General features: G+C 35.6%; 1 protein-coding gene across 3 annotated transcripts; it reads right to left on the bottom strand.

Annotated features, from left to right (window-relative positions):
• Positions 1–32,681: 32,681 nt before the first annotated feature.
• On the bottom strand, positions 32,682–36,948 carry LOC131045167 (probable potassium transporter 17). 3 transcript variants are annotated; one of them, XM_057978701.2, is made up of 7 exons: positions 36,303–36,948; positions 35,895–36,128; positions 34,499–34,549; positions 34,119–34,379; positions 33,926–33,978; positions 33,470–33,839; positions 32,682–33,109 (listed from the first exon to the last, which is right to left on the bottom strand). In XM_057978701.2, exons 1-7 carry the CDS (start codon positions 36,565–36,567, stop codon positions 32,697–32,699), a joined length of 1,647 nt encoding a protein of 548 aa, XP_057834684.2. In that variant the 5' UTR covers positions 36,568–36,948; the 3' UTR covers positions 32,682–32,696. The 3 variants fall into 3 exon arrangements, with proteins under 3 accessions (XP_057834684.2, XP_057834686.2, XP_057834688.2); XM_057978703.2 differs by having other exon boundaries at positions 35,895–36,228; positions 36,303–36,434; XM_057978705.2 differs by having other exon boundaries at positions 32,788–33,109; positions 33,463–33,839.
• Positions 36,949–72,089: the final 35,141 nt, after the last annotated feature.

The following is a 72,089-nucleotide window of genomic DNA, read 5'->3' as shown; positions in this document are numbered from 1 at the left end:
TACATTTGAAATAGAATGCTAGTGCACTTATCACAACTTGGATATGTTGAAAATTTAATTATTTTTATATGATTATCCTTAGTATTGTGTGTGTAGGCAATACTGATATCATGTCATTACAAATTGACTAACCCCTTGTATCACATGTTTAGGTCATACTTAATAATTGAATGGTATAATCCTATGTAGAGTAAGATTATGAAACCTCAAAAGGAATCCTAACCATCATAAGAAATGAGATGATAGATATGGTAACTTTATCTTCCCTAGCTAAGAGGGAGTGTTGATTCAAGTAGCATCAATCAGATAAAACCATATACCTATCTGTTTACATCAAATGAAGAAAGACGGTAATGCAGATATATATTTCATATGAATGATTTATATATCAAACCTCTTCACTATCGAATTGCAATTGATACATGTTCATCCTCCATACCTGCAGCGAAAGAAAGACAACAATATTATTGTCATAGTCATAATACCTAAATCTGAAATACACCATCTTGCATATAACTTGTTCATTAAATTGGAAATTGCAATAACATTTACAAATCCGAGAGATTGAATCAATGGATTCTGGTTCAAGTAGAGACAACTTTGTGTGGCACTTTAGGATCTTGATGGAGCAAGAAATGAGATAAGTTCTTTGAAAAGGAAATTGAGAGTGCAGTTGAAGATTTCATTGCAGATATAAAAGAACAATTTAATACTTCAAGACACAAGATAAAGGAGTTGGTCGACAAGTTGAAGGAGAAACAAGAACAAAGTGCTAAAGGTCAAAGAAAATCTGAGGAATGTGAAAAGTTTTCCAAAGAAAATGTTGTATTGAAGAATGAGATGCAATCCATGGTAATGAAGCTAACTAAAGAGATTGAAGATTGGAAGAAGAAAGAATAAATTTTGACTCAATCATTGAAGGAAAGATCAGATGAATGCTACAAGATGACCTATGAAAATGATTAGTTAAAGTTGGAATTGACACAGTCAAGGAGTGATGGCCAAGAACTTGAAAGATAGATTATTGCCCTAATAGATGAACTTTCTATTGCAAATGAATACAAAGACAAATTCAATGCTAGCTTAGCAAGGCTTGATGAGATGCTGGAAAGTGGGAGACATGGAAAAGAGACTAGAGGACTTGGATATGAGAAAGGATAATCCTCTGGATCTGATCAAAGCAATGCAAAGCCTAATCATCTGAAGAGCAAGAATCCTCTAGTAAGACATCCTAATGCCCATAAGTTTAATGGTAGATTCTTACTTGCAATAAATTTGGTCATATGGCAAACAAGTGCAGAAGTAGGATGAATAATGGAATGATGAATAACATGAACAATGGTCCTACCTTTACCAGTCAGTGTTTTGTATGCAATAATTTTGGTCACAAGTCAAATATGTGCATAGAAATAATGAATAATTTTCAAAATAAAAGATGATATGCTTGTGGGATGTTTGGACATATTTCTAACCAAAGCAGGATAAGACCAAATCAAAGGAATTTCAGGCCTATGCAAAGAAATGTAGTTTGTCATGCATGCAATAAACTAGGTCATATTGCAAGAAATTATAGAAGCATGAATAATGGTCTGGTAAACATAAACAAATCAGGTGAGAAGGGAAAAGCTAAACTAGAAGAGATCCAAGATTAGCATAAGAAAATGTGGGTGAATAAGGAAGATTATGTTACAACAAATGGCTCCACACCTATATCCGGTGATGGAACCTCATCCGGTAACTAGGGTGTTTTGCCTTAGGGGGGACTTTTCATGCAAATTCTAAGAACCCCCTGTGATCTATAACTAATTCTGGAAGGTTACAGAAGGTTTAAGTTGTATGAGCAATAATATCCAGAAGATCTCGTGAAGATTTAATGCCTCGATAAACAATTTCATGATGATCAAGGTAACCAGTTGCAACATTTATTAAAATGTAGAATTAGGTTTTTGAAGGATAAAAGGGCATTTCAAAGTATTATTTATCACAATGCAAATAAGAGAAGAGTGCAATGTAGCAGTATAGAGCGATTTGGCGATCTAAGCAATGATTAAAGTCATCCTAAAGTGAATTTTTGTGCTTGGTTGCAAGTTGAGGTATTTATCTATTTTGAGCTATTAACTTTTGAAAACCCTAGGTTGATCATGGCATCGACATCCGAAATTGCTACTTTGTTGGTGGTGGAAATCAAGGATAGGGCTCATCCATTTTTTAAGAAACATCCTTTCAAATCCATTGAGGATGACCCAAAAGGAGCATTTTCATCTATGCCCTACAGTATTCTGCATAATGAAGACGTCGAGGTATATATCCATTGTGAACTTGAAGAACTCGGAAGTGTAGATATGTTGACCTTATACAACAAGCACTTGGCAGACAGCTTGGGGAATCTCAAGCCAGAATATCATATTTTGTTGACCAAGGGTTTTGCCTAGTTTGTGCACTTTTTGACATTTGATGAGAAGGAGTGGATCCAATACATACTCAGTCGGCTTCATGATGAATTCATGTGACTGGATAAGCCTTACAAGATTACCAAGCAAGCAATCCAAGTTGCGACTTGTCTGAGTGCCTCCGTTGAAGTTCCAAGCTTAAGGAAGATATCAAATGACACTATAACTGCTACCACTGGTTCCCAATCTGACAAAAGAGCGATGACAATCAGCGACATTCTGGAGCATGATATCTAGTTCGCATATATGGTGGTTGGATATTAAATTTATTAGTCAAGCAGACAAACCTCTGTCTCCGGTATATAAATCTATTCTACCTATCAGATATTGAAGCAAGATAAGAGGTATGATTTGTGTACGGTTCTATTGAATGAGTTATTGAGCAATTTGAAGAAGATCAAACTAGACAAGAAGCACACCTTTAAGTTTGGCACACCCATTATCTATTTGGCTTTATATTTTATGAATGAAATTCTCAGTGTTCAAGGAAAGGTCCAATGGGCCTATGATAAGCCAGTTGCTATGCAAATCAAGGAAGGAATTATGGGAATTGGTGATGTCACAATGAGGATGTTGACCAATGCCTCATGGAAGCTGTTGAATCGAGGATTGAATGGATTCTTCCTATGGGTTATGAAGTTGATGCCAATACCCTTTATGCCTATGCTCAACATATGTTGAGCCAGCTAGAAGATGGAAAGGAACCAAGATTTGGTAAATTTAGGGAAAAGGATTTAATCTTACATCAGTAGTTCTCTGAATCGGCCAGGAAAAGGAAGATCCGAAAGGAGGTTGAGCTAGTGGCTAAGTAGATGGGCCTGACCAAAGAGGCAGTGGAAAGAGCTAGAGCATACAATATCTTGAGAGAAGAGGATGTGATTAAAACTAAACCTAAACTGACAACTTCATCCTCCAAGAAACCTAAGCCTAGTATGTCAACACCTGTACCTGGTGTGAAGAAATTGGTACCTCCACCAATGCCCAAACTAGTAGTATCCATTGGTGGAGTGGAGAAGAGGAGAAAATAAAAGTCTACAAGGAAATATTCTATTGCTAAGGAAGAAACCAAATTAGATGAGGAGGTCAAAGAAGTCAAGAAGATTTCTACCTATGCTCAGGTAGTAAGGAAGCCATTCGGTGATGCCCCTCCATCCAAGAAAGTCAAAATCCAAAGTTAGCCCTCTGAAAGGACGAGAGGGAGTAAGAAGAAAAAATATAAGATTGATGCAACCTTGGAATCCAGTAATGGAATTCCTCCTAGGTCCTTAGAAGAATTAAAGAATGAAATCATGAAAGATGGTAACTTGAAAGATCTTGCTTTATTCTATGAGCATGCAGATGATGATGAATGGAGAGAATTAGAAGAGGCAGTCGTTCATTACATGAATAACTTCAGTAAAACCCTACTTGAGCTATCATCTAAGTTACGAAAGGACTTGTATAAAATTTTGGATGCTAGGAGATATACTACCTTCTGAATGGATAAGGAAATGTAGGAATATTCCTTAAATAATTCATGTTCACTTATCTCTAGATTAGAGATCAGTAGGTTGTTGAAGCTTGATAAATAAATATTCTGAAGCAAGAAAAAGATAAGAAGAATCATGCTCAGCAAGATAGATGAGGTTGCTCAAGAGACTGAGTAGATAATAAAGGATTGTTTTACTGAGCTTAGGTATGAGGTAAATCAACCAAGCTCCACCCATCTGGAAGAGAACTTACCCAAAGATACTTCCATTTTAGAAGTACATGTTGAGGTCTCCAATGGTATGGGAGATCAGTCTGAGTAGGGTGAGCAAAATATTGATGCACCTAAAAATGATATAGCAGGATCGGTCTCCTATGAAGCTACTTTGGACCCTCATAAAATTGAATTGATTGCAAAGATTCTACCTAAGGAGATGACTGAAGAAGAAAAAGGTGTGAGGATAAAGGTAGAGAATGAAAAGAGTGAAGAACCTTGAAAGGATCCTCCGGTAACCATGACTACAACCAATGTCATTAACAAAGGTAAGGAAATTGTTATTGAAGATGATTATTCACATGGCCCGGTAGATTTGAGCACTCTTTCGCCTCTCCAAGTGCTCAATCTTTCCATCCAAGACCAAATCAAGGCAAGCGAAGACCTCTTGAAGTCTCAGGCTAAAGAAAAGGAAGTAATAGTTCTTTTCACTGAGGTCTTGGAAAAGATTCTTTCCAATTTTGCTCATGATTATGATGCTTCTCCCTCTAGTAAACTTAAAGTTTTGTTGAATGTTAGTAAAACCAATTATGTTTCCCTATAAAAAGCTATACATGAGAGTGTGCATAAGAGATTTAATGAAAGAAGACTACAAAAGATTTTGAAGGATGTAGAGTGACATAGAGCGACCCTTAAGATGGATATGAAGAGTGTAGAGGAAACATTATATGTAGGCATAAAAGTTTTCAAGTCATGTCTATTTTTACCAAAAGTCATAGCGGACATTGACCGGAAGATTAGAGATGTTGAGGGTAAGCTTGCTAATATAGGACATTCTTTTGCACCTCAATCGGTCTAGCCTAGCACACTTGAGGCATATTTTTTGGGGTTGACTGATGAAATAAAGGGTTTATATCATGACAAGGACATAATGTTGTGCAGGGTTATAGAATTAAGGAGTTTGATTACTCCTCAGATGGACACCCTACTTGGTGCACAGAATGATGCAATCAGTGCTTTAAGAAAACCCATTCCATCTAGCCTTGTCGATCTTGAAATTGATGCATTTATGTACATTTCTCTTATAGATGTTTTGATTTCTTTTTGAAGGGTTGGACTCGGTATTTTGATTCCTTGAAGGTAACTTACTCGAACATCTTCAAGTTTATGTAGATATGTACATTAATTCCTTCATTCTTTTGTACATATGCATTGGCAGTTTCCCACCTTTGCAATTGATGTCAAAGAGGGAGAGAGAGAGAGAGAGAGAGAGAGAGAGAGAGAGAGAGAGAGAGAGAGAGAGAGAGAGAGAGAGCAGTGAAAAATGGTGTGAGCAGCTTAGGGGGAGTTATGCAGATTGAGTGTATAGATTCAATTGATTCAATTTTTAGATTTTTGGATTCTTATCATTTTTCACTAGTGTTGCCATCAATGCCAAAGGGGGAAATTGTTGGCATTTGATGCTCTGGTGAAGATTGGTGATGCTCAATGTTTACAAATTCTTAGGAGTTGTCATTGATGGAAACTCAAACATTGATCTTGATCCGGTATGAAGATTTGGCCAACTGGTGATCTGGAGTTTGTTTTCTATAATCAGTTTACCCGGTAACACTTTGTTTTCAGTTCTTGTGGTTGATCTTATTTCTGGTGAAGTATATTTTGTGTTCAGTAATCAGAATTGATTGGAAAAGCCTCTAGATATGATAATCATGCAAATTATCCCTTTGATGTTGATTCTGGCATGTGTTTGCATATCCGATATCTAGTAGAACAGTAAAGCAAAATGTTCTACATTTTTGTTGATGAAGCTTGTGATCGGATTCTCTTGGTTGATTCCACTGATTCAAAATATGTTTAGAAGTTATGTGGGACCTATAGGAAGCATGTGATCATATTTTTTGGGTCCAGTGCTAAGTGTTGACATGGATTGAAGTTGACTTACAGCTACATATTTCATATTTTCATATATAAAGAAACCGACTTGAAGAAGATTTATTTTGGTGTGTGCGGATATATAAGACTAGTTTGGATATTGGTTTTCATGATATAAATGGTGTGGTAATGTATTTTGTAGAGATTGAGCACAGTTTCACTTGCTCATTTTAATTTCAGTTGATCCAATAAGCAGAACAAAGCATAGTAGAGCAGAAAAGCAGATTAGTGATAGTGGATCATTTGCACTTAACCGGAATTGATTCCCGACATATCTAAATGTTATTTCTAGTTCTTTCTGTATTGAAATCTTTTTTAAGCAACTTTTTGTTACAAGCTAGGGTTGCCATTGCACCAAAAGATTCACCTGTCAATGCCCAATACAACCACTAGACTTATAGAATCCACGGGAGGCTGTTAAACCATGTCATGAATTCCCACGAGGGACGCTGGCCCACTGCCAACAATCCCCCTCCTAGCATCATTCGTTGTGGCCTGTGTGATTCGAACTTGTGACCAAGCTTTGATACCACTTGTTACAAGCTAGGTTTGTCATTGTACCAAAAGATCGACATGTCAATGCTCGATACAACCACTAGACTTATAGAATCCACAGGAGGCTGTTAAACCATGTCACGAATCCTTGGGAGGGACACTGGCCCACTACCAATAGTTTTAAGGTAGTTAGCCTTCCTCTGAGGTTGTAGCCCTATTTATGTATTGAGCACTAAGCTCTAGACAGTGTGCCTGAATGCAAGTGCATTCCCCTCTTTGTAATATTGTTTTGTTACTGGCCATCGTAGAATAATATTGTGGGTTCAAATCCCACCATGGTTTTTCCCAATTGGGTTTCCACGTAAAAAATCTTGGTGTTATGATTTTGTGGTTGGTTGTCTTTTGTTTATGCATTTTAGTTTCATGTCTATGCTTCTAGTGGTTTAAAGTTAAATCAGGAAATTCGCTAACCATTAGAACATTGACTCACCCCCCTCTCAGTGTTCCTTGATTCCAACAAGGTAACAGGAGGAAGAACATAAATTAGACATGCAAAAAGGGGAAGATAGGATTTAAACTAGTAGGATGAACAATATGTTGGCCCATAGCAAGATATTGGCTTGATAAATTAGCAGGTTGCTAGGGAATCAAAAGAAAATATTAGGGAGGGACAAATAGGTGCTACTTATCATACCCCCCCTAATTTTTCCTAGCTATTCATTATCCTATAAGTGTGGAATAATGCATAGCAACTATAATTGCAAGAACAAAAATAGAAAGAATAAAAACAACAATTCAAGAAGATTTTTTATGAAGAGTTTAGAAAAGGATAGGGAGATTAACAAGTTGAAGAGTAAAGTAGACCAAATGGCTCTCATGGTGCCACAACTAATGCATTGGAAATCACCCACAAGAGTGTACTCTCTTTTTTTTAGAGAAAAAATACTTAGCTTCCAATTTATGTAGTTGTACTATGGTTTTCTCTTTTACTTAGGGACCCCCAAATAATTCTTTGACATTTTTAAGGCATATACCCTAGAACTCTAGGATTTTCTTTGTAATTCCTACCTACATAATTATGTAGTACCATATGATATTGAGTGGAATCCACTTCTTTATGTAGGTATTTTATAGCCGAGAGCATTATTCTCATTCATTCAGAATAAAACTAACAAGGATCAATAAGTGTGGGATTATAGAGAGCTAGAGAAGTTAGTAACCTACCTTTGAGGCCAAAGTCAAATAACCCATATCATATCTTAAATATTTAGATTACAATTATGAGAAAAATAGATACTCGAAAGAAAGTAATGGCAACAAGGTGGGATAGTCATATCATATTTGAGTGGCTAACACAGACAATAAGAATATAAATTTTGGGATTCCTCATATCTAGAATGCATGAGTTAGTTGATGAACTAAAAATAAAGGAGCCACACTCCTTAACTAACTACCATGCAACCATCCAAGGAGAAAGAAGTTATACGAGACTTGCCCAAAATTATGATGCACGGTGGTTTCCACTCTTATTCCAACCACCATCTTTATGGTGGCATGTTCCATATAGGAAAATTAGATGCCTCCTTCTACTTGAGGATAACCAAAAATCTAAGCTAGGCAAATAATGGGAATGTTTAATTATCTCTTTTATTATTTTGTCAATTCCTTGTTTTCTTAGAATTGCAGAACTTTTACATAGAAACTTCAATACTTTCCTAGTTTTAAGACTATTTGATAGAAATTATGCATATTTTCTCATGGAATGTTAAATATAATATGTATGCATTATTATCAATGAGATTGTGGTGAAATAATGTGATTGTCATTATAAGAAATATTTCTAGAAACTAACATTTTGTTCCAAGTAAAGAGATCAAGAGCATCATGTGGATTTCCTACAACTAAATGAATGCAAAAGTACCATGTGTTCCTACAACTAAGTGTCATAGATTACAGCTATAGGCATTGCAATCACTATAAGGTTTCCACCAAAGCATCAACATGAGGCTCCTATCACCCATAGAGATCTTTAGCATTTATAATTCTTCTATCTTGGTCAACACCAATATTTTTTATACATTGTCATCTTATACATTATGTGCTTATTTATGATGATTATGAAATTCTATCGGGACTCTATTTTGAGTTGGCTTTTAGTAAAATAATCATCTTCCTAGATAATAGGAATGAATGACAAATTAGACCCATTTTTTTAGAATGAGTGAAGCTTATAGATATAATATAGAAAATGATTTGAGGATAGACAATTCTATAATTTTCATTTTAGTAATGAAAAAAATTGTGTATCCAATCATCTATATGAATTAGCATATGGGGTTTTTCTTGGAATAGTAAGTGCATTCAACTACTAATTTAGTGAATACACCTATCTATGTCAAGGCCCACTTAAGGTAATTTTCCACTCGGTAATTCATTTCTTAGAATTCTTATAGCTCAATTTATTAATCAGTTCATATAGTTACATGGATCATTATTCTTATAGCAATTGGTTAAGACTGTATTGTGTGAATGTTTCTAGCATAAATATATTGGTTACTCTTTAAAACATTTGTCAATTATACTCAGCTATAATTCCTATTTTCATATGTCTAGAAAATTATAATTTAATAGGATTATATATTCTTTCAACGAGTTGTAATTTACTTAAACCTTAGATTGTAGTAAAACTTAAGAATTTGATAGTGTATACATAGTATTGATTCCATCTCAAGTTTATGATCATGGTTGACAATTTAATGTACTATTGGAATCAAGGACACTGAGAGGGGGGGTTGAATCAGTGTTCTACAATTTTTAACCTTGTTAACCTGATCTTTTAACCACTTAATGCATATGAAGAAAAGTAAAGTGCAAAAACACAAAGCAAAGATCGGCAACACCATAACACCAATATTTTTACGTCAAAACCCAATTAAGGGGAAAACCACAATGGGATTCAAAGATGCAATATTATTATGCTCTACTAGAAGTATGAAAATTTTACATAAGGGGAATGCGCATTCATTCAGGCACACTGCTTAGATCTCATTGCTCAATTACAATGGCTACAACCTCGGAAGGCTCACTGCCTTACAAATGTTTATTAGAGATTCCAATGAGATTTTAACTATGAAATAACATCTACAAATGCCTGATTATAGTTCTGGTTAAGCACAAAACACATATTCTTGTACTCTGCTCTGCAACATTGCTCTATTCTGATATTCTATATTGTACTGGAGCATAAATCTTCACCTTGTGCATGTGAAACTGTACATAATCGCTCATACATACTTCACACATAACCATCAATATCTAAAATAATAAAATATACCTCTTATATATTTGCATCACCAATTTAGGTCACCACCATGTTGGTTTCAAGAACACGTCACAAAAGATGAAATGTGTATACAAGTCAGCTCAATCCGACCAAAACCAATCATGTGGACTAAAACAAATTATCCACACACTTCCCACATATCGGCTCATCATCCTCGAACTTACAAACAAACACCAAAATCGATCTGGAAGATCTGCATAATCAATTTCCACACGTTACTATTGATAACCATTGTTCTTACCAAAAATTAGTCTACCAGATCTTCCATCTAACACAAAATTCATCACCGAAGGCTACAAACCTGGAGTAAGGAAAATTACATGTCCACAATGCATCTCCAAGATTTGCAAAGAAAAATACTAAACCAAAATAATCTGCCAATCAAAACACTGTACACTCTATCAGATACACTATTCTTCTTACCGAACCTCGCCAATACATAATCAATCTCCTGGAATGATCAAAATTTAAGCTGCAGATGGCATATTTGACATTACTTTTCATCAATGAAAACATATAAACATGCATACAGTGTCTCTTTCCAACATGTACCCCATACTAGTTGATGGTTTCTTAGTATAGGATGATCTCATCCCTAAGTTACAAATGCAAATCATATAAGCCTAAATCATTAACTATTATATGGGGCCATATAGAAGGGGAGTATAGAGAGAGAGAGAGAGAGGAGGAGGAGGAGGAGGAGGAGGTAGAGAGAATATATATAGAATGGTGAGATAGAGAGAGGGACAGAGGTAGCGATGGAGAGAGAGAGGTGAGATCAAGAGTAGATAGGGAGAGGGGGTAGGAAGTTGTAGTTAGAGATGGAAGGTGGGAGGGAGAAGTAGTTATAGAGGGAGGGAGGGAGGGAGGGAGGGAAGGGGTAGGAGGGTGATGCAGAGGATACTGGTCTACAAGCACCCCAATAGGCTATACTTGTTGTTTTCTCAAATTGACCTTCGAAACCCTCAAGGTTCTCAAGTCTTCTCCTCCACCAAAGGGCTCAAATTGGGTTACCAACTGAATCAACCAAACTAATACCACCTAGGGTATTTTCATGCCCCAACCAACTTGTCTTAACAATAAAAACATACCCATTTTCTTGGTTTACACAAAACCCTCTTATCTGGGTGCAACCTAGGCCTAATTCTAGTAGTCCTGCTAGACCAGTTTTTCCCACTTAGTTCAACTTCTTCCCAAAAAACTTGAAAAAAAAAATTGGACTTCCAGATACCCTTTTGGAAGTTGTATAATATATGTGAAACTCAAATATAGTTCCTTTGGACCAAATATCCTAACCAGTACCCTGCTATGCACCAAATAGGCCCAATTAGCCCCCTTTTCCAAATCAAGTACCAAAAAATGGTATGACCTCAACACCAAACCAAAAAAAAGTCTTAAAAATGTTCCAAAATAGTATATTTTCCAATTTTCAAGGCGAGATACACTCATTTGATAGGTTAGATATCAAACCCTCCTTTTTAGGCCTCCTAACCTAGGGCTCACTCAAAACCACTCCTCCATTCACTTCCAAACTAAACCAAGGGTAACCTTTTACTCAACCCCCAAAAACATATTCCAACATAAAAACACCACCTTGTTAAGCTACTTCTTCTACTGCTATACTCATGCCTCCATTCTCATGCCTTTTTCCACACAATCAATCACTTCTCTTGGTGATCACTAACTCAATCTCTTTTCCCTACATTCTTGTCAATGGGTTAGTTAAAAATAAATTTATAGGGACTCATTCCTCAAGTAACAGTAATGACATAAAGAGGAATGAGTCCTAACTTCTCATTTTGACTCCAAACTAACACAAAATGAGCACCTACAGCAGGGTTCTTTTGGAACAGTCAAAATAAATGGTTCAAAAATAGATATTAAACCTTCAAAATGGTTTCAAATGCTCATCAACACCCAAAGTAATCACTTGCAGCCCACTTCGAATCCAAAAGTGAAAGAAAACAATCCAAATCAAGCAAGTAGTTTTCAGATTTTTGTATTCAAAAGAGCAATCCATACAATGCACTTGTGATCCTTTTCCCAAAAATTCAACCTACCTCTCTAGGTCATGTAACATGAGTTATAAATCAATAAAAACCTTCCCAAAACTAATCATAACTACCTTTCACCTTAACAAACACCTAAATCTCTTGTTTGGCTAACTAACCGTTGGGTTTCAAATTTGCATTTGACAACACTAGACATAATACCCTTAAACCCAATTTACCATCACCAAAGGTTGTATTTGAGTGCTATTACATCAAAATGACTCAACATAACCTTATTAAACTCATTAGGCATCATTTGTGATATTTTTTACATATTTAGACTTAATGACCCCTATTAGGTCCATTTGGACTCATAACTCATTTCATTCTTCCTACTAGATTCAAAAGCCTTAATAGGCTTTATTACATCATTTTTAGGTCCTTTAGACCCTTGACTCCATGTGCTGCACCAAAATGGATTCATGTGCCTCCATGTCACAAGGAGAGGTAGAAGGGGAGAGAGGAGGGAGAGCTTTTCTACACAAGCACAAATGCATTATAATTTGCTCACATTTTGTAAAGTGAAAGAGATGGACTAAATGGGAGACATTTTCTTCACAAAATGTGACCACATTATAATTCACTCACATTATTTCTTGCACTAGAAATGTCCAACCCCTAGGATTAATTATTCTTTGAGAATCAAACCAAGAGGGTTGGACTTACATGTCAATACCTAAAGATGCATTTTTAGCAAATTTCAAAAAAATGTTAATATGCACCTTGCTATCGATTAGGTATACATGTATTTTATCGTCAAGTTACAAAATACCATAGTAGTATCAAGCTCTCTCTTAGCTCTCTACCAATTTGTAATTACTTTCATGTTTTGAATATGTTATGGTTTTTTTCTTTAATTTATTTTGCTAATGTGTCAATTTTATATCAAAAAATTACATATGGTATTTTTTGCTTCATTTTTTATGAATTTTTCAAAATTTGAATTGAATCATATTTTTAGAAACTACAATCCATTCTATCTATGATAAAAAAAAATGACTTTCAATTAGTTTACAAAAAGATTAGGGGAGCACGCTAAAAAAAGTCAGGTCCCAGAGACAACTGAGAAGGGGGAGGGGGGGGGGGAGGGGGGGGTGAATCAGTTGTCAATGAATTTCAAACCGAATATAACTTAACCAAACTTAATGCTTAATACTGGTGAACCAAACTTTATGTCGGTAGACAGTTTTAATAGTTAATTGCAATAGCGATAAAGCTTAATGCATGAAACAGAAAGAAAATAACATCCACAACACATAACACAAATATTTGTATATGAAAACCCTGTCAGGGGCAAAACCATGGTGGGAAATCTTACCCACAATCAGATGATACTACTGCAAATAGTATGTCTGTACAATATGGAGTTTGCACATGCAAAAAGGCCAACTACCTAGAGCTCACTGCTCAATCAAAAAATGGGAGACACACTGACTACAATTGGATGACTAAATCCAATGATAATGTACTGCTCAAAATAGCATCTTCATATGTTGGATTCAGTACCGGTTAAGCTCTGTTTTGCCTTCTTCAAACCTTCCTTCAATCTTGAATGATGTCTATGTGTATAGCTCTACTTATATTTGTATATACCTTATTATGTTCTTCTTTCCTATCCCTATTACAATCTCACAAATGAGATCTTACATATATACCAAAACCTTAGACCAAATGAGTAGGTCGGCTCACTAATGATATTACAATGAAATTATTTACAAATGAATCAATATGTGATGCATCATGTTGGATCAATGCATTTACAATAATAACAAATCATCTTCATAATGTGTCGTGTTGATCTGGAATAGATATGCTTGTCGGTCCATAACCTAGACCTATTTGTCGGTAACAGTAAATATGCAAACCCGATTAGACCAATGAACAAATCACCAAAACAAGGTGTCCAAACAATGTCTTCTACATAGCCAAGTAATCTCCAAGTCATTCCAAGTGTCAATGAATAATATAACCTGTCGGTGAACCAAATACCGGTGACTGTGCATAAGTCACTGAACCATGTCGGTAAACATAATCAAGAATCTCCAAGTGTTGATAAGTGTTGACAAGTTTTGACATTAATGACAAAACCATACCAACATATCCAAAATACCAACAATCTCCACCTATGGCATTTATGGCAACACAAGATGGAAAAACCATCAAAGTGCCAAAATACCAAAAACCAACAATCTCCCAAAGAGATCATTAACCAAAAATCAAAATATAGATACATAGAGTATATATCTCTCCAACAATCTCTCCTCGAAAGATAATGTGTTTTTCCATAGATATCTCTCCCCCTTTGACATCAAATGCCAAAGCAATACAAAAACCAGATTTAAACATTTACAAAATACCAACTTATCAATTTATCCAACTACGCCCACTGAGAAGTAGCTCTCCTCATCAAAGCCAAAAAAAGATTTCTCTGTCAATTATGTCGGTTTGATGTCAAGCATCAACTATCTAAGTCTCTACCAGTGGGGGTATAACCCCAAGCTACTCTCTGAGATATTCAAAATTTTCCTTAGGCAAAGGCTTAGTAAAAATATCTGCAATCTGCTCTTTAGTATTCACATAAACCAATTTTACTTCTTTTTCTTCAAGATCACCATCCAGAAATGCACATTTAACATCCATTTGATATACTTTATAGTTCTTGAGTGCTGCAAAAGATAAGAATAATCTGACTGCCTCAATTCTAGCTACCGGTGCAAAGGTTTCATTATAATCAATTCCTTCTTTCTGTGAATGTCCCTTACACACTAATCTTGCTTTGTTTCTGATTAACTTACCATCTTCATTAAGTTTATTTCTGAATACCCATTTAGTTCCAATTACATTTTTGTTTATAGGTCAGGGAACTAATGTCCATGTGTTATTCTTTTCAATTTGTTCCAATTCATATTCCATAACTTTAACCCAATGTTTATCTTCACATGCCTCATTAACTGATTCAGGTTCAATTTGAGAAATAAGACTTACCTCTTCATTTTCCAGTCTTCCTCTAGTCATAACATCTTGATACTTATTTCCAATTATCTGACTTTCAGAGTGATTCAATCTTACATACCAGGGTGTTTTTACTTGTTGTTGTTCTTCAATCACTGTGGAATTTCCAGATGATGCCGGTGTGACTAGATCAATATTTTGTACCGGTGTACTCATTGTAGGTTCATTTGATATTATCTCTATTGTCGGTTCATAGTCCATGTACCTTGAATTACCTCTAGATTGTTCATCAATCTTCACATTTGCACTCTCAACAATTCCCTGCAATCTCTTATTAAAACATCTATATGCCTTGCTCTTAGATGAATAGCCAAGAAATATTCCTTTGTCACTTCTAGGATCAAATTTTCCAATATACTCATCTCTTCTAATATAACATTTACTTCCAAATATTCTAAAATATTTAAGTGTAGGAGTATTACCAAATCATAGTTCATGAGGGGTCTTACCGGTTTCACCTTTGATGTGAACTTTGTTGAATGTGTAAACCATTGTACTCACTGCTTCTCTCCAATGTGCATGAGGTATATTTGCTTCTGATAACATACTTCTAGTTGCATCCAGAATAGTTCTTTTTTTTCTTTCCACAACTCCATTTTGTTGGGGTGTCTGAGGTACAGATAGCTGTCTTTTGATTCCATTCACTTCACAAAATGTATTAAATTCCTTAGATTTGAATTCACCTCCTTGATCTGATCTCAAACATTTGATTTTCTTACCGGTTTCATTTTCTACCATCACCTTGAATAGTTTGAATTTCCCAAAGGCTTTTGATTTCTCCCTAAGAAAAGTAACCCAACACATTCTAGAATAGTCATTAATGATTAGCATAAAATACCTATCTCCTTGTAAACTTCTAGATCTTGCTGGACCACATAAATCAGTATGAATTAATTCAAGAACAGTATTGGATTCTTCTAGAATACTTTTGAAAGATGCTCTAACTTTCTTTCCAGATTGACATTCCTTACATATCGGATTGTGAGGTTTAACAATCTTAGTTAAATCCCTTACTGCCTTAGTTGTACTGATTTTCACAATGCAATCAAAATTTACATGAGAAAGTCTCTTATGCCATAACCAACTTTCATCAATATGTGCAATCAAGCATGCCTTCTCATGGTTATTCAAATGAAAGGTATTACCTTTAGTCTGATTACTGGTTGCAATTTCTAAACCAGTTATGTTAATGATTTTGCATTTACCATTGTTGAATTGTAACTGAAATCATTTTTCAACTAATTGACCAACACTCAAAAGATTATATTTTAAACCTTCAACATAGTAAACATTATCAATATTGTGCTTACCATCAAAAGATATAGTGCCTTTTCTTTTGATCAAACAAGCTTTATCATCTCCAAATCTCACTAGACCTCCATTGTATTCCTAAAAGGTTAAGAATTTACTTTTATCACCAGTCATATGATGTGAACATCCAGAATCAATGATCCATTCATCCTTATCTTCAATTTTAGCTGTCAGGGCCTGCTCTACCAGTTGAACAGTAGATGTCGGTTGATCTTCTGTTATAGCAATAAAAACCCTTCCATTATCTTCTAGTTCCTCATCAGAATCATCAGTAACTCCTTCATCAGCATAGTAACAAGATTTATCTCTATTTTTCTTAAATATGTATCTCTGATATTCAGGGTTAGGCTTATATGTTATTTTAGCTTCTTCTTTCAATCTTGCATGTCTATCAGGACACCTAGATGCCATATGACGAATTTTATTGTAGTTAAAACATTTAAATTGTGCTTTACCTTCATACTTACTTCCAACTGGACCTTTAGGCATTTTCCTTGCAAATAGTGCTTCAAGGTCTTCAAGTTCTTCATTCTCTTTTTTAATTTCTTCAAGTTCTCTTGCATAAAAGGCTTTCCAATCAAATTTATCAGATGACGATGATTCTTTGAAAGCTAAATTTGTTTTAATTGTAGCAACAAGACCAAATTCCTCAAGTTCAAAGGCTGAAAGTTTTCCAACCAAAGTGTCTCTAGATACTAATGCATTAGGCATTATTCTCAATTCATTTATAGTAGTTAATTTCATTTTATATGCCAGTGGAAATGCTCTTAAAACTTTAGAAACAATTTCATCTTCAGTTAAGGATCCTCCACAACATTGTATACCCAAAACAATTTCATTTACTCTTTCCATAAAAGCAGAAATCATTTCATCTTCTTCCATTTTCATACCTGACCCGGAAGCATTCCAGTTTTCTAATTTTGAATGTGGTATCACCTTCATTCAATGTTTCCAACTTGTCCCAAATGGCTTTAGCAATAGATCTATCTGATAATCCCATGATTTTTTGATCTAACAATGCGCTCAAAAGTGCTTCTCTTGCTTTGCAATCATTTTCTTCATCTTTAACCAAGGTTGGTGGAATAGGTTGACCTTGAGTAGGAGCAACATAGCCATTCTTTGTAACATCCCATATGTCCTTACCAATGCAATTTAGATGTGTCTCCATCCTGATCTTCCATATACCATAGTTGGTTCCATCAAGTTTAGGATTGTCCTTCCTAAAGTAGTTAGAAGACATTGGATCTCCTCAAGATGTGAAACTTCTACAAAAGAGGACTAGGCTCTAATACCAATTGTTAGGTCCCGAAGACAACTGAGAGGGGGGTTGAATCAGTTGTCAATGAATTTCAAACCAAATATAACTTAACCAAACTTAATGCTTAATACCGGTGAACCAAACTTTATGTCGGTAGACAGTTTTAATAGTTAATTGCAGTATTGGTAAAGTTTAATGCATGAAACAGAAAGACAATAACATCCACAACACATAACACAGATATTTGTACATGGAAAAAACCCACGGTGGGAAACCTTACCCACAATCAAATGATACTATTGCAGATAGTATGTGTGTACAATATGGAGTCTGCACATGCAGAAAGGCCAACTGCCTAGAGCTCACTGTTCAATCACAAAATGGAAGTCACACTGACTACAATTGGATGATTAAATCCAATGATAATGTACTGCTCAAAATAGCATCTTCATATGTTGGATTCAATACTGGGTAAGCTTTGTTTTTGCCTTCTTCAAACCTTCCTTCAATCTTGAATGATGTCTGTGTGTATAGCTTTGCTTATATTCATATATACCTTATTATATTCTTCTTTCCTATCCCTATTACAATCTCACAAATGAGATCTTACATATATACCAAAACCTAAGACCAAATGAGTAGGTTGGCTCACTAATGATATTACAATGAAATCAATTACAAATAAATCAATATGTGATGCATCATGTTGGCTCAATGTATTTACAATAATAACAAATCATCTTCATAATGTGTCGTGCTGATCTGGAATAGATATGCTTGTCGGTCCCTAACCTAGACCTATTTGTCGGTAACAGCAAATATGCAAACCCGATTAGGCCAATGAAAAAATCACCAAAACAAAGTGTCCAAACAATGTCTTCGACATAACCAAGTAATCTCCAAGTCATTATAAGTGTCAGTGAACAATATAACTTGTCGGTGAACCAGATACCGGTGACTGTGTATAAGTCACTGAACCATATCGGTGAACATAATCAAGAATCTCCAAGTGCTGATAAGTGTTGTCAGGTGTTGACAAGTGTTGACATCAATGACAAAACCATACCAGCATATCCAAAATACCAACAACAAAAAAAATTCAAGATATTTCCACTTCAAAAATTATTAAAAAATCAAGCATAAAATACATGGTGTTATAGTTTTTCACTAAAGCAATTTTTGAAATACTAAAACAAAGTTTAAATTTTAGGGGCCACACATTAGCTGCCATGTTATACTATTGAACCCCTTAATCTCCATCATTTTCAACAAAAATAATAGTTTAAAAAATAGATCCAAAGCACTACTACTCTTGTTCTTGTTATATCTCCAAATTTTGAGTGTAACTATCTTGGATTTATCATCCTAAATTAGTACTTTATGATTTTAGAGAAAAGAAAAATAAGTGACGACTTAAGACTCCTTTTTGGTCTCCCACTTCCATGCACTTACTTTGAAAACAAAATCAAATATTTATAAACTTCCACACAAAAGTACATCAATTTTGAGACTAATTGTTGCATTAAAAACAACCCTATCAAAATAGACCCAAAGTAAATAAAAACTTAGGATATATGTTTCTTAAGCTATTACAAATTTATATAAATTAATATACCATTATATAAAAATATAATATGAACCGTGATAACGATATCTCTCAACTTTTTTATATTTATTCTAGTAATTAGTTTTACACCTATTTTCCCATGGACCCTCTAAGGAAGGGGTCCCATGAAGTTGTTATAATAACTATTTTTGTATAGTGGAAGCGTACTAGTAGTCATTATAGCTAGCTTCACGCACCCACAAATCCTGAATGATACATCAGATTTTGACCAAAAAAAAATTGTCGTCTTTGTATGCAACTTAATTGGTTATAGCTATTGTTCTAGCTTCTATGTAGTAATGATGCACTATGAGATCTGTTATGCACACAAGGGTCAAAAGTACACATTTCAAAGTATCACCCAACACTTACTTAAAGATGCCCCAATAATCGTGCACATAAAATTGCCAATACTTATGCACAAATGCCCTAGTAGTCATGCAATAGGGATACCAATGAAGGTGCACAATGGGTCAATTATGGTCCAAAAATGCTAACTACTAGGCCTAAAGTGGGTGGCTATTGGTACACGTAAAATTTGTTAATAGGCTTTTAGTTATCATTTTGGGGGTTTCTTTAAAATTAGTAATTGTGAAGTTGGGTGTGCAAGGAGTGAATGGTTATTGGAACTATAACAACTATGTGTGCTCTTCCCCTAGAAGAACAAAATAGAATCTTGTCCATGAAAATAGGAGCCCCTACTTTCTAAATTTTAAATTTAAGTAGGTACTGTTAGGGTGCGGCTGAAAACTTCCCTCACTTTTTAAAATTTTGGTGCCACATGTCATTTATATATGATTTTTTTAAAAATTGTCAATAATTTTACACATTTAGCTATATAATTATAAATTTAACATTCTTTGTTTCTACAGAATAACATAAGAGCATCAGCTTCCCAAAATTTTGAAACTTAAAATTTTAAGCTTGCCCATTATTAAAATCCATGAGATGCCAAACATATAAAAGACCAAAAAAATAATTCTAAGAAGCCATCCCTAAAACTGCAACCTAAAATACGGTCATGTTTAATGTAATGCTATTACTTTTCATTATCTTTCAGGGGTATTCATGCTCAATCATGAATCCCTTCCGAGCTACAGAGTAGATGCAAATTGTTTTCTTCTGATTACTTAAACAAGGAATACATTGGCTTGCTACATTTAAAACAAAAATTAAACTTCATAAAACATTCCAACTTGAAGAAAACTAGACGGTGAGATGTTCAAGGTATCTAAAGACGATCTACTGTTGTTCTCCAGAAATCTATACATAATATCGATCACCATTCTATCAATCCATCTGCTCTTCTCGCTTACTCTCAATGTGGGTTTTCCAATGACAAACACTGCCTTGCAATTTGCAGCTCTGTCAATCACCTCTAAATCATGAGTACAAATTTCTTTTGAACTTGAATTCTTAAAATTATCCATAGTTTCTTGGGATTTCAAACTTCTAGTAACACCATTAAAAAATTCTTCTCCTCCCATGTACAATTCATCACCATAACCATGCTGCACCAGGCATCTATATATCCCTGTTGGACTTAGCATTCTTCCAACAAAACGGTCTTCAAGAGGAACGGTGCTCACAGGGAGAAGCTTTATTGTTACCATTACTACAACTCGATGGAGAGAATTTACAATTTTAATATAATGGAAGAGGACTGGAGGCAGGTCATGTGTATGACTTGTATAAAAGAAGCATATTCCTTGTGGACTGTAATAACCCACCCTAGATTCATCCAACAAAAATCGAGTATAATTTTTTTTTCTTTATTATGTTTTATTCAATTGCATACTCTGGGCATCCATCCAATAGGATTGGGCATTCATCCATTCGGGAGGAGCTTCTAACCATACGGGTTAGGCAATTGTCCATACGGGACGTAAATTCCATCTATCCAATACGGGATAGGCATCTACCCATACGGGGTAGGCATCCATCCAAACGGGATAGGAGATGCTCTGGCCAGAGACTTAGACTCATCGGGACCATTCAGGTCCTGAGCCACTCACTAAGTACTACATTCCTCTAACAAGAATGCACCGAGGTCGCCGTCCTTAGGAGTAATAAGAAAATAATACAAGCTTGAATTCCGCCTCGGAATTTGGCTTAAAGCCTCGGGAAGTCAAGCGAATCCATACGGGATTCCTTCCGAGTATGCATTGGATTAAATTTGATTAACTTATCTTTCAATTAGGATTCTTACTCAACCAAGCCTAGACCCCACCCACGAACGCCTGAGTACGAGGGACAACTCCATCCCAAGACTGCCTACATACCCGCTTCGGCACGGGATCAAGGCGTAAAGTATGTAGTTCTATTTTCTAATCTATGGTTTGATGTAAACTGATTTTTGTGGGTACGCAACCCTTTCTAGGGTCAGTGTCCCAGACAGTTTCTCTGCGGTTGCTACCCACGAAGGTAGCATTTAAGCGAAGGCTCAAGATGGCCCATTGCTTGTGGCCTAACAAAATAACTAGAACCTAATTCTTATCATGAGCGTCACCCAATTGCAAATCACCAATATCCCTTCGAGGTGAATAATTAAATAAAATAATAAAAAAAATAAGTAAATTTCACGAGAGCTCTTAACTTGACCATCCCTAAGAGGGGTTTACTATGGTTTATCTCAACGGATGTGGAATTCAATTAAAAGTTATCTTATTAAATTATCGATCCAAGAGGGATTACCCGCCCCTTGGATTTTTAACTTCCAAATGTCCCTTATTACTCCCCGACGATTTATAGGGACGATGCCACAGACGTCGTTAATGCAGCTTTATTAGGCGTTAAGTGCAGTAGTTCAACACGACGGCATTACCCGTAAGCGTGACCCAGAGGCACCGTATATACCGAACGCTGCTAGTTTTAGTTTTCCAACTCCATTTGTTTAGTTTTCTAAACTAACATCATACTTGAATATAATTATGAAATGGATGTACATAATTTTAAACCTTAAATACTATTTGAACAAAGAATATCATTATTCTACAGTTAATTAGATTAATACATGTATTGGCATGGTAAAGATAATTGTGAACTTACAAGTAATCGCATGAAAATTAAGGAATACGAAATAATCATAATGCAATGCAAAAGTAACGTCATTTATATTCAAAATGCAGAAATGTTTTTCTCTATCGCAAGACTTAATTAGTTACAAGGTTACAAATTTCTCATGAGTGACCAAATTGAATAATAATGAGACTTTACTTATCTCAAAAGTTATGGGTCAAATAATCCATTCATTTCTCTAAGGGTTTGAAATAATACATTGAATTCAACTCTTGTTAATTTTAAGGAAATTAAATTTAGCTAAACAAATGTACACAAAAAAAAAGAAATTAATTTAATTTTAATTTAAAACGATACACAAAAAAAATACTTAAATGTTAAATCGAATGTTAAACTTCCATTGAAATTTCCCATGGCAATCTCGTTTTAATTATTGTATATAGAACCGGGGGTGGGGACCACGGGTCCCGCCACTCCCTACGGTCCTGCATGTGCAGGCCCGTAGGGGTTGACGGGGCCACGTGGTCCCCTCCACTCCCCTGCGGCCACTTGCAGTGACCGCAGGGTAGTGGGGGTACCACTAACCCTGCCGGCTTACGGTAACGCCCTTCTGCGCTCGAATGGTTATTTTCGGGGTCTGTGCGTACGTGCGGTTATTTTGGGGTCTGTGCGTACGCAGTGATTGATAATGTATCATTTAAATTGCAAATTGACAATGGGGTTATATAATCTATATATATATATATATATATATATATATATATATATATATATATATATATATATATATATTTGTATATATATATATATATATATATATATATATATATATATATATATATATTTGTATATATATATATATATATATATAAATATATATATGGTTTCAAATTTTTTACAGGATAATTTTTATTCAAGAAGGTAAGAACAGGTAAAATAACTGAGTAATTCTTGGTTTGTCTCCTTACAGAAACCAGACCTTTAATGTATGTATATATATTTTTTTTTTATAAATCAGAATCACAGAAAGAGAGAGAGAAAGATTTATCCAGCCATTACAGGAAGGGAGTTGTTCTCAGACTTCTCAGGAAATTGGTTTGTTTCCAGGGTTATTCTCAGAGTCCAGGAGGATTTATTCAACTGGTAATTTCAGTGAGCTCTTTATTCAATCCACAAAGAGTTTTCAAAAGAAAATAATAATAAGAATACTCCTTAAATGAGATTTGGATAACAATAACCAGAGAGATGAAAGATGGTTCTTCTTAGCCAGAATCAAAAAGAATAAGAGGAACAATTTAAATCTGGATCTAGATTTAATATTACATTATATTTTTATTTTTTTTTAAAAAACAGTGAATCTAATTCTTTGTCAAGCAAATTTAATCTACTTCCTTATCAAGAATCTGAAACTATTAATCAACAATTGTTCTATTCTACTCCAAAATTTAAAACTAAATTTTATCAAAGTTTGAAACAATGAATCAACAAATTTATTTTTCTTTCTATCAAACATTTTAATCTACTCCAAATCTGAACTAAATTTTATCAAAATCTGAATAATGAATCAACAATTTATTTTCCAAAATCAAGAATCCAAACAATGAATAAACAATTTAAAACATTTTAATCTAATTCTTATCAAAGTCTGAAATGAATTTCATTTTCATAAAATAATCTGATCTAATCTACAACAAGAACAAGATGCACAAACTAAGCTTGAAGGAACCTGGATGCTTGCAAAAAAAATGATGTAGAGTCTTCCTTGATCCTCCAAATTGAAGTGAAATACTCCCAGCAAAACCTTGGCTGCAAATGAAAAATGGACTACAAAGGAGAAATTGCAGAATTTTCTTATGGAATAGCTAGCTTTTCTTTTGAAACTTGTACCTATTTTATAAAGCAAATTTCAAATTCCCACTACCTAATTTTAAATTGAAAAAAATGAGATTCTCTCCCAATTTGGCCTCCATGCAAATTAATTGGGCTTAGTGGGAGGAGTTACATGCAAGGAGGTGGAGAAGCCTCTAGAAGCTTCTTATTCCTCCTACAACATGTGCCTTAATGTGAGGGAAATTAAATAACTAAATTAAAAATGCATTTTCCATGTGTGTGTGGTTTATTAATTTATTCCCTTACAATATTCAATAATTCATCCAAAGAGTATAAATAAAGTTTTGTATTTAAATCAAAAAAAAGAAATGATAAAGGAGGGTTGTGACATCCTCCCCCCCTTAATCTGTGCATCGTCCCGATGCACTTATTAAATGCATTCAAAGAGTTATAGTTCATGTTCAAAATAAAAAGGGAAATAGCTGCTGCATCTCCTTAGTATCCTCCCACGTGGCATTCTTTTCGTCGTACTGGTCCCATTGCACCTTGCACTGATCAACCTCTCTGTTGCGCAACTGGCACTGGCGCCTCTCCAAGATTCTGAATGGCTCTATCATTATTCCCCCCATTTCTTGGACCTGCAAGGCATCCCAATTCAAAATGTGTTTCTCGTCAGGTACATACTTCTTAAGAAGAGATACATGGAAGACATCATGGATTCGGCTCAATTGGGGAGGCAAGGCCAACCGATAAGCAACTGGATTAATTCTTCCCAGTATTTCAAAGGGTCCAACATAACGAGGTGCAAGCTTAGTCTTTTTCCCAAATCTTATAGAACTCTTGTGTGGCCTAACCCTTAGGAAGACTTTCTCTCCTACTCCAAACTCCCTTGGTGTTCTGTTTTTATCTGCATAACTTTTCTGCCTATCCGAGGCTTCCTTCAACCTTTGCCTAATTTCCTTAGTTTTCCTTTCCATTTCTTTCAACATATCTGGCCCAATAATCACTCTATCCTCAAGACTATCCCAACTCAAGGGTGTTCGACATGGTCTACCATACAAAGTTCAAAAGGTGCCATTCCCAAAGATGTTTGATATGTATTATTGTAGGCAAACTCTACCAAAGGTAGGTACTCTTCCCATTTTCTCTGTTGGTCCATGCAGTACATACGAAGCAGGTCTTCCATAATCTGATTTGTCCTTTCTGTCTGACCGTCCGTTTCCGGGTGGTATGCGGTGCTAAAATTTAGTTGAGTCCCTAGAGCTGATTGAAGAGTGGTCCAAAACCTGGAAGTGAATCTTGCATCTCTGTCTGATATGATTTTCTCTGGTACTCCATGCAACCTAACTATCTCCTTAATGAAACGTCTAGCCAAGGTGGGTGCATCATCTGTCAGATTTCCTGGTATAAAGTGTGCCACCTTAGTGAGCTTGTCAATTACTACCATTATTGCATCATGCCTAGAAGGTGACATGGGTAGCCCTTGTACAAAATCCATACTAATAATTTGCCACTTATGCTGGGGTACATCGTGCAATTGTAACAATCCAGCTGGGTGCCTATGTTCTGCCTTTACTCTTTGACATTCCAAACATTTAGCTACATACTTGACGATATCGCTCTTCAACCCTTGCCAAAAGTATAACTTCTTTAGATCTGCATAAAGTTTGTTAACTCCTGGGTGGCCTGAATAAGGGGCATTGTGAGCCTCCGATAAAACTACTTCCCTTAAATTCCCTGAATTAGGAACATAGATTCTGTTATTGTATCTGAGTAGTCCATCTTCATCAAATGTATACCCTTCGACCTTAGGGTCGGTCGGGTTGTGTCTTATAGTTAATTTGACTTGCTCATACCATGGGTCATGTCCTTGCTCATCCATTACTTGCCCTTTGAAGGAGGTTTTGAAGGTTGCTATAGTCATCAAGTGCCTTCTCCTACTTAAGGCATCTGCCACCCTATTTTCTTTCCCTTTAATATATTCAATCTCAAAGTCATATTCACTTAGAAACTCTAACCACCTTCTTTGTCTGGCATTTAAGTGAGGTTGGGTAAAGATGTATTTTAGTCCTTGGTTGTCCGACTTAAGCTCAAAGGGCTTCCCTAGTAAGAAGTGTCTCCACTTTTGCAGGGCATGCACAATTGCTGCCAACTCTAAGTCGTGGGGTGCATAATTGACTTCATGAGTTTTTAGCTTCCTAGATTCATAAGCCACTACCCCTTCATCTTGGACAAGTACTCCTCCTAACCCTTCAATAGAAGCATCTGTTACAACTGTGAAGTGTCCATTTGGGTCTGGTACCTTTAGAATGGGTGCTGAAGTTAGTTTTCCCTTCAAGATTTGAAATGCCTTATCACTTTGCTCGGTCCATACAAACCTTTTGCCCTTCCTTTGCAACGAGGTGATGGGATTTGCTATCTTAGAGAATCCTTCCACAAACCTCCTATAGTAACCTGCTAGCCCCATAAAGCTTCTTACCTCTGAAACATTCTTAGGGATTGGCCATTCTACTATTGCCTTTATTTTATCTGGGTCGACTGCTATTCCATCCTTTGATATTATATGCCCAAGGTAGTGAATCTTTTCCTCAAAGAAGGCACATTTGGACAATTTCCCATATAACTTATGTTCTCTTAACCTTTGCAAAACAATTTGTAGATGCGCTAAATGTTCCTCTTCATTTCTAGAATAAATCAATATGTCATCCAAAAATACCAAAACAAACTTATCCAAGTAGTCATGGAATACACTATTCATTAGGTTCATGAATGCAGCTGGGGCATTAGTTACTCCAAAAGGAACTACTGTGAATTCATAATGTCCATATCTCGTCCTGAAAGCTGTCTTCGGAATGTCTTCTTCCTTAATTCTGAGCTGATGATACCCTGACCGAAGATCTATCTTGGAGAAAACTGTCGCTCCTTTCATTTGGTCAAAAAGGTCCTCTATGCGAGGTAAGGGATACCTATTCTTTATGGTAACTTTGTTCAACATCCTATAGTCGATGCATAGCCTTAAGGTTCCATCCTTCTTCTTAACAAATAAAACTGGCGCTCCCCATGGTGATACACTTGGCCTTATTAATCCCTTAGCTAAGAGTTCCTCTAATTGCATTTTGAGCTCTTGTAATTCGGTTGTGTTCATCCGGTAAGGTGCCTTTGATACTGGTTCAGCTCCTGGGAGTACTTCGATAGAAAAGTCAAACTTTCTCTTAGGGGGTAAACCGGGTAGTTCTTCTGGAAAAACATCCCTAAACTCCTTTAAGAAAGGGGTATTTTCAAATGTTGGGGTATTTTCCTCCTTTCCTTCATCAATTTCAACCATAAAGATTTGTCCTCCTCTTCTCCTTTCCTTCTTTAATTGCATTGCTGAGATAGTTTCTATATTAATGGGTTTAAACTTTCCTTGGATTTTGACCCTTTTCCCCCCATCATCCAAACATTCCACAATTTTGCTATAACAATCTACATTAGCTTGGTGGTCTGCTAACCAACTCATTCCCATAATTACATCATATAGTCCTAAGGGTGCCACATAGAGATCTACCCTTGTTTCGAACTCAGGGAATTGTACCTTTGCCCTTGGTAAACACTTAGTTACTTCTCTAGTTGCCTTATCCCCATATTGAACCGTCCATGATGACTCCATTTGATTAACTTTTAATGCATATTTGTTCACTAATTCAGGTGAGATGAAACATTCAAATGATCCAGTGTCAATTAGAATTGATATTGGTTGTTCAAATAGTGTACCTGTAGTTTCCACGGGAACATTCTGGTATCTCCTTCTTTGGTTCCTAACTGCTGCATGAATCCTCTGTTGGGGCCCTTGTTGGGGTTGATTGGCTCTAATTTGCCCTTGCATCCTGGGGCAGTCTCTAGCAAAATGATTTTCCCCGCACATAAAACATCCGCCTGGAGGACCCCTCCTACCTTGATTTCTAGGGGGATCATTCCTTGTTTCATTTCCCCTGGGTGGATAAGTTATCCTGTTCTGCTGGTCATTCCTGTTATAGTTGCCTCTGTTATCATTACCCCTGTTATTATTGCCCCTGTTATCATTGCCCCTATTATTGTTGCCCCTGTTATTATCATTTCCATTCCTCTGATATTGATTAGGTGGTGGTCTCCTTTCAGAAGAGTTATTCCTTTGACCCTTGTTGAAGTTAGTGTTTCCATTGAATTCTTGCTTCCTTTTGAATGAGTGATTCCCATTATAGTTCCGTCCTGCTAGTGTCTGAATCTTCCTTTCTTGCCTTAGGGACTTTTCAAGTACTTCATTCATATTTCTGGGTCCATGCATATCAACCTCTGCCCCTATGTTGGTATTCAGCCCCAAAATGAACTTCCTTGCTTGGCCTTCTTCATCCCTTTGGTACATAGGCACGTACTTAAGCAACTTGGCGAATTTATCCCAATATTGTTGAACGGATAGGGACCCTTGACGTAGGTTATGGAATTCTGTCACTTTCTCATCAAAGAATAATTGAGGGAGCCACCTATCTCGAAAATGGTGAACAAATTGATCCCATGTGATTGTATCCCTGTTATACCCATTTTGTTCCTTGGTGTTGGTCCACCAACTAGCCGCCTCCCCTGTGAGTTGATAGGAGCCCCATAAAGCCTTAGTTGTTTCGCTAAAATCTCTTAACTCAAAATATTTTTCCATTTCATTTAGCCAATTCTCAGCCCCTTCACCAATTTGCCTCCCATCGAACTTAGGAGGGGTGATTTTCTTTAAATCCTTGGAGAGTTCTAATATGTTATTTTCCTTTCCTTTACCCATCACATTTCCTTGATTGCTACCAGGGTTTCCATTCTCGGTACCGCTTCTATTCTCATAGTCATTCTGCCTTTCCCTAAGATCCTGTAGTGATTGTTCCAGGAAGTTGATTTTATCTCTCTGTTCGGTTAGAAGGTCGATTATAGCTTGAACCCCATCTCCGTTATTCCCTAGGTTGTGTCGATCCTCTTCATGATCTTCCTCATGGTTTTCCACATGGTTTTCCTCATGGTTTTCCTCATGGTTTTCCCCCCTTTGACTCCTGGTACGTCTCCCATTACCCCTTCCCCTTCCTCTTCCTCTTCCTCTTCCTCTTCCTCTTCCTCTTCCTCTTCCTCTTGCCATTCTAGGTTTTACCTGAAAGTTAAATTGTGTAGTTAGTTTCTTTTTTTTTTTTTTGTAGAATGAAATTTAATTTCCTATTATTGTAAAACATTCCCTTAGTTGAATAAATTGAAGTGAGCACAAGGCCTAGATTTGAACCTTTGCTCTGATACCACATGTAATAACCCACCCTAGATTCATCCAACAAAAATCGAGTATAATTTTTTTTTCTTTATTATGTTTTATTCAATTGCATACTCTGGGCATCCATCCAATAGGATTGGGCATTCATCCATTCGGGAGGAGCTTCTAACCATACGGGTTAGGCAATTGTCCATACGGGACGTAAATTCCATCTATCCAATACGGGATAGGCATCTACCCATACGGGGTAGGCATCCATCCAAACGGGATAGGAGATGCTCTGGCCAGAGACTTAGACTCATCGGGACCATTCGGGTCCTGAGCCACTCACTAAGTACTACATTCCTCTAACAAGAATGCACCGAGGTCGCCGTCCTTAGGAGTAATAAGAAAATAATACAAGCTTGAATTCCGCCTCGGAATTTGGCTTAAAGCCTCGGGAAGTCAAGCGAATCCATACGGGATTCCTTCTGAGTATGCATTGGATTAAATTTGATTAACTTATCTTTCAATTAGGATTCTTACTCAACCAAGCCTAGACCCCACCCACGAACGCCTGAGTACGAGGGACAACTCCATCCCAAGACTGCCTACATACCCGCTTCGGCACGGGATCAAGGCGTAAAGTATGTAGTTCTATTTTCTAATCTATGGTTTGATGTAAACTGATTTTTGTGGGTACGCAACCCTTTCTAGGGTCAGTGTCCCAGACAGTTTCTCTGCGGTTGCTACCCACGAAGGTAGCATTTAAGCGAAGGCTCAAGATGGCCCATTGCTTGTGGCCTAACAAAATAACTAGAACCTAATTCTTATCATGAGCGTCACCCAATTGCAAATCACCAATATCCCTTCGAGGTGAATAATTAAATAAAATAATAAAAAAAATAAGTAAATTTCACGAGAGCTCTTAACTTGACCATCCCTAAGAGGGGTTTACTATGGTTTATCTCAACGGATGTGGAATTCAATTAAAAGTTATCTTATTAAATTATCGATCCAAGAGGGATTACCCGCCCCTTGGATTTTTAACTTCCAAATGTCCCTTATTACTCCCCGACGATTTATAGGGACGATGCCACAGACGTCGTTAATGCAGCTTTATTAGGCGTTAAGTGCAGTAGTTCAACACGACGGCATTACCCGTAAGCGTGACCCAGAGGCACCGTATATACCGAACGCTGCTAGTTTTAGTTTTCCAACTCCATTTGTTTAGTTTTCTAAACTAACATCATACTTGAATATAATTATGAAATGGATGTACATAATTTTAAACCTTAAATACTATTTGAACAAAGAATATCATTATTCTACAGTTAATTAGATTAATACATGTATTGGCATGGTAAAGATAATTGTGAACTTACAAGTAATCGCATGAAAATTAAGGAATACGAAATAATCATAATGCAATGCAAAAGTAACGTCATTTATATTCAAAATGCAGAAATGTTTTTCTCTATCGCAAGACTTAATTAGTTACAAGGTTACAAATTTCTCATGAGTGACCAAATTGAATAATAATGAGACTTTACTTATCTCAAAAGTTATGGGTCAAATAATCCATTCATTTCTCTAAGGGTTTGAAATAATACATTGAATTCAACTCTTGTTAATTTTAAGGAAATTAAATTTAGCTAAACAAATGTACACAAAAAAAAAGAAATTAATTTAATTTTAATTTAAAACGATACACAAAAAAAATACTTAAATGTTAAATCGAATGTTAAACTTCCATTGAAATTTCCCATGGCAATCTCGTTTTAATTATTGTATATAGAACCGGGGGTGGGGACCACGGGTCCCGCCACTCCCTACGGTCCTGCATGTGCAGGCCCGTAGGGGTTGACGGGGCCACGTGGTCCCCTCCACTCCCCTGCGGCCACTTGCAGTGACCGCAGGGTAGTGGGGGTACCACTAACCCTGCCGGCTTACGGTAACGCCCTTCTGCGCTCGAATGGTTATTTTCGGGGTCTGTGCGTACGTGCGGTTATTTTGGGGTCTGTGCGTACGCAGTGATTGATAATGTATCATTTAAATTGCAAATTGACAATGGGGTTATATAATCTATATATATATATATATATATATATATATATATATATATATATATATATATATATATATTTGTATATATATATATATATATATATATATATATATATATATATATATATATATTTGTATATATATATATATATATATATAAATATATATATGGTTTCAAATTTTTTACAGGATAATTTTTATTCAAGAAGGTAAGAACAGGTAAAATAACTGAGTAATTCTTGGTTTGTCTCCTTACAGAAACCAGACCTTTAATGTATGTATATATATTTTTTTTTTATAAATCAGAATCACAGAAAGAGAGAGAGAAAGATTTATCCAGCCATTACAGGAAGGGAGTTGTTCTCAGACTTCTCAGGAAATTGGTTTGTTTCCAGGGTTATTCTCAGAGTCCAGGAGGATTTATTCAACTGGTAATTTCAGTGAGCTCTTTATTCAATCCACAAAGAGTTTTCAAAAGAAAATAATAATAAGAATACTCCTTAAATGAGATTTGGATAACAATAACCAGAGAGATGAAAGATGGTTCTTCTTAGCCAGAATCAAAAAGAATAAGAGGAACAATTTAAATCTGGATCTAGATTTAATATTACATTATATTTTTATTTTTTTTTAAAAAACAGTGAATCTAATTCTTTGTCAAGCAAATTTAATCTACTTCCTTATCAAGAATCTGAAACTATTAATCAACAATTGTTCTATTCTACTCCAAAATTTAAAACTAAATTTTATCAAAGTTTGAAACAATGAATCAACAAATTTATTTTTCTTTCTATCAAACATTTTAATCTACTCCAAATCTGAACTAAATTTTATCAAAATCTGAATAATGAATCAACAATTTATTTTCCAAAATCAAGAATCCAAACAATGAATAAACAATTTAAAACATTTTAATCTAATTCTTATCAAAGTCTGAAATGAATTTCATTTTCATAAAATAATCTGATCTAATCTACAACAAGAACAAGATGCACAAACTAAGCTTGAAGGAACCTGGATGCTTGCAAAAAAAATGATGTAGAGTCTTCCTTGATCCTCCAAATTGAAGTGAAATACTCCCAGCAAAACCTTGGCTGCAAATGAAAAATGGACTACAAAGGAGAAATTGCAGAATTTTCTTATGGAATAGCTAGCTTTTCTTTTGAAACTTGTACCTATTTTATAAAGCAAATTTCAAATTCCCACTACCTAATTTTAAATTGAAAAAAATGAGATTCTCTCCCAATTTGGCCTCCATGCAAATTAATTGGGCTTAGTGGGAGGAGTTACATGCAAGGAGGTGGAGAAGCCTCTAGAAGCTTCTTATTCCTCCTACAACATGTGCCTTAATGTGAGGGAAATTAAATAACTAAATTAAAAATGCATTTTCCATGTGTGTGTGGTTTATTAATTTATTCCCTTACAATATTCAATAATTCATCCAAAGAGTATAAATAAAGTTTTGTATTTAAATCAAAAAAAAGAAATGATAAAGGAGGGTTGTGACATGGACGGTAGATTCTTGCTGTAGATAGGAATGCATTCAGAGTATCTACACTTACCTTGTTTTCCAATTCATACTTATGCTTCTTCTGCCTTCCATGGTACCATGAAAGCATAATGACTAGCAAAAGTGCTGAAATTCCAAAAGGAACCCAACCTCCTTTTGATAGCTTGTCCATGGCTGCTATCATGAAAACTCCTTCCATAAATCCAAATACCATTAAAAAAGAAAGAACCAGTAAGAAATGTGTGTTCCAGATAACAATCATGACCAGGGCCACTAGGAAAGTGGTCATAAGCATTACCCATATCACAACTACTCCTGCAAGCAAAAATAAAAACTATTTAGATAATTGTCATTACGATCCAATTTTTTAGTCTTAATTGGATCATTATTGCAGTTGTTCTAGATTAGATTGTGTTAGAGTTGGAATGGATCATTATTGCAGTTGTTCTAGATTAGATTGTGTTAGAGTTGGATCATTCTGATAATGGATCATGGAGTGTAATCTGAAACATTGATGTAAAAATATCTCTAACACAATCTAATCTAGAAACAACTCCAATAATTCACTCTGGATTGTGGAAACTTGTATCATTATTGGAGCATGAAGCATAGTTTGTAGTTGTTAAATACATATTCTACTGCATGAGTAAGAAGAGTTGAAAATATACATATTACCATAGGCATTCCCAATGTTCTCTTGGCTTCTGAAGCCTAAGAGAATAGCTAGACACACGACCATGAGAGAGTAATTGACTTCTGGACTGTAAATTTGCCCCTCTTGAACTTTAGATGTATGGACTATTTTAACTGGTGGGAAGCAATCCAATGCAACTGACTGCCTTATGATTGAAAATGTTGCTGTTATCATTCCTTGACTGGTAACTATGGATGCCAAAGTTGATACAATAAACATTGGCCAAAACAGAGCTTTTGGAGTTGATTTATAAAATGCATCACTTATGTCTTCTGGATGCTTTATCAGGTAGGCTGCTTGTCCAGCATAAGTTATAACTAAAGCTGGGTATACAACTGCAGTGAAACCAAGCTGCAAAATAAAGTGAACCTGCTTTTAATTGTAGCTATAAAAGTCATTACTATCTTGAATCATATATGTCACAAGAGACAATAAACCTGAATGGATCCCTTATTGAAATGGCCCAAGTCAGCAAACATAGCTTCGAGTCCTGTTTAAAACATGGAAACAGTCAGTTTGACTCAATAATATCTTAAATTGGCTTAATAAATTTTCATCTCATCATTTTGTTTTCAGATATGTATGTATATGAATAAGAGTATTGAATATCATAAATCTGCAGTGTTGTACCTGTTAAGGATAAGAAAACAGCTCCAAACATTGTCCATCCTAATCTTTGGCTCTTGCCAAAGAAATGAAATAGGTAAAGAGGTGATAATCCCTTGAGTACCTTCGGATAATATACAAATATGTTATATGCACCAACTATGCCAGTTAGAAGAAACCATGCAACCATTATAGGTGAGAACATAAAGCCCACTTTACTTGTACCATACTTTTGCATCAGGAATAACATGATCAGAATCATAGTTGATATGAATACAACAAAATCTGTCAAAGAGAGAAAATCAGCCACGTATCAGAAATTCAAGCTCTTAAAAGGCATTTTTTTCACTAGCTTGGTCTCTTGGGTACTTTAATCAACTTGCCAAACTTTAGTTATTGCTAACCTGTACTCATTTGAGGGTTCTTTGACTGAATTCCTTGAATGGCTGAAAGAACTGTACAGCAATAAATAGCTTTGAAGTCAGTCTTGTGTCAAGAGAATGTGAACAAACCAGGTCTGAAGTCTTATATGCTGACACACTATCTGAAACTGTCTAGGCCAAAACAAAATGCTAATGAATCCTACTCAAGTAATATTAAAATTCTCTTTAATTGTAAGTTAGTAATTGTTTGTAAATATCTGAAATTGTCCAGGCTAAAACAATATATAAATGAATGATATGCTTATAAATGTCAGCAATTGTTATAGGAATCCAATCTGAACCTTGAACTAGATGCCAAAACCATTTTCTCAAATCTGCAGTGGATAATCAGAATGTGAATATAGGCCAGATGGCATATTCCATTCAATTCTGTATAGAACCAAATATCAAGAAATATGTATTTAGGATATATCTTCAAAAATTTCAATCTGTGGGGCACATGGTGATTTTTTTAATTTTTTGATCTGGTTGATTTTCAAGTTCTAAATACTTTCTCTAGAGTACAGTCCACACAAATGAAAAATACTTAATGGATGAATGGAACTCATGAACCTCCCAAGATTATTATCTGTTGCTGAATATTTCAAACAGGATAGCTAAAGAAATCCTCTTGTCATGCATGCCAAAAGGAAGGCTGTCATTCTTACCAGTGCACAGACAATAACAAAAAGAAAGAACATTCCTGTTCAGTAAGAAAAGTAGCGCGGTGGGAATGGTTTTTACTGGATGAAGGATATGTAATGAAAATTATACAAGATATACATGTGGAAATTATAGAAGAGGATGCAGTTTTATGGAGGGTTTTAGGATCTATTTTTATGGGAGATTTTAAGAGATGGAAGAAATTATTACAGACTAACTTGAAATCTTGTTTTTCAAATTAGAGCAGAGTTTTTAAAATTAGGTTGAAAGCTACTTCTATTATTTTAGGAGATTTTTTTTTCACATTTTATATATCTATAATTTTTAATATTAATTAGCGTTCAGAAATAATTCAACTAAAATTTTTAGTAGACTGTTACCAAAAAAACTCATCTTAAGATTTTTTTAACTTAAATTTTTAAGCTTCTTTATTTCTATAATTTTATGGGACTATTTGCTTGAAAAATAATCCTAAAAATTCCTAGCAGCATTTTATGAAGCCCCTTCCATAAAACCATAGCCTTAAAATTCCTTAAGATGATTCAAAATTAAACTCAAATATTGAAATATGTAACCTATTTACTTATATGTGGTAAGAAAGTACAGGATTAAGGTCTTGGTCTCATAGAGGAAGGCTTCTTAAAATATTTCTGTGGGTGTTGCTGAGAACTTTTAAGGTTATCAGAAGTAACAATTAAAGTAAATTTTAGGTTACCTGAAATGGCAGGATTCAGGACACCATCACCAATAACCATGGATGTACCAACCATTACAAAGATTATTAGAAATTTCTGTACAGATCTATTTCTCTCTAGGAGATTCCTTGCAAACTGTTGAACAGTTCCCTTGGGCGGATGAGCCAATGGATACTCATCAAACTGATGATTGCTACTTGCCTGGCTGAGATTTAGGTGCCTACATAAAAGACTATAGACTGCAAATGTGCCACCTGATTAATCAGTAAAACATATTTCATGTAAATTGCATCTCTCCCAATAGATCAATAATTGTGATTTAACTCCACAGTCTTGCTCTTCTCTACAAACTCCCTTAAAGAAAAAAAGGAAAGGTCACATGTACAGATTCTAGCTTCTGCTAATTAATGGAAGATTTCAGTTTATACCTTCACCATGATCATCCGCTTGCAGTACTATAAATGTATATTTGATGAGTCCAATCAATGTAAGCCCCCAGAATATGAGACTAAAGATCCCCAGAATGTCATCTTCATCTGGGTGTGTGATATTTGTAGGGGAGAACACATAGAGAGATGAAGTTCCTAAGTCCCCATAGACCACCCCCAGTGTTTGGTAAGCCATTACTATAGTCTGCCATCTACTAAAGCTCTGGGTCTTCTTCACCAGTTTCTCCTCAAGAGTGCTCTCCATCTTCACAAATTTTGCAACATCCCTTAACAAATTGTACTACATATAAGGCATCATACCTTGTGGTCGCAATAATCTTAGCCCAAACTATTCTATACTGTTGAGTTCCTTTTTGGTAAGTGTTTATTATTGTGGTATTTACTTATTAGTGCAATTAATTGTATTGAACAAGCTCTGACTATTTAGATGTGGTTTGTGCACTCTGTGTTAACACTGAATTTGGGCTATAATAAATGATATGTTGGGCATCCCAATGGATTGAAGGAAAAATCTTGTGTTTGTGACAACTTCATTAAACTTATGATTCTCGACGTTCATAAGATTTTGTCAGTCACTGTTTCTTTTTAAGGAATAATCTCAGTTTTAGGCTACTTTGAAGAGTTACCCTTAGGTTGAATGGTTCAAAAATTTTAAAATTACATACCCAGTCGAGGAAATAGACTACGTGTCCCTTAAATTTGCCACTAGATCTTTTATATTTATGGATTGTTTTGAGTGGAGGAGAAAGACTGAACATCCTATGCATGAGCCCCACCATGTGACACAAAGAAACTTCTGCCAAATTCGCAACCGTTTGGCGAGGAACATTATGTAAGACAAGCTCCATGAATGAAAGTATCGACCCCACCTTCAAATTTGATCCCTCACAAACGTAGGATACATGACAGAAAAATTGCTTTTAGTGGTTTAAGATTGAGGAAAGCAAGTGGAAGAGGCTTGTCGTGTTTTGAACCTCCTTATTGATTTCTTTTTTTATATTTATTGTCCCTGTTTTTAGGGTTTTCTTGTTTTTAAGGTATATCGTTTTTTAGGTAAATTTAATGTTCAAGATATTAGTGTTTTTTATTAAAGTAAGTTTGAAAGGATCTATAATTTTGAACAATCAAATAGATAAGAATTGAATACAATAAGATAGCATAAGACAATCAAGATGAACAACAAAGAATTCACAAAAATAAACACTAATTCTTACAAATAAACAACCTATTCAGGGTGGTTTGAAATCAAATTGTTCCAATGATTTCCACTTACCTTTTTTGCAAGAATATATGGGAACACAAGTGAATCCACTATTCAATATCAAACCCTTGAGAGAGGTATCCATCACCAAACGAATAAGGCCTTCCTATCGAATTTCTTCTTTATGTGCCTCATCAATGATTGTAATGTACTCTAGCATCAATAAACATTTGTTCTTTTTTTGCCCAAATGAAATGGTTTCTATTGTTGCTAGGGCAACTAGTAATAAAGTGACTCACTTTATAACAACAATGGCAAAAACCTGAAGAGTCTTTGATTTCAATCAACTACATCCAAATGCTATATTTGGAAGAAAGGGTAATCTAGTGTGGGAGCAATTTGTTTTTATCAACCAGCACACAAAATCAACCAAACATGAAATGCTTCTCAAATTTTGTGATTGAAATAACATTAAAGTAATCCCCACACATTTTTGCTATAAGCATAAACACTTCCTTGTCCCACTATTCCAATGGCAACCTCGACTATCTAACCCACACAAGAAACTTGTTGGTATCATCATTCATAGGGTTAGAACCTAGATTCCAACTTTAAGGAAAAGTTCATTCTACCCCAAAAACCAATGACTAGCTAAAAGTGTCCTTGAGCAATCATTTAGAATGGAAAAGGAGAATAATAATTCAGCATTGTAGCAACTTCAGTGAGGTAAGATTAGAAAAGATGTTTACATGTGTCATAATCCTATACAATGAGACAATTAAAGTGTTGACCTACGTAACTAAAAGTAGTTGTCGTGGGATAAGATAAGGTCATGAAACAACTAATCAATCTCATAGAAGGACACTTGGGACCTAAGTAAACTTAAGTAATGTGAATAAGTCCCTCACTAGGAACTAGTGAAAATGCTATGTGTACAATACCTTTACTAGGTCCAAAACCTTATGAACATCAACAAAAAAAACATTTTAGTATAATCAAATTATAGAGCAGCCGACTATCAACATTCTATATTCAAGTATAGGTTCATATTTATCATGTATTATCATTATGTTGTTACACCAATACGTGCAACACTTCCAAAAGAGCATTTCACCATCACCTTTATAGGGAGCTCCTTAAGAGGATTTCATACCTAAGGTAATCCTATCAATTCAAAATTTATCATTTACTTAGCCTAGATATCTCTATGGAGATAAGCTCTCTTTTCGTCATCATTGTTGTCATGGAGGTGACAACACCAACACAAGTTTTGACTTAGGCAAGCCCCTATACAACATGAATCCATTTCCCCCCTTTCTGTGTACATGCATGTTCAGATTCATTTGTGAGGAAGTTACTTTGAGCTAGATTTTTGGGACACAATTGTGTAGAGCCTCATAGTTCTATTTTTTATTGTCTTTTGAAGTTTCAGATGCCTCCAAACTAGGGTACACATTTCCCCTATCTTGTAAAGTCAACTCTAAATTTCAATTCTAGTTTCTTCTCTGTATTTCCTTTTTGAATCTGCACCTTTCTTTCACATTTCTAATATGCACTTTCAGTATTATGTCAATCTTGTTCAATTTAGCCTTCTTTGGCCTCAATCAATTCCAATCACATTACAAGAAATAGAAGTGTGAGTTTATGACATTGTGGGTCTTCTTTGTTGATAGAAAGACAATTCCACTCGCACCTCTAATGTTGTATAGAAAAAGAATAAATTGATCCAAGGTTAATGCACATGTTAGTCTAGGATCACTTTTCCTATATTACACCTTCATCTAGTTTGAGAGCACACTCATGTTCTTCTAGCCCTCCAATCCTCTCAAGGGGGCATCCTACCTCCCTCCTTATCTGATTTCCATCCTTCAAATGATTAGGGCATCCTACGACTCACACCATCTCTCCCAAATCTGTTGCATTTTAGTCTTCTTTGAAACAATAATGCTTTACCTAATCATAACATACGTCATCTCAAAATGAGATAAAATGTAGACACCTAAAAATACACATTATTCTAATATGACCTATCACATACCAATTTCTATTAATTAAAAATATATATTTACTTAATTAATTATTTGTCCATTTTATAAATTATATAAACTGAAAAAATTTATTTAATTATTTGCCCATTTTCTTAAATGCTAAATGAATAAGTTTAAATTTATTTATTTCCAAATTTGTTTATCCCCGTATTCCCACTTCATATGATTTAATAAATCTTATTTATTAAATCTCGTTACCTTTCACTCAAAAATCAATACAATAATTATGTCATAATCAACACTTCAAAATAAAAAAATTAATAAAAATTCATTTTTTTCCTCCACCTCCATCTCACTGCTATCAAAACAAATTGATCTCGATTGTTGATCTCTTCATTGATCCTAATTATTGATGAATCTAATTTCAAACCTATAAATCTACTCATTCCTAAGCCATCTTCAGAGGGTCCTCAATATAAAATTTACTCATAATATTGGTATAAGCAACCACATCTCATTATTCATTGAAATTAACACATCTTGGAGCACAATCACTTTTGTGGTGAAATAAGAACTATTTTGATGAGATATTTTATTTTATTTCATTCATATTAATGATTTCTTAATCTATTTGAGGTGTTTAGTAAGACATAAAGTGGGATTTATTATTTAAGATTTTAATCTAATTTTAGTTGATTTCTTTACACTATCAGGTTTTAAATAAGGGCATAGTACATCCACATCCACCTAAAAATAATTGGTTGTCATAAAGTCTTTACATAGAAAACCTTGATGAGTTATTAAAAATATGTAATTTTATTACAAAAAATGATTTATAAGTACTTATGCTCAATTCCCAAATCCTTGCCAAATCAATTCTAATAAAAAATATCTCAATCATAGTATAAATATTAATATGAAATAGAATGGAATAGTTTTAAATATATTTGATTATTTCTCCATCTCCATGTAGATTTATTGCATTACCAAAAGGTGTTGAACAAATCCTTTCAAGAAACTTAGGAAGGATTGTACTAAACCCACACAATCTTAGTGTGACCATTATTTTTATTATTACTAGTGTTAGAGTTGGTATTAAGAAAGCACACTTGGTAGTACCATGTATAAACACCCTACTCCTTCTACACATGCTACCTAATCACCAATAACTACCTATATGCATCACATTATGCATCACATTTGGTTATTTAAAAACCCCTAGTAAGCATGCAACTCATAAGGAATTAATTAGAGGTGAATCCTTTAGGCTTTTAATATCATCTAATGTTTTAATATTTACATTACACGTATGTTTATAAGTGTTACATATTTTGAGATGCATGATCATTTCACAATTCACATGGATGACAAAATAGGAGAAAAATTTAATGGTGAAATTTGCATTTTGTGTCAATTGTCATTTAGATTTGTGTCCAGTTTGAGAAAATGTCTTGATACATGTACATATGAATAAATAGTGTAATCTTGTGAGATGTTAAGTTGGTTTGGATCTATCCTTTACCTATCCTTACATACACTCCCACATATTTAGTCCTCGAGCCTTATCCTTGTACACACACATATTCTAACACATTTGTCTAATACTTGCATTTATTACACTTATCCATACACCTAACCTAATATATCATCATACCTCAATCTAACTAGTTATCCACAAAGGATCATCTTCATATTTGTAGAATTAATCCCTCCCTTTTCAAAATTCAAATTTAAAATTATGAATATTTTTTATCTATTATTTTCCTATCTTGAGCTGACTTAGTACACATTTGTGTGAATTGGAGCTAGAATTTAAAGCTATTTAATCACATTCATTTTGCATCTCCTCATCCTCTAATATTGATTTACACATCATTCACATTTAGGGAATTAAACCCTTTATTTGGTGTAATAAACATAATCTAGATTCAAGCGTGATGATCATAGGAGCATATTCATGTGTGAAGAGTGTTGCATTTGATTGTTTACACGCATTTCTATGGGTTGACCTAGGATAATATGTCCCCTACTGACACGATCACAATCCTTCCACAAATATCATTAAATACAAACAAAGTATAGATGAATTAATAGGTCGAGGAGAATAACTAAACATCTTGCAAGGTCAAATCTACTTATAAAATGGATATACTCACAATTGTAAAATAGACCTAGGTTAATGAAGTTGACCCTAAACTTAAAATTTGAGGTAATAAAATGATAGATAGATCACATTTAAGGGAAGATATAGATCATATTCTAGAATCTGCATATCGTTCAGTTTTGCAGCCCTGCTAAAGTTAGTAAGATGAAATTTCATTCACTATGCTCATCTTATTAGGGTTGTGAAGCTATTTTATTTCTACATTGTGGTATTACATTGGTGCTAAAGCCATATACTACCAAGTGTGCTTTCTTAATACCAACTCTAACACTAGCAATAATAAAAATAATGGTCACACTAGTATTAATACCAAGTGTGCTTTCTTATTACATTGGTGCTAAAGCCATATACTACCAAGTGTGCTTTCTTAATACCAACTCTAACACTAGTAATAATAAAAATAATGGTCACACTAAGATTTAAGATGAGCATAGTGAATGAAATTTCATCTTACTAACTTAAAAAATTTAATAACAAACAAACCCTGACCAAAAGATGAGGTCGTTAGAAAGGAACTAAATCATGCTTAATAAAAATGCCCAATTTGTTTGCCAAGATTTCAACCATATACATATCACGATACTCCAAAGGAAGACCAGGAAAGTTACCCAAAAGGGCATAAACTATGGCTTCACCAATTGAATATCAAAATGAGGAGACCAAGCATAGGTAAAAATTCCTATCCCAAAACAAAACCACCCTTTAAATCTATGCAGATTCTAGAATATGATCTATATCTTTCCTTAAATGTATTCATCTCTGGTCTAACTTTAGCAGGGCTGCAAAATTTGAACAGACACGAAGAACACTCGAACGGTTACTGATTGCTTGCAGTTCCATTTGAAAAAAGAGATCGAAAGCCTCCTTAAGCCAATTTACTCCTCTTAATATCTGAAATCATAACATTCCATGAAATCACATTTCTTTTACGCATTTTGCCAAATGGTTGGCATGCAGCAGTAAAATAACAAAGTCTCCACAAGACTTTGAGGATATTGCGAGCGGCGTATTGCAATCGACATTGCGAACTCCATAGAGGCCTTTCACATTTTAAGAATCCATTGAAGCAGCTCCAAATGCCCTTCCTTTGCAGCAAGGTGCAGAACAATATCGCCTTCAAAAGTAACTTCTTTCAGCTGCTTAGGGTTTTGACCATACAATTTCTTAATAGCATCAAGATCGCCATTCCTAGCGGCAAGAAAAACCTCGACCTTCATCTTTCTCAAATGGCGTTCAAACTGAAAGGCAAAGTGTCATTTATGGAAAGAAATTGAAGTCTAGTGAGTAACCGATTGGAGCCATTTTTTATTGCATGAATTTTCTAGTAAGACTCCCAGAATCTGTTATTGCGCAGATCGTGGATTCTACCATGTTTGTAGAGGGAAATCAAAGTATTCAACACAATATTATTATGAGGAGCAGACAGACAAAGCAGGGCATTTGAACACAAATCATAAGGACACGTAGAGGATGGCGGATGGTGATGGCATCCAGGGATATTCAAAGAAACCTCTAGGAATGGCGAATAGGCAGATGCGATGGGCAGATGTGCCATTTGACGATCATGATTTGGCTCAACTACAAAATTCTGATCATTCTCCTCAATGGGTTGTCAAGGATGGTCGCTGGCGTGACTTGGCTTATGAAAAATTCCTGCCAGCTTCGTCATATTTTTGCAAATTTATAGGTAATTCTGTTCCAAAACCTTCGCGTTCTTATTATAAATCTTTTGTTCCCAAGGCATTAATATTTTAGGGCATTCTAGGTCCTCATCCTGTTGATCACCCAAAGACTCCTTTTAAGCATTTTCATTCCTTTTTTGGTTCTAAAAAAACTAGGAAGCATAGATATGTTTCACCTCAACCGCCATTTGACATCTGTGATGGCTCCCCACATCCTAATGGTTTTTCCCCATTAGTTTCTTCTGGATCTCCCTCCCAGGATTGTAATCCTTCTCTCCCATCTTATGTCACCTGGCCAAATAACACTTTGGTTTTGAACCCTCACTTCCTTTCTTCCCCAAATGACATTCATGTTGCTAAACGAGCTCCCTTCCATCCAAATCCACTTCCCCATAACTCTCCCTCTGCATTTTCCGATTCGATAAGGGGTAATCTGCATTCTTCTATGCAGTATAAGGTTGTATTCCCCGATTACATGATTCAGGACTCTGTGAAGTTATTGCATTCTACTGCCCTCATTGGTAAGCTTCTTTCTCCAGTTTCTTTTGGTAAACTGCTAACATGGGCAAAGGCTAATTGGGATGGTATGAAGGATTTATTTATGTTTTGATAAAGAGTCTCTATATTTCACTGGGTGGTTTTGTTTTGGGATAGGAATTTTTACCTATGCTTGGTCTCCTCATTTTGATATTCAATCAGCGAAGCCATAGTTTATGCCCTTCTGGGTAACTTTCTCGGGTCTTCCTTTGGAGTATCGTGATATGTATATGGTTGAAATCTTGGCAAACAAATTGGGTATTTTTATTAAGCATGATTTAGTTCCTTTTGAATGACCTCATCTTCTAGTTAGGGTTTGTTTGTTATTAAATCTGTCTAAACCCATTCCCTCTGAGATTACTATTGGCTCCAAATATGGTGCATGGATTTAGCCTGTGGTGATTCAAGATTCGATCGATATTCATTCTTGTGCTCCATTCCTTGGCCACTTCACATCTCAATGTTGTGGTGATTCTGATGCACCTTTACAAGTTTGTTCAGATTTTTCATCTGATTTTCGCCAATGTTCCCTTTTTAAAAGTAAGGATTGTCAGTCTTTAAAGGATCATAATGTTAAGGATTCTGCTCCTTTACCTCTTTCTGTTACATCTCTTGTTCCTTTTTCGGGATATACAGTATGTGATGTGCCTCTGATGGATTTTACTTTCTCTACTCTTTGGTCATGTTCTTCTCTATTCTGTCTGCCATTCATCGGTTTTGTTCTGTTAAGTTTCTTCCCAGTTCTTTCAAGGATTATTGGTTTTCTGAATTTTATTTTGAACCTTTTCTATTCTCCTCTACGAGTTTTTTTCAAATTTCTTGTCCTTCGGTTTCATTTCCAAAATTGTTGTTACCTTCGAATGATTGCACAAATCATTACTCTGTTAATTCTTCTCCTCGTTCTTCTTTTGTGGGTCTGGTGGATGATACCAAAATTGTTCATAGTTTGATTTTTGATAGTGATTCTTTTTTGCCCATTCCAAGGTCTCCTTCTTCTCTTTCCATTTCTAAAGAGAAGATTCATCTTATTGCTTCAGATATTTTATTTTTAGGTTCTTTTGATCTATTTGATGAGATTGTTGCAAAGGAATTTCCTGAATTTTCTTTTTCTTCTGCTTCTGCCTCTTCGGGGTCTGTCCACGATGGTTGTCATGTTTCCTCTTCTCAGCCAAATTTAGTTGAAGGTGTGGATGCAAATCTAATTGATAGTCCTTCTTCAACTGTTTCTAATGTGTATGGATTTGATTTCTCTCAGAAGCTAGCCTTGGAGAAATCTCCTTCTGTTTCCCCCCCTATTGTGAAAACTCCTAAGAAGAGGGGTCGAAAACCAAAATTGGCTAAAATCAAGGAGGAGATTGTGGCTGGTATTCAATCCACTATTGTAGAGAAATTTTCTTCCCATGTAAAAACAAGGAGGGCATGTTTCTCTCCTTGTGATAAATGAGGATTTTATCTTAGAATGTCAGGGGCTTAAATGCCCATGACAAAAGGGGAAGGATCAAGAAATTTCTTGATTCTTCAAAAGTGGACATCATCTTATTGCAAGAGTCTAAACTTTCTCAAGATTCTTTTGATAACATATTTTTCAAATGGTCCCTTTGGAAAGTTGTTCATGTTCCTTCTTTGGGTGCTTCTGGTGGTCTTATAACTTTGTGGAATCCTAAATCAGTCAAAGTTGAGAAGTTATCTTTTTCTTCTCATTGGTAGTTGTTAAAGGTTGACTGGTTTGAAGTCTCCTTTGTTTTGTTTAATATTTATGGTCCGACTTCTCCTTCAGATAAAACCAACTTATGGATTCCTTATTTGAATTGTCTTTATGATATGATGATTTTTTTATTGTTCTTGGGGGTGATTTTAATGCTCTCCTTTCCTCAAATGAAAAAAGAGGGGGTAATTCTACAACTCAGAAGGTTATTAATGACTTTTCTTCCTTTGTACAAAATAGTGTGTTATTCGATATTTTCCCTTCTAATGGTTCTTTCACTTGGACTAATAGGAGATCTAAATGCCAGATTGCCTCTCGCCTTGACAGATTTCTTATTTCCCTAAACCTACGTTTGAGCAACTTTTCCTTTTCTTGTGAGATTCTTACCTCCTCAGATTCTGACCATTTCCCAATTTTGCTCAATTTTGATAAATTGGATCATGTTCCCTCTGTTAGACCTTCTTTTAAGTTTGAGAAAATGTGGTTCACTCATCCTCATTTTATTTCTTTATTAAAGCAATGGTGGATAAGTGCTCTATTTTGTAAAGGTACTAAGATGTTCTAGTTTGATTCCAAATTGAAATTCATGAAATCTCAAATTATGGCTTGGAATAAATTGGTCTTTAAGAATATTTTTCATGAAAAAGAGGCAGTTGCCAATGATTTGAAGGTTGTTAATGAGGAGATTATTAGATATGGCACTAATTCCTCCACTAATGATGCTCAAAAGAAATTGCAAGCTTACTGGGAGATCCTTTGCTCCCGAGTTGAAATCTATTGGCAGCAAAAGTCTCGTGAGGTTTGGCTTAAAGAAGGTGACAGGAATATTGCCTTCTTTCAAGCAGAAGCCAAGCTTAAAAGAGTTGCTTCTACAATTTTTAGTATTAAGGTTTCTAAGTCTGGTTATGTCCTTAATTCAGATCAACAGATTAGAGAGGAGGGGGTGTCTTTTTTTAAGGAATTGTTATCTCCTTCTTTTTCTTCTTCCTTCATGGATCATCATGTGGATTTGCTTTTAGATTCTATCCCCTCCCTTGTTTCCCATGAGGATAATGACTTTCTTATGAGGCCTTTTTCTTTAGATGAGCTTCATTCTGTTATTTTTTCCATGGCCCCTGACAAAGCTCCAGGTCCTGATGGGTTTACTATCTTGTTCTTTCAAAAATGTTGGGATTTTATTGGTTTTGACTTATTAATGGCTTTGGAAGAGTCTAGGAGGGGTGGGTATATCCTTAAAAAATTTAACATCAATTATATTGCCCTTATCCCAAAATCTAAGAATCCCCAAACTTTTGTTGAATTTAGACCCATTTCTTTGTGCAACTCTATTTACAAAATCTCCACCAAAGCTATTTATTTAAGACTTAAGATTCTCCTTCCTCATATCATCTCTCCTCAACAAGGAGGTTTTATTCCAGGTCGAGAAACTCATGAGGGAGCAATTGTTGCTCATGAAACTTTACATTCCATAAATTCAACCAATATCCCAGCTTTTGTGGTCAAACTTGATATGATGAAGGCTTATGATAAAGTTTACTGGGCTTTTTTGCTCAAAGTTTTGAGAAAATTTGGTTTCTCTGAAAGCTGGTGTAAATGGATCAAGAGTTGTATTTCTACTACTTCATTTTCTATCATCATTAATGGAGCTCCCTCTGGATACTTTTCTTCAACCCAGGGTGTTAGACAAGGAGATCCTTTATCTCCTTTCTTATTTATCATTATGGCAGAAGCTTTTAGTCAATTCGTTATTAAGCAAAGGGATTTGGGCTTTTGGCAAGGGGTATTAATTCCTAACTCTGATATGTCAATCACTCATAACTTTTTTGCCGATGATACACTTTTATTTGGGTCTTCTTCTATTCAAGAGGCTACTCATATTAAATTTATTCTGGATACTTATACTGTTGGATCTGGCCAACAGATTAGCCCCCATAAATCCAAGATCTTTATTTTTAATACTCCTTAGTTGGTGGTTGATAGACTTGTGAATATCTTAGGTTTCCCAGTAGACTCTCTTCCTTCTACCTATTTGGGGATTCCTTTCTTTATGGGATCTGCTAAGTCTTCTATTTGGAATTCGGTTATGGAGAGACTTAAATCTCGTATTTCTACTTGGAAGGCTAGGCGGTTGTCTCTTTTAGGTAGGATACTTCTCATTGAAACGGTCCTATCTACCATTCCCAATTACTATATCTCAGTTCTTCAAGCTCCCAAATCAGTCATCTCCCAAATTGAAAAGATTATTCGATCTTTTCTTTGGAAAAACAACATGACAGAAGATAAAAAGATTCCACTAATTTCTTTGACCAAGATGTCTCTTTCCAAGCAAGTTGGTGGTGCTAGGATTCAGGACTTATCTAAAAGAAATAGGGCTTTTGGGGGCAAACTAGTTTGGTCTATGTATACTAAGCCCCAATCTTTGTGGTGCCAAATTATGCAGGTTAAGTATTTGGATTCCCAGAATCCTGCTAGGATCTTCACAATTTCTAATCCTCCATAGGGGTCTGCTATTTGGAACTTTATGATCTCATGTAGGGAAGTGGTCTCTAATTTTCTCTCCTGGCAGGTCCATTCGGGGGAGGATATTCTTCTTTGGAAAGACTCCCGGAATGGCTTTCCCCATGTTTCGCAACACAATTCTCTTGCTTTTGTTTCAGTTATTCTTTGTCAATCATGGGGAGTTAGATTGGTTGATTATGTAGAGAGTGTTGATCTATTTTCTCACAAGGTCTCATGGAAGGATCCCTCTACTCTGTCATTGTCCTTGCAGGAAATTCAAAATTTAAAATCTGGTTTGCAAGACCGAGTGGCTTTCCTTTCTAATATCAAAGATCAACTTATTTGGTGCCCTTCTAAATCGAGAAACTACTCTGTTAAAGAAGGATATTTTGTTGTTCAACAAATGGCCAATCAAAATGCTCCTCATCATGCCTTTTTGTTCTGTTGGAAAAATTCGGTATTACCTAAAGCTGGTGTTTTTTCCTGGCTCACGCTGCAAAATAGAATTTTGACTAGTGATCGTTTAGTCAACTTTAATATTGCAGCCTCCTTTTCTTCTGTCTTATGTGGTAAAGCTCTTGAAGATGTCAATCGTCTTTTTCTTCATTGTGAGTTTGCGAGTATTTGTTGGCATTTTGTCCTCCAAAAGTTATCTCTTTCATTCCCTTTACCTCTATCTTTATGGGACATGTTTCAGTCTTGGCCAGTTTTGTATTCATCTTCTCTATTTGCTTGTTTGTGGTTTATAATTCCCTCTTCAGTCATATGGGCCATTTGGTGGGAAAGAAACAAGCACATTTTTAGATGTGACTCATCGGATTTATCAGTTGTTCTTGGGATTTTGGAAAGAAGTATTATTGAGCAAGTTAATGCTCATGTCCAAAAAATTTTTAACATGAATTTAGAGTTCTCTTCTTGGGACAATTTTATGATCTCTTCTTGGAAAAGTATCATTATTCCTGTATCACCCGCCTTTCCAAGGATTCAGAAAACACCTGTAGACAGAAATTCTAGAAAATGGCATCCTCCTAATGCCCCTTTTTGTAAATTGAATTTTGATGGTGTTAGGTCCTAGGGACAACTAAGAGGGGGGGTGAATCATTTGTCTTAAAACTTAATACCAAAAACAATTTAAACAATTTACTGTTTAATACCGGTGAGACAGTCTGATATACCGGTGAACAGAATTAATAGATAAATGCAATACCGGTAAGGATTAATGCATGAAATCAAAAGACAAAATCATCCACAACACATGACACCAATATTTGTACGTGGAAACCCTATAAAGGGAAAACCATGGTGGGAAACCTTACCCACAATCAGATGATACTACTGCAGATAGTAAGTGTACATAAATGGGGTCTGCACATGCAGAAAGGCCAAGCGCCTAGAGCTCACTTCTCAAACACAAATGGGAGCCACACTAACTACAGTTGGATGGTTAAATCCAATAAAATGTACTACTCAAAATAGCATCTTCATATGCTAGATTTAGCATCGGTGTAATGCTAATATGCTTTTACAAAAACCTAGCTTCTCCTTCAAATGATGTCTTTTTGTATAGCTTTGCTTAATCTTGCATATACCTTCACAATATACCTTCTTCGCATTCCACATTCGATCTTACAATTAAGACCTTTTATTTATACCATAACCTAAGACCAATTTTAGTAGGTCGGCTCTACAAGATATTACAATAAAGACATTTTACAAATAACATAACATCTGATGCAATAACCGATTGAACATGTCGGCTTATTTACAACATTAATTAATCATCTCCATAGCATGTCATGCTGATCTGGAAAAGATAAACCTGCTGGTGTAACCCTGGATAACCCTAGACCTATTTGCCAGTAAAAGCAAATATGCAAATATGAATATACTGATAAACATCTTTCCAAGATACGATGTCCAAACAATGTCCTTTGACATTACCAAGTGTCTTCCATGCCATTCCAAGTGTCGGTGATCGTTATATCCTATCGGTGTACCATATACCAGTAACTGTGCAATAATCACTTGTCTGTCGGTGAATGTTTGCTAGATCTCCAAAGTGCTAGTGCTTTAGTAGGTGTTGACATCAATGACAAACCATACCAAAATACCAACAAATGGATCCTCCAGTGGAAATCCTGGTGATTCGGGAATAGGGATAGTTTTTCGTGATCATTTGGATTCTTTATTAGCATTAAAAGCTATGCCAATTTATCCTGGCACAAATAATATGGCTGAGGCTTGTGCTCTTTTAGAAGGTCTTGTTATGGCTAAGGATTTGAATTTCAAATACCTTCATATTGAAGGTGATTCAGCTATTGTCATTAATGCTTGCAAGGCAAGAAAAGCTGATAATTGGCATTTCCGGTATATTCTTGAACAAATATGGACTCTTCTTGATATGTTTGAGCACCTCATCATCTCACATGTTTATCGTGAAGGTAATGCATTGGCTAATTGCCTTGCTAATATGGGTTGTGACAAAACTATTATCGATTCCTCTCAATTGGGGGATGATTTGATGAGCTTCCCAAACCTATTAATTATAGCCTGTAGAGAGTTGAGGATTTAATCTTTCTTATTATATGATTGCTCGTTTATACGAGTTGATATTCTCTTCTCTTGGTGAGGTATTTCTTTTCATAATTCCATTTGGTTTTTATTTGAGGTACTTTTCTTTACTTGATCATCACTTGGCATCCATTAATGATGAGTTGGTTGTTATTGATGTTGTTTGTGTGTTTGGTACTCTCTTTTGGTGCGAAATCTAGAGATATTTATTTTCACATTGGGAATCCATCCTTCATATGTCATTTAAAGTCTAATGTAGCGTTGTTTTCTGATTATCTTTGTACGCCGCTTCTTTTGGTTTGTCAATTTTTTATGATATATCTCCTCTTTCTTTTTATTTACGACATAAAAATTTTGGGCTTCATTTCTCTCTAGCATTTCCGCATTCACCTCTTCTCCTTTGGCATTTTTCTATAATGGTGGACCACAGATCTCATGGCGTTGGTGTCAGTCATGTTTTGGAACCTTGCGTTTCTTGTAAATTCTCTGTGTTCTGTAGTATATATATATTTTGGTTGCAATTTTTTTTTGGTGCAAGGGCATGTCAATTTGGATTGCAGAGTTCTTTGTTGCAGAGCCTTCAAGATATCCCTGGAACTTATGTTGTAAATAGGCTTGCATGCTCCTATGTGTAAATGAGCCTGCATGCTCCTTTGCTGATCTCTATTTTGTAACTAGCTCTGGCTAGAGGATTCTTCACTACTTCTCTTCTATAATCATGTTGATGAGCAATGACCAGAGCTTTTCTTGCTAGTTCTTTTCTTTGGGAGCTCAGTTTGAACCAGTTTTTAAATATATTGTAAAAATCATTTATTATTAATAAAATATATCAAGTGGCATTGCCACCTTGCTTTAAAAAAAAAAAAACAATTTAGTACATTTATTTTTAGTTGATAGGATAATTGTGCGGGCTTTTGCCCACCAAAGTGTTAGCCTTCCAACAATCGTTTGTTTTTCGACAACTTTTCAACCAAGTCTTGTTTCCTAGCCGATGAAAAGACATGTTGAAGCACATCCTCTATTGATGTGTTGGAGTGTGACATGGTTGTGAGATTACATACCATCTACCACGTCCTGTATGGATGGCTTTGGAGGTGATGTGAAGAGCCTACATTTAATGCGGCTAAAGATTGGACTGCTCCAAAGCATGTTTAATGTCCTTGGCTAGTGTGTATGTCACTTCCATCATTGCCAACTAAAGCTCATAATTAATTTTGGCTTTTCATTCTTTGCATTTTTATTGTGGTTGTGGTCGGAAATGAAATTCGCAATTAATTTTGGGTTTTCATTGTCTAGATATCCTTTCTGCTTCTCGACTTCCTGTGTGGGTTTTCATTGTGTGTATATCCACTATGCTCTGGGCTTGTTTTGGGATTCTTCGATGAATTTAGTTTAAGCATTGTTTGTGGAAAATCTTGAGGTAATTGTATCTCTCATCTTTCATCTCGACACTTCAGGTAATTCTAAGTATGGTTTATCTTATTCGTTGGTGATTAAAAGTTGATTTTGATTTTTTTTTAGCTCTACCAACTTTGCATGTTTGTTGGGTTTGTATTATAAAGATCAAGGTTATAAAAATGAAAGAATCTATTTATTGGGTTTGATTATCTACATTTTGGTAGCGTCTCTCCATTACTCTGACAATAAATTTATGTTTTAAGTTGTTTGTATTTTTAGGGTTTCATCATCGTTGTGTTACATGTGTTTTTGGGATATATGTTGATCAATTTAGGGTTCCATTGTGTGCATTTTCATTATGTCTTTGTTAGTTTGTGGGTTATTTAGCATTGGTTATTGTGGCAATTAACATATTTTGGGTTGTCATTATCTGTGGTTGCATTATTTGTGCAGGTTACTATGTCACTTAATTAGTCTAAGGGTTTGTGTTGTTTCTATTTCCATTGTGTGACTGTTACTTTGTTAGTTAGATAATTTAGACATTTCATTGTTTGCATTTCCTTTCTCTATGTGTGTTTGTGTGCAAGATAATTAATTGATAGCTTCTGATTGTCTGTGTTTTACATATATTTTGTTTTGAATGTGGATTGGTTGTTCAACAACTAAATACATTTAGGGGTTTCACTATCTGGTTCCGTATGCTCAATTTGCAGTACCATGTCGGCTAATTAATTTTAGGTTTGTGGTCCTTAAAAAATTTATGTGCTTCATTGTTTGCATTTGTATTTTTTGTGCGCGTTGCTATATGGCTTGATTTCTTTTAGGGTTTTTATTATCTGTGTTGTCATTCTCTATCTTGGTTTGTCTATTGGTAAGTTTAGAGTTTGGATTATCACAATTTTAATTCTTTGTTTGGGTTCATTGTATGTGTTTTACATGCATATATACTTTTACACACACACACACACACACACACACACACACACACATGGGTATACATATACATATACATATAGTTTAAGGTTAGACATCATCTAGATTTTCATTCTATACCTATGTCGATGTCCTCGTTGATAAGTTGATGGCTTTGTTAGGGTTTCAAGCAGATCCGAAGCAAATATGAACTAACAATTAGATGCAGATTTGAATACAAAAGATAAAGAAATAAAATAGGACACAGATAACATAGAGATTTAACTTGGTTCACCCAGAATGGGTTACGTCCACCATACACAGCCGTCCAATCTTTCTTATTATCCACCAAAAACAGTACATCAACCTTACAATGCCTTAAGCATCCCAACCGCTTATAACATGCATTTTTAGAGCAACAAACAAAGTCGGCCTTTTTAGGGTTTTATTACAATGTTGGTTTTCATCAACAAAAAAAAATGGCAAAAAAAAAATTTCTCAGGGGCTCCCGCCCCCGAACCCCTGCCCAAGGCTCGACCCGGCCCCAGCAAGGATACGTGCTGAGTGTACAATACTTTGCTGATCAGTCACTACATTTCAACAATCTCCCACTTAGAGACTGATCAGGCTCCACACCGAACAATCTCCCACTTGGAGACTGATACTACACGACACCACTGTACATGCAACATCTGTTGGATAAAACACTAGGACTCGACTGGTATAAATTCCACAATTATCAATCAAGAAGACCAACAAAAATTGATGAAGAAATCAACTTCTCCTGTGGAACTGCCTTCATCAACATATCGGCAGGATTCTCACTTGTGTGAATCTTCTCAAGCCGTAACTGACCCTCCTCCAAAATAGTTTGGATGAAATGGTACCTGAGATGAATGTGCTTTGTCCTTGAATGAAAAGAAGAGTTCTTCGCAAGATGAATGGAACTCTGGCTATCAGTATACAATGGGTGATCCTCCTATGTCTGACCCAATTCTTCCAGAAAACATTGTAACCAAATCATCTCCTTGCTAGCTTCTATAGCAGCAACATACTCGGTTTCAGTGGTTGAAAGTGCAACAACCTTTTGCAGCCTAGAAATCCAACTGACTGCAGTTCCCCCTATAGTAAAAACATACCCTGTAGTACTCCTCCATGAATCAATATCACCTGCCAAATCAGAGTCAACAAATCCACTCAAAGTAGCATTAGATCCTTTGAAACATAATGCCTTCGTAGTAGTTCCTTTCAAATACCGAAGAATCCATTTCACAGCATTCCAATGTTCCATACCCGGATTACTCATAAAACTGCTCACAACTCCCACTGCATGTGCAATATCTGGCCTTGTGCAAATCATTGCATACATCAGACTACCAATAGCTGATGAATACGGGATGTTAGACATTTTATTAACCTCTTCTTGTGCCTTTGGGCACATCTCCTTAGTCAATTTGAAATGACTAGCCAAAGGTGTACTAACTGCTTTTGCATCCTGCATGTTAAATCTTTTCAACACCTTCTTTATATACTCACTTTGGGACAAATTCAAGGTTCTATTTTTCCTGTCCTGTGTAATCCTCATACTGAGAATTTGCTTAGCTGCACCCAAATCCTTCATAGTAAATGACCTAGCTAATTTCTCTTTAAGATCATTTATATGTTGCATGTTAGACCCAACAACAAGCATGTCATCAACATAAAGCAACAGGATAATATAACTTCCATTATCCAATCTCTTAAAATATACACAATGGTCATAATGACATCTATGATAACCGTGTTCAGCCATGAAACTATCAAATTTTAAATACCATTGTCGGGGTGCTTGCTTTAGGCCATTTAAACTTTTCTTCAACCTACACACCAAGTTCTCCTTACCTTTGACCTCATATCCCTATGGTTGCAACATGTAAATTTCCTCCTCCAAATCTCTATGGAGAAAAGTTATTTTGACATCTAATTGAAGTCATTTTTACAACTGGAGAAAATATTTCATCATAATCTATACCTTTCTGTGCAAAACCTTTAACCACAAGTCTGGCCTTGTATCTTTTTGTTATCGCGTCATTTATTCTTCATGGCAAAAGTGGGTCATCTTTTCCTTTATATGTTGGAGTCCTAGTTCATACCATATTACCTTGGTTCAAGTCTTTAAATGCAGCCTCAAATCCTTTCTCTAGTCATTTAAGTCAAGTTCAGATAATTCATTGAACTCCTTGAACACGTCGAACCGTTCTGAATCGGGTTCAAGATGTTCATTTTGGTTCAATAGGTTCTAAGGTGTTTAGAAAAGGTTCTTCGTACTAACATTTTCTCTAAGTTTTTGCAGTGGCTCTTTAATAAAGTTTTTCCTGTTCGGTGTTATAACATTTGTGTTGAACATGTTGAACTGAGTTCAAAGGGTTCAAATATGTTCAACGTGTTCAACACGGCAAAATGGTCAACAGTTTTACGCGGCGTACATCTTGAACAACTTGAACACTCAAGAAGTTGGTTCAAGATGTTCATACAGGTTCAATACTGGTTGTTCCCATGGTTTCTAACGTTTTGAGAAGTGCATTTATTGCTAAATACGGAAAGGCAGAACCATATTGTAAAGTGATGTCATTCTTTGTCTTTTTTGAAGTAAGTGAACGTTTCGGGAACTGGTGGTTTCTTAAAGTTCGCTGCCATGCATTCAATGCATGCGTGCGGGGGTCTAATCTACCAATTTGCCGCGTTCGGAATGAAATTGTGAAATCATTGCATTTAACATGTCTGTATTATTACCTTTCTCAATAAGGTATGAAAATCATTTGTGTTCTGCATTTGCTACTTGTTGCTGGATTTTTGTTTATATTTTCCCTAGATAGGAGTCTTTCTTGCTGCTAGTCGTCGTCCGAGTATACAGCTATGAAGGTGAGTCTTTCCTTATTTTCTCTAGTGTTTTCCCTTCCATTTTCTCTCATACAAAAGGTTTCACTACAATCAAGTTTAGGTTTCTTGTTTTGAAATCATGAAGTCCACCCTGCATTTGTTTGGAAATGTCTTTAGCATGGCACCCACAGAAGCCACAGCTAGTGATACTGACCTGAAGGGTGAGAACCTTGAAGATTTGAAAGAAAGGGTGTTCAAGGGTGTTGATAAGTCTTTTTGTATAGAGATTTCGAGTAGTGGACTTTTAGAAGCCGCAGCCTTTCCTCCAGCAATTCCTTGTCCAGAGCTGGTTCGGGAGTGTATTGCCAGATATGACCCTGTATCTGAAACTATTAAAAGGGATAATGGCGAAACCCTTCTTGCCATTAACCGCGAAGTGATTGCTTCAGTGTTCAAGATACCAGATTATCAGTTTTCTAATTTCTCCCCTGCTCAGTCAATTAGTGAGTTCAATGCAGATAGAGCCGGACACAAGAATAATGTGGCGAAGTTCTGGTTGAAGGTCCCACAGAGAGGTGGTTCTAGACTACCTAAAAATCCTAACAAGAACCACATGTTGCCACATATCTACAATGTAATGCTTTTGTTGCATCGAGCCAGAGGTTCAGCCGAAGCTTATAACTTTGATGATTGGATATATTGCTATGTACAATTAGTTCTAGAAGGAAACCAGTACTTGGATTGGGCGGAGTTAATTGCTGATTCGATGAGAGAGCAATTGAGTCTAGCCAAGCAATTTCAACAAAACTTCTTCATGTCCTTGTATCTTTTGTATTGTCTGGCCTGTGTCAAGGAGTTAATGGGTATACCCAAGCAGCCCACTGAGGAAGATGTTCTGGTCTATGAGTTTTACCCAATGCTACAAAAAGACAATGCCCTATAGGATTTCAGAAGGGTACATAATGCATTCCTATGCGATATGTGTCATGAACTAAAAGGTACAAAAGCCAAGCGGATTTCAGATGATGCATAGTCCTTGATAAAGAAGTTCAGAAGCTTTTACATCCAGTTCCCACGCTTTTGCTATATATGGGTAGGAGGCTTCGAAGAGGAACCCTTCAAGCTTCCACATTTCTGTTTTGATTGTTTTGTCCTAGCAGAAGTATGCAGACAACTGACTTCCATGGTCAAGAAGGCACAGCCTAACGACAAGTGGGAAGGTCATTTTCCAATACAATTGGGAGTGTTATCCTGTAATTCAATGTCTAATGCACTAAGTATAGGAGCAGACCTTAGAAATTTTAATTTCTCTCTGTATGCTGAAAGAAAAGGGTTTGACAACAAAGGATTTTCTCGGAGCCTTGGCTTAATGCCTTATCTTCCCACGCCATAGTTAGAAGATTTATGGGAAGACTGTTCAGATGAACTTGAAGTCTTCAAAAGAGAAAATATGAGGTTGGTGCTGGAACAGGTTATTTCTCTGCAAATAAAGATAGATATTAAAGGGCTTGAAGAAGATTATCTTGAAATATTTGAACCAGGGTATTTAGCCCATGCAGAGACTGAAATGCCCCCAATTAATTGGGATGAGGATGAAAATGATGACATTCAATTGAGAACTAAACGAGTTCTAGACAGAACCGTGGCATGGGTGGTCAAAAAAAAGGTAATGAAGCCAAATGCCAAGTCCCTTTCTACAAGAAGTATGTCTTCACCAAAACGTCCTTCTAACAGTGCTCTTGTTCGTGTAGGTAAGGAAATCAAGTCGGCTCAGCCTAGACGCAGACCTAGCCCAACTCTGGATTTCAGTACCCCTCGGCATACTCGATCACGTAGTGTCGCCCAAAGGAGGATGGACTAGGTCAAGGATACTGGAGTAAAAGATGTCGTGCTTGAAGCTCAGATCTTTGAAATTGAAGATTTCGATGGTGAAGTTGCTTGTGCTTTAGACTCCTAGACAGTGACTATGGCTATGACGCCACCCCAAAAGATGATTGAAGGAACTTCTCATTCTGTTGTGACTCCTAAATGGTTAACAACCTCAATGAACAAGAAAAGGAGCTCTCTTCCTATGACCATTCCACTTCAGGAGATGGTTGCCAAGTACTCTGAGAAGAATCCGAAGCCAAAGAGGTTCAAGACCACCACGCACCTAAACAATGATGAGGAAACTGTTAAATGGATGGTGGAAATTGCCTCTTACAAACCGAAAGATGAGAACAAAGAGGTCAGTTCTGATGATTTTGAAATCACAAAAGTAGAGTTGGGAAAGATGAGCAGGGATACAGATAACCATTTTTTCCAAGTGTCAGAGAAGAAAATGCTTACCCAGTTAGAGAAGGATGGATGGGAGAAAAGAGAACTTAAAAGACATATAAGTGTGTTGGCTCAGTTCATCAGTAGCATCGGTTGCCTTGGAGCAGTTCCAATATCCCATGCCACTGAGAATTTTGACCCAACTTCTCCGGAAAACAAGAAGTTGATGAATCAAGTTCAATGGGCTAAGACAATTGCTGAAGCGGTTGAAAAATGGATTGAACAAGTAATCAAAGATGGTGAAAAATACATTACCAACTCCCGAAAGTTGTGTGATGAGGTACATAGCCTGATTTCTGAAATCCAAAATCAACTTGTACCATGGGAGAAAGAAGAGCACAAATGGCAAAATGTCCTGCCTCTGTTTACCAAAATCGAAGAGTATGGAACTACCAAATTTCTGATAGAACATTCAATTAAGCTGGTATCTGATGAATGCCAACTTTTCGTGCTAAAGAAAACTATCATGTGGTGGGTGCTCACCTTTCAGTCGGTAATTACGGATGCAAAAACCTCTATCTATGAACTCCAGGATTTGCAGAGCAGTATAGTCAAAGATAATAAAGTGGTTAATCCCGATCATGACTGGGAACTAGGAATCTGCGGGTTAAGTACGCAGGAAGCAATCAAGTCTTTCTAGTTGAACATGGAGAAGATCAGAGTTAGGAGTAGTTTCACGTCGGAGGATATAACCAAAGTGGCTAGGATTGAATCTATGGTTTTCATTGGGAATGATCAACTGCCGAAGCACTCAGAGAAAATGGTGCAACATAAGTGGAATAAAGAGGTGGCAAAGGCAAAACTTAATGCAATGAAAGTCCCAAGCCAATCAATGATCCAGGAACTCACGGCTGCTCATGACGCTCATGAAGATGGAGAAGAGGATGATGATAAAATATGACATAATGCATCCATTTTGGGCTAGTTTTCTTTATTTAAAAAAAAAAAAAACATTTTTCATAGTTATGCAAAAACTTCGAGACAACTGTCCCAAAATACTTTTTGTTGGTTTCGTAACTGTTTTATCGGGGAGTGGTTGAGTTTTCAGGGAGACCCCCCCGTTTAGACTATAAATTAAGTAGAACCGATAGTAGAAGGGTTAGATTTTAGTAACTGATTTTGAAAAACTTGGACGTGTGTTTGTTTTGATATTTTCTGTTTTTAATCAAAGGAGGAATCAGATGGTTGAGATCTGTGGTGAAAAAAGATTGGCAGATGTATCATTATGTCTTTGATTACATAAAGATATATATATGAAATCTGATCATATTGTTTTTGGGGCGAAGAAAGATGTGTGTATTTTGAATCCGAATAGATAACATGTCTTTGCATATGTTCATCCGATCAAGTAACAGTATTTGATTATTTCATTGCAATTTTTCATTATTCCTCTGATGTTCTTTCCTTTGAATGTGTTGTTTACTCTGGAAAAGATTCATATTTGTGGGTGGATTCATTTTCTTTTAATCTGTTCGTCTTTATTTGGAAGAAGTATATTGAACTTTGTTTCAGTTGTTGTAGTTACATACTTTGAAAATTAAGAAGATAGTTTTCATTATTTATGAGATATGAGGAAAGTTATAGCCTTTCATCCAAGAATGAAATAGGCGGCCTTATATGCTTTCTGGTTAAAAGCTTTTCATTTGGATATAAATATAAAAACAAAAACACATTTTATGAAAAATCTAGATAGGGAGCTGTACCTAGGCAAAAATTCAGAGGGAGGTGATTTGAACAAACGCCTACCCAATTGTTCAGTGAACCATTTGTTCTTAAAAGAAGGTAACAAAGTTTTACAATTAATCATTTAAATATAAAGAGCAAATCTGTTCACTAACACTTTTCTGACCTCCTTCCTCCTCCTTCATCCTATAAACCCATTTGTTAGGCAAAGCTCTTTTTTCTGCAGGTAAAGAGACTAAGTCCCAAATCTTATTTTTCATCAAGGAGTCCATCTCCTCTTTCATGCCTAGCTCCCACTGTTGTTTGGCATCCACCTGCATTGCTTCTTCATATTCTTCTGGTTCACCAAAATCAGTCAATAATATAGAATACAAAGAAGGAGAAAATATTTCAGGGGGTCTACTTGACCTCATAGAATGCCTAACACTTGCAGGAGTTTGTGGGACAATCTATTGTTGCTGAGCATCAGGTACCTATGGCATTTCATTTTCAGAAATCTCATCCAACACCACATATTCTTGTTTGTCCTGTTCATGCTTCTTTTCCTGCATCTATTCTTTATACATAACCTTCTAATTGAATATAACATCTCTACTTCTAATTATTTTCTTATTTTCAAAATCCCATAACCGATAGCCATATTCATCTATCCCATATCCAATGAAGGTACATTTCTAAGATTTAGCATCAAGCTTGGTTCTGTTTTCTTTATCAACATGGACAAAAGCTTCACAACCAAAGGTTTTCAAAAAAGAATAATTTACCTTTTTACTAGTCCATGCCTCCTCTGGAATACCACCATCCAAAGGGCTTAAAGGTCCTCTATTTATCAAATAGACAGTAGTATGTATAGCATCTGCCCAAAAATGTAAGGGCAATCCAGCATGCAATCTCATGCTCCTCACGTGTTCCATGATAGTCTTATTCATTCTCTCTGACACACCATTTTCCTGTGGATTTCCTAGAACTGTCTTCTGCTTTCGGATCCATTTAAGGAGCAGTAATCTTCAAATACTTTGCTGCAATACTCACCTCCATTATCTGATCTGAGACACTTCAAATTTTTTCCTGTCTCATTCTCAACCAAAGCTTTCCATTTCTTAAAAGTTTCAAAAACATCTAATTTTTGTTTTAGGAAATATACCCATGTTTTTTTGGTTGAATCATCAATAAAAATAACATAATAACAAGAGCCACCAAGAGATGATACCTGAGTCGGTCCCCATACATCTGAATGCACAAGCTCTAACTTCTCACTCTTCTTCTCTTTCCCAACCTTGAGAAATCTGACTCTTTTTTGTTTACCATAAACACAATTTTCACAAAACTCTAAATCAATCTTCTTTAGTCCTGGCAATAGATTTTTGGAGTGAAGGATTTTCATCCCTTTCTCACTCATGTGCCCAAGCCTATGGTGCCACATTATTGAATCTGTTCTAGCAACATCTGTTGTTGTTGTCCCTGCAGTAACTTTATCTGTAGCAGCTAGGGTAGAGAAAGTGTTACCAATACACAGATATAATGTGCCTACCTTCACACCTTTAGCTACTATTAATGATCCTTTAGTGACCTTCCAGATACTGTCTGAGAAGGTAACTATGCAACCTTCACTACCTAGTTGCCCTACAGAAATTAAATTTCTTCTTAAATTAGGAACATGTCTTACCTCCTGCAGAAACCAGTCATTTCCATTCTGCAACTTGATCTTTATCTCTTTCATTTTCTAACAATTTGACAGGGCTCATCATCACCCAAATATACCTGTCCAAAATCACCTTGAACATAATCTAGAAAATATTTTCTATGGGGTGTAGCATGAAATGAAGCCCCATAATCTATTACCCAGGAATCATTACCATTATCCAAACATAAGATTAAAGCATCTTGTAAAGTATTACTTGCAATATTATCTTTCTTACTATCATTTTCATTTTTGTCTCCTTCTTTGTTTTTCCAGGACCAACAATCTTTCTTTAGATGACCAGGTTTTTTCACAGTACCAACAATCTTTCTTTCCTCTAGATTGAGAGCGTCCTTTCTTTGACTTCCCTCGTGACTTCTTATTCCCAGGGCCTTTTCCTCTTTCCTTTGATCTTCCTCTGTTCTCCACATTCAAAACACTACCCGATGATGTTGGAGTCTCACCTGTGTTTTTCCTTCGCATTTCCTCACTTAGGATAACACCAACAATATCATCAAATACCAAAGTATATTTACCAGAGACAGAGTTACTTACAGCCATAACCAAGCTATTCCAGCTTTCTAGCAAAGAACATAAAATCAAGAGAGCCCTAACCTCTTCTGCAAAAGTAATTTTTACCAAAGATAATTGACTGGTAATTATATTAAATTCATTTAAGTGCTCCGCTACAGATCCTCCCTCACTCATTTTCAAATTAAATCGATGCTTCATAAGAAATACCTTATTCGAAGACGAGGGTTTCTCATACAACTTAGCTAATGTCGCCATCAAATCTACAGTCATTTTTGCTTCTATTATATTGAATGCTATAGACGGTGCAAGGCACAATCAAATGGATCCTAGTGCCTTTCTATCTAAAATGTCTCACTCTTCATCTAACATTGTGGTTGCTTTCTTTGCCTTTCCTTCCAATGGCCGCCACAAATCCTTTTGATACAGATAATCCTCCATCTGCATTTTCCATAACTGATAATTCTGGTCGTTAAACTTTTCAACCTTGAATTTGGAATCCTCCATTGCTCCCACTCAAATCTGAAAGTCCTGCCAATTTACAGAAAAACCTTGCTCTGATACCAATTGTTAGGGTTTCAAGCAGATCCGAAGCAAATATGAACTAACAATTATATGCATATTTAAATACAAAAGATAAAGAAATAAAATAGGACATAGATAATACAGAGATTTAACGTGGTTCACCCAGAATGGGTTACGTCCACCATACACAGTCGTCCAATCTTTCTTATTATCCAGCAAAAATAGTACATCAACCTTACAATGCCTTAAGCATCCCAGCTGCTTATAACATGCGTTTTTAGGGCAACAAACAAAGTTCTCCTTTTTAGGGTTTTATTACAATGTTGGTTTTAATCAACAAAAAAAATAGCAAAAACAAATTTTCTCAGGGGCTCCCGCCTCCGAACCCCCACTTTCCTTGGGGGCTGTCACCCCCAAACCCCTGCCCGGGGCCCGACCCGGCCCCGGACCCCGGCAAGGATACGTGCTGAGTGTACAGTACTTTGCTGATCAGTTGCCACATTTCAACAATCTCCCACTTGGAAACTGATCAGGCTCCACACTGAACAGGCTTGTCATTGTCTGTGTCTTGCATATATATGTATAGATGTATAGATGTATGCATATATATGGCTTGATTACTTTTAGGTTTTTTGTTGCCTATGTTGTCATTCTTTGTCTTGGTTTGTCTATTGGTAAATTTAGAGTTTGGATTATCATAATTTTGATTCTTTGTCTCGGTTCATTGTTTGTGTTTTACACACACACACACACACACTGTATATGGGTATACATATTGAAGTAGTCACCGGCTAGGAGGAACCTCAAAGAGATCAGTCCAGACTGTTCAACAAGACTAAACACAATGGAAACACAAGAACATGATGGAGGCAATGCAAAATAGATTGAATTATATCATGAAAACTTATTACAATCAACCAGGTTACAGAAATCAGCTTACAGGCATGCTAAAACATGCTCAAAATACAGAACAGGTCACAATTGGGACCTCAAATCTTAAGATTTATCTTCTATGCTCAGTCTAACTTCTTGATTGCATTCTAATGCTCTATTACAATGATTTATATGATCCAAGGGGATCTAGTCGGCCCAAAAATGAAACAAAATCCAAAGAACAAGACCTAACGTGTAAAACCAACAAGGTTGGCCTTCGCCAAATAAATTCCTCCAAAAAATCCAAAGGACGAAGTGTATATCATGGGGAAAGGTCAATCACATGCTAAGGAACATTAGAACCAATTCTCAGAGCTCCGCAAGCTACAGAAGGGATCTGGTAGATCACCAATGCAAATAGGTCCAGACAACTAGTAACAAAAAATTGTCTCAGAAAATGGTAGTGATAACTTACCAAAAAATGAGCCAAATACTCCACGGTTTGGGAATAAGGAAGATGATCAAGTCTTCAAGCAAAATCCAACTCCACAGGTTCTAGTGAGACAAATCTGGGATACACAGAAAGAAATGTTGAAACTACAAACAGAAAGCAAAACAAAAAGGAAATATTTTTGGTTGATGCAAGATTTCTATGAACCGGGGATGCACCTGCATCACATATACATATAGTTTAAGGTTAGGAATTGTCTGCATTTTTATTCTTTACCTATGTCGATGTTCTCATTGATAAGTTGATGGCTTGTTGTTTTCTATGTCTTGCATACGTGTGTGTGTGTGTGTGTGTGTGTGTGCCTACATCGGTGTCCTCCTAAATAAATTGATGGTTTGTTGTTGTGCATATACATGTATATATATGTAAATGCGTATATTATATATATACACATACATACATACATATTTGTGTGTATGTATGTAAATGCATAGATTATATATATTCAACTTTTGTCATTCACAAAATTGCATGTTGAACAAGATGAGGACGAGCATTACATAATGGTTCTCTCTAATGACATCCATATGCAAAATTAGGTATAATTTTGCCTATGTAAAAAGATTTGTTCAACTCAGAGACACTCGAAGTAGGTTCAATAGTGTCCTTAACAAGCTTTTTCTGTAGAACCGTGCAGGCATCAAAGTAGCTTCATTCACATCCTCTTTGCTTCTTTCTTTAATGGTTGTCAACTTATGCTCTCACATAAGACAATATCTTAAGCATCTATTTCCCTCTCATGGCACATGACTATAATAATTTTTAGCCTTGATGTTAGACTTGCACAATGCCACTTGCTTGAAAGCCCTAAGTACCTTTTCAAAGAGTATGAGGATCAAATTATGGGATCAAGCATGCCTCCATCTAAATGATACTTGAAATTCAGGATACACTTGCCTTGTTTGCAAGATGAAAAATCTAAAAATATTAGCCCTATAAAGGGGCTTAACCCTTACCAGAATAAGTGGACTATTAAAGGGTGTGTCACAAGAAAAAAAAAATGTCAATTTAGTACACAAAAGGATAATGGGAAATTTTTTAACTTTGACATGATTGACATTGAAGGCACTGAGATCAGAATTACTTGTTTTAATGGCATTGCAGAGTTGCATTATGATAGAGTTGAGATATGGGCATCCTATTGTGTCTCTAAAGGCTTGATAAAAGAGGCCAACACAAAGTTTAATAAGCTAAATAAATGTTTGGAAATAACTTTGGACAAAAATTCAATACTAAAATGCTTTGATGAGGCCAACGCAACCCCTGAAAATGTTTCGAGCTTCACTCCAATAAATGAAATTGCAAATTGTAGCAATTATACTTTAGTTAGCATATTGGGGTTGTAGTTGATGTTGGAGACACTTCAATAGTGCAAAGGAAAGATGGCACAAAAGTTATGCGCAAAACTCTTAAAAATAATGACATCTAGAAACTTTTCTATTGATGTGAATTTATGGGTAATACTTGAAAAATAGTGGGTGAAGAGTTTTAAAAAGGTATTCTTCTAAGAACCTAGTTGTAATTTCTATCATAAATGGTTGTGTGGGTTACTTCAATGGGAAGGTTATTAATAGCACTGGTGCAATGATATTAAATGTGAATCCTTCCTCCCTAAAACACGAACACTTATGGCCAAAGGAGAGGTAGCATCTAATGGAATGCCATTACCCTCAACTCCTAAGAAACTTAATCTATCGTACAATAAAATGACACTAGCTTCTATTTTGGAGTGCTCTAGTGTTATGACAGAAGTTGTGGAAACAATTGTTAGAAGAACTGTTAAGTTTATCAAACCTGATGTCTTTTGCTACCCTGCATGTCCATTGCAAATACCAGAGTAAAATTATCGATACTTGTTACAAGTAAAGATTCAGGATCATACTAACAACATGTGGGTTGTTTCTTTCAATGAAGTTGGAACAAAAATATTATGAATCCCTAGCAAATAAATTTACATGCTTCAATATGACACTAACGCTAACACAACAACCCAAGATCTGATCAATGTTGTTTATTGGAGTATTTTTGTCTTCACCCTTGTGGTAAAAAATGAAACATACAACTCAGAGAGAAGGTTAAAGACAACAATTAGTAGAGATTAAAAGGTTGATTTCAAGGTTGAGTCACAACTGTTGCTTTCAAAGATTGCTCAAATGACTGGATCCTCATAGAGGTTTCCTAGCTTTAACATTTTTCTCTCTCCCTTGATTTTTAAGGCATTTACACAAATGACTTGGTGCTTTTATTTCTTGTGATTCTATGACCAAATTTTATTGCCAATGTCCACAGTTGTTTTTCCTTTCTGTATGGATTTATATGAACTTAAATATAGCCCATAAAATTATAAACCTGATAGATTGTAGTTCCCATCATGCTTGTTATGTTTTTTCCCTCGTGTGGTTAAATTTTGCTATGACTGCAAATTATCTTTTAAGAGAGGTTTCACATACTTTTCAATGTTTCAAAAAATTCTATGTTTGTTTTCTACTGCAATTTTATATCGATTAACTTTATGTATGCTTTCACACACTTACATTCCTTTCTCTTTTTTAAAGTTTGTTATTGTTCCACCATGCAGTGTTAGCATTTCTTCGTTAGATTCAATCTTTCCATCCTATCAGATGAATTATGTTTTGTATCCTCTCTAATTTTGGATATGTTATGTAAATAATTATTTTAGATTGTGAACAACCAATAAATATTAATATTCAATGTGCAACACTACCTTCATAACTTCCCATTCTCATGCCTTTGTTGTTAGCCTATCTGTTTAAAATTTTACCTATCTTTTACTTTCAAATTATGTATTTGTCATACTATTTGTGCATGGCAATGTTTGTTGGAATTGTATTGTAATTACAAGACCCATTCTTTCAAAATTGAATATATTGATGATATCTCCTAATTGCATTTCAATATTCACCAGACTTTCTCTTTGCTCTATGGTGCACACAATTAGCACAAAAAAATATTTGTGTGTATTGGAGTTGAGGAAAAATCAACTCTACAGCTCCCAAAGATCACCTGCATGCAAACCTGTCACAGAAAGAGAGAAGCAAAATAGCTATGGAGGCCAGAATTCAAAGATCCAGAAAAGAGGAGTCATATTGATTGTGCAACAAGAATGCAATTCAATAATTACAGTTGTTATGAAAATACAAAGCGAGAATCCTTATAAAAGGATACTCGAAACCCTAAAGGTGAAAACCCTAAAGAATTATAAGATTCCTAAGTTTAGCTTAAGCATAGAGTATAATAAACTAATAATTAAATAAATAATTATTAGTTAATAAAAGATTACTCTAACACCCCCCCCCCCTTAAGATGAACTTAGGGAGTAGCTAAAAAACAACTAAGGACTAAAAAATCATGTAAAAAAATGCAGGAAGGAAAGCAACAATGGGTCCCGACAACTAGGCCTGATGAAGAACCCAAGTACAATAAAATCACGATAAAGTGGAGAAAAAGGAGAAAACCCTATGGGAACAAAACTCCTCTCCAAGAAGAGATGAAAGCTCAAATGAAGGAATAAGAAGCCTCCAAACAAGAGTGTTTCAGAAGATAGGAACAAAAAGAAGAGAATGAAGAACACAACTGAAGCATGAAATAGCTGCAAACACTGTCGAAGAGTAACTACTAATCTGAAGAACCTTCGCTGAAATAGAACATGACCAAGTAGAGAAGACTGTAATCTGCATGAGTGGCCTCAAATGGCACTACTTGAATCAGATGGCAAACAAAGGCAAACAACTGAACTCGAAGATACAAATGGCATGAAACATCAAAGCCTGAAGAGTTGATCAATCGAACCAAGGAAGCATTAGAACCAATAGGAAAAACCTCACCATAATACTGAAAAGGGAGAGGGATAGGTACATTGAAAAGAACTTCCAACAAGAACTACATGACGAAGAACCAGGAACATTGAAGGTGCAGAGAAAGCACATAGTGTCGTGGAAGGAACACTCACTTGACACACATCATGAGGATAATGTCGTGGAAGGAACACTCACTTGAAAAAGGTAGATGGCAAACAAAAGGCAAACATCAACCCCCCATGGCACTTTATAAGTAGTGCATGTACAATAAGACACAAGATGTGTAAGATCTCAAGTATACAATGCATGATGGCACTTTATCTCAGTGCGTTTGCATAAATAAAATGCTACAATGATAAGAAGAGACAAAAGACTGGAAATAGAAAGCCAAAAATGAGACATCCTACTCAAAGAAAGAGATCTCAACACCTGAAACATCCAAGATATTCATCAGAGTGCTGAAAAGAAAAAAACTGAATAAATATACCTGAAGCATAATCTGGAAAGAAAAATCATATGAATGGAAAGAACATAGAACAAAATTTCCAACGATATAAAGTTTTCAAAAAATGAAGTTCGAATGCTCAAGTGATGTCTCTTGGAGTGCAAAAAGGAACCTTTGGATTTGATAGAAAAAAATGCCATTAAAAAAGAAAAATCAAAAGTTCAAACCTCCAAATCTGGATAGAGCTTGGAAAGAGATTTCCAACGATATAAGGTTTTTGAAAAAGCCCCTCCATATGACCAAGTTACGGCCAAAAGAAAAAAACCCCTCTTTTAGGGCATAAAGGGTTTTTAAAAAAAAAAAAAATTACGAAAATTTTCTGACACATTTGCAGGTATAGTCGTACGTATTTTTGTGCCTCAAAAAATGTGCCAATACAAAATCATGCCCCTGTCATCGAAAATAGGCAAATTATACATCAAAATTCATGGAATCAGCCTTCTGAATCCACTTGTGAGGTCCTTTTGGCACCAAAATATCATATACCCCCAGAAATGGATAAAAACAATTGCACAAACCCTTGAATACACAGATCCGAAGAACAAGGCCCAAAATATCTCATGAAAAGAACAGGGGCATGTAGGTTTGGAGCTCTGATACCATATTGGAGTTGAGGAAAAATCAACTCTACAGCTCCCAAAGATCACCTGCATGCAAACCTATCATAGAAAGAGAGAAGCAAAATAGCTATGGAGGCCAGAATTCAGAGATCTAGAAAAGAGCAGTCATATTAGTTGTGCAACAAGAATGCAGTTCAATAATTACAGTTGTTATGAAAATACAAAGAGAGAATCCTTATAAAAGGATACTCGAAACCCTAAAGGTGAAAACCCTAAAGAATTATAAGATTCCTAATTTTAGCTTAAGCATAGAGTATAGTAAACTAATAATTAAATAAATAATTATTAGCTAATAAAAGATTACTCTAACAGTGTGCTTCCTTTCTTACATCATATATAAGTATACATATATTTCATCTTTCTTTTTGCACTAACAAAAAAATGAATGGACTCTTTATATGTATGTTAATATATGTCTAAACATATATATACATGTTTAAATCTATACATAGATATTTATTTCCATAACCATATATGTCCATACACATATAGGTCTATGCACATAGCTACATGATTCGATGTAGATACATGTATGTGTACATATATGTGTATGTGCATGGGAGATTGTGTGGATAACCTTTATGCACATAAATGTTGCAAGTTGTGTGTCGTTGGTCTTCTTGTGTTGTGCAGTGTAGTGCTTGGGTTTGTGACATGGCTTAACTACCTCTTGTGGATTCTATAAGTCTAGTGGTTGTATTGGGCATTAACAGGTAGATCTTTTGGTGCAACAACAACCACACTTGTAAAAAGTGGTATAAAATATTGGTCACGGGTTCAAACCCCTTGGTTACATTGGGGGGGATTGTTACAAGGTGTGCGCCCTTGGTATCCATGTGTTGTGCAGTGTAGAACTCGAGTTTGTGACATAGCTTAACTACCTCTTGTGGATTCTATAAGTCTAGTGGTTGTATCAGGCATTAACAGGTCGATCTTTTGGTGCAACAATAACCACACTTGTAACAATATGTACATCTGCTTATATATATATATTTGTCTCCATTAGCATTTGCATATACTATATGTATAAATGGACACATCTAGTTTTTTTGTGGGTACAATAAATATACAACCAATTGAATCTGATAATTGCAATCGCAATAGGCCCTTTGTGTGTATAAATTATCATTGCAGGTATTCTATGTTTATGAAAATATCATTTGTTCCTAGATATGTATGAACGTATTTATATATAATGTTAGTATAGCATGCAAAGAACATTCAAACAAAAAATAAAAATACACCATATGTTTAAATATAAATGTGTACATTCATCCATATATAGGTATGTGTGCTTAGGTACATGCTTTCTTTGACACACACACACACACACACACACACACACATATATATATATAACGTCATAAAATTGCGACCCTACAATATTCAACTATATTTGGGTCTCACATTGGCGAAACGAATCCCTAAGCCTGATTGGAGACCCAAGACATACTTGCACCTCCCGAAACATGCATTTCCTTGCATCCTACACTTTCCTCCTGCACTTCATGTCTTGGATTAGGGCAGGATTTTGGCCCCCCTCCACTTAAGTCCTGCATTGGGCTTGTCAATGAGAAGTGAGAAAAGGTTTTCTATGTCAACCTAAGATAGAAAATCACTTACAAACCCTAATTGGCAAATATATAAGATGCATTTTCCCCTCTCATTTGTATAGTCAATAAGTCAACAAGTCAAGAAGTCAAGAAATCAAGAAGTGGATGAGTTCAATTAAGTTCAATAAGCTAAAGTAAGTTGATCAAGCTTTCAAGCATTCCTTTCAAGCATTGAGCATTTCAAGTCTCCTTTCAAGGCTAGGTGTTGCACTCAAGTCAAGGATTCAACCATTGAAGAGGAGATCCCTATAAACATTCAAAGCATTCAATTCTATATATCCTTTCAATTGCATCTTTTCTTGAGGTGAATTCTATTTCAGTCATTTACTTTCATTTACTTGCAAGTAGTTTTCATCACTTGGTTAATTCAAAAACCGGGGTTTGATCTGAAGGCAAACCCCCAATCCCAACTATATTTCCTCTCTTTTTTGTGTGTAGGTTGCAGATGCATAGTTGTATTTGCAGGTTTAAGCTTCATTCTTGGAGATGGAAAAACCCTTTTCGACATGTGGATTTTTCGGAGGACCAAGTACACTTTCAACACGGTCCCGACAACTTTCGCTCAAATTTGTAGGGGAGCTTTGTCTCGGCATTTTACTACTAATTTAAGGTGCACAACTTCATCCCAAATTTCTATCTCAAGTTATAATCATTTCTTTGCTATCTTTACACTTAGTCTCAATTCACTTAATTCATCCTATCCATTCTAAAAGAGGGGTTACTTATACTTTCCAAATTCATTGTCAATTCACTTAGCATTCAATTTCTCCATTGATATTTGATCTAGTGAATTAAACTCCCCTCTTTTAAATTTAATGCATGAAAGAGGTTGAAGAGGATCCTTTGTGACACTTTCACTCCTTTCTTGAGGAGGGTAAAGCTTTCCACTTGATCTCCTCATCGCCCCTTTTTCACCATTACATTTTGGTGAACCCGACATCTTACATGCTTGACATTTCACATTATTGCATATTTTTCATTTACAAGTTTAATTTTCTTGAAAAAATTAGTGGTTAATTCATTCAAAACCCTAGTTGTTAAAATTGGAATTCAACTTGTGTTTTACAAAAAAATTGCTATCTATTGTTTAGATCTGAAAATTGCATTTAAATTCAATTCTATCATTGCCTTGTTCAATTTGCAAATTAATTTTACAAAATTAAGTGGGTAATTGTCAAAACCTTAATTTTCAAACATCAACTTGAATTTGTGCAAACATTGGATTCACATTTAATTTTTCAGATTTAGGACTATTTTCAGACTTGTCTTCTTGCCTAAAATTCAAATTTTCAGTTTCGCTACTTTTTCCAAAATTCAGTGGTTAGGCCCTAAAACTCTAATTTTCAAATTCACTTAGATTTTGTGTAAATTTCAATCAATTTTAGTTTTCTAAATATCATTCAAGGTGGCCCTGTCCATTAGGTTTGACCTTTTTCAAATTTGCAATTCCTAATAGGGTCCTATTTTCACATTCAAACCTTCATTTCGCATATCTCAACTTCGTAAAATCAACCAATTTTTTGAAGTTAGCTTTAAAATCATCATAGTGTTTATCCTTGAAATTTTCCAAAAAA

The sequence above is a fragment of the Cryptomeria japonica genome, chromosome 8, assembly GCF_030272615.1.
Source record: "Cryptomeria japonica chromosome 8, Sugi_1.0, whole genome shotgun sequence".
Classification (NCBI taxonomy): Eukaryota; Viridiplantae; Streptophyta; class Pinopsida; order Cupressales; family Cupressaceae; genus Cryptomeria; species Cryptomeria japonica.
Note: the sequence above shows the minus strand (reverse complement) of the source record. Positions and strands in the feature narration are given on the sequence as shown.

Bases quoted from the DNA above. Each gene is read 5' to 3' on its own strand.
- LOC131045167 (XM_057978701.2), bottom strand. From the start codon at position 36,567: ATGGAGAGCACTCTTGAGGAGAAACTGGTGAAGAAGACCCAGAGCTTT. The intron at 36,129-36,302 runs GTATAAACTGAA...CTGATTAATCAG, and splicing joins AGCGGATGATCATGGTGAAG to GTGGCACATTTGCAGTCTAT. The intron at 33,840-33,925 runs GTTTATTGTCTC...TTTATTTTGCAG, and splicing joins TCAATAAGGGATCCATTCAG to CTTGGTTTCACTGCAGTTGT.